At 39.3% G+C, this 60,948-nt stretch overlaps 1 protein-coding gene across 1 annotated transcript; it reads right to left on the bottom strand.

Moving 5' to 3' along the window:
• Positions 1-256: 256 nt before the first annotated feature.
• Positions 257-48,086, bottom strand: MANBA (mannosidase beta). The gene is given in 20 exon segments (XM_075751520.1): positions 257-412; positions 414-454; positions 457-544; positions 2,666-2,923; positions 4,692-4,714; positions 4,717-4,833; positions 10,705-10,849; positions 12,608-12,772; positions 14,085-14,303; positions 16,983-17,150; positions 17,720-17,806; positions 20,652-20,769; positions 21,812-21,963; positions 27,409-27,519; positions 30,608-30,783; positions 33,191-33,314; positions 35,928-36,098; positions 38,034-38,139; positions 38,631-38,725; positions 47,653-48,086. Coding segments are annotated over 20 exon segments (2,727 nt in total). The 5' UTR covers positions 47,953-48,086; the 3' UTR covers positions 257-349.
• Positions 48,087-60,948: the final 12,862 nt, after the last annotated feature.

The raw sequence follows: 60,948 nt of genomic DNA, 5'->3' as shown, positions 1-60,948 counted from the left end.
CACTTATGGCATAGTGAAACCAGAAAAAATATGGATTTTTTACAACCATAGTCTGAGGTACATATTTCTGTCACCTCTTAGTTAGGATGAATTCAGTTAGGCGGAGAAAGCCTTACTTTCAATGCACCACATATATTATATGCAAGCTTTGCTGTGGATATCTTTACATGAACCAGAAGTTAAAATTCACACGAGAGGAAAAGACAGTTATGTTCTTCAGTCAGTTCAAATTGTACATCATTTCAACTTCCAGTTAAATTCTTCTAGTTTTTTTCCTCTTCCTTCTAGATAAGGAGTGAAACAGGAAATGAAGTATCCTCAGGCCAACGTCCCACCAGAGAGGTCAACGTTAGCGACTTTCTAATTCTTCAATGCTGGTAGGTTCCCAAGGATAAAACACAACCACTTGTCTTCTTTTCCGTCATGAGGAAACCATTATCACTAAATCTGCCTTTATATTCCCTACATCCAGAGAAACAAAAGGAGCAATTGCAGTGGTCTGAAGAACAAATATATAAATGTCATCTTGTTGGGATACAGAGGCCTGGAAGAGAAATAAATAAGTAAATAAAATATACATGTTAAAGAACCACCCAGTTATACCCAAACTGGGCAAGACCTGCATATCAAGTAAACAGACTGAGCAACCACATTTGATCAAAGTTACTATTCTCTTATGAAAATCTCTTCTGGAACAAAAGGTTAAATCAAGACGATTCATATGTAAAAATCATGCAAAAAACTGCAAGTGTTGTTATAGCCTTCCTACAGAACACTACAGATTGTGGGAAAATGCCTTCAAGTGTTATCACTCTACCATCATCTTATGAAAATAACCAAATAAATAGTAATCTGACTGTACCTAGTACTGGTATCCTATACTCACTGCAGTGAAAGACATTTCACCAGCACACTTAACTTATAAATTCACAGCTACTAAATACACAGAAGCAAAAGATGGCAAAAACCACAGTAACACAGGAGGTCACCTCATCTTAATGGAACATGGCTGTGAAGTCCTTACACTACATTCAGAAGGCAGCTATATTGTGAAATCTAAGTTCTATCAGTAGTTAATCTCAGAGAGGCTTAAAAGCACAACCAGGATGCATTTTGATGCAGCCCATCCTCATTCATCATTACAAAATATGCTACATCTTTTTAAAATACCAATTAACTACACTTAAAAAGCAGACAAATTATGTTAAGTGCAGAAATCACATCCGCTTACAAGAAAAAACAACACTATTCATTTTTAAGAAAGAGCACACATCATTTACATTTTGTGTTTTCTGAAGAAACACTAAAGTCTTCATGGTTTTTAAAAGCAATCCTATGAAGAGTATAGTGCTTGGATTAACAAAGTATTGAAAGTCTAGTTAGATTATTAGTAACTATGTATAGAAGCACCAGCTTCTCATAAAGCAGAATATTTTTTTAAAATCACAGCTGCATACTTTCTTAAAATAACCACTTTGCATTATCCTTGCTAGCTATCCTTATAGTTAGTATTGCAGAGACAACAAAACCATGGAAAAAGGAGTGAAATTTCCCAATGATGCTTCAGTTACAGAGCTTTTATTATTGATGATGTCATCCACAAAAAACACCCAGCATGACTCAGACTCCAGATTGTGCCACCAGCTGAAAAAAAAAAAACAACCCAAAACCAGGCTGATTTCTTTCCTTTGTATACTCAGGAGGCAGGCCATGCTGCCATGAAAGAGATAAGAGGGGAAAATCTGGCCTTTTTTTTTTTTTTTTTTGTAAAGCAATTATGCTGGTCGAGATTCAAAAGAGATTAAAGACCTCTATTGCCCCCTCGTTTAGTTTAGCTCTAAAGAGCAAAGCTGTCGTTTGGAAGCCAAATGCGAGAACACACAGGTCCCATCCTGCCAATCTGCTGATTAAGAATTTTGCAATAAGATTTATGTGCTAAGAAGTGAGGCTTAAGAAAACGTGTGCGCACGCACACACGTACAGAGCGTGCTTGCTCTCTATATCTAGAGCATGCTTGCTAGGAGTGGAAGAAATCTACGGAAAGCAGCAAATGGACTAAATGACAGTGTTATACAACACTGATGCTTTTTGTGCCTGTTCGGAAGACTGACATACTTGCCAGATATTAAGAAATAATCACTATTATGCAAATCAGAACCCTTAGCTGCAAATCCTTGCCCTCCAGGAGGGGGAAAGGAGCATGCAATATTGCATGTTAGCAACAGTACACTGATCTGTTCAAGAGGAAATACTGCTGACAATAATGCACTCCACACTCACAGAACTAAGCATCACCTAGTACTGACATACAGGACTGTCTTACAAGCCAAAACACTTGCTGTGATGCCATTTGCTACCTAGAGACAAAAAGAATGAAAGGAGCAATGCTACAGCAGTCAAGGTCAAAGACAGTCAAAATAAATTAAATGGAGACTTCATTATTTAAAACAAAAAAGCCCCACCAAAAACCCACTAGCATTACTTAGGATATGCATACTGTGACACAGGAAAAAAAAATTATTTTGAACTCAACATGGAAGCTAGAATTGCAACAGCTAAGGAGAAAGAACATTACGTGGAATCAGACACTGCTTAGCAGGGAAACAACTCAAACCAGTAAGATTAGCAAAACCAAATACAGTAATTTAGCATGAGTGATGCTTACACTAAGCCAGGCCTTTTCTAATCCTACAGCATCCTTTAGTGATGAAAGGAAGTGATGGTTCGTAGGACTCTGGAGCCCATCTTCTTGCACAAGATGGAAAGTAATAACGCAGCTCTTCCTGGTACAATTTCTGCATCTTTCCAGCAAGTCGTTTATGGACTCCTTGTAGATGGGGATAGCACTTTGTGCTTTAACAGTCACACCATCTTTGGCAAGGGTACATACTGGCTCCAGAGAACTCCAGGCATGCACAACAACCTATCAAGCATGTTGAGAGAGCACAAAGCTTAGAAGAAAAGTCACATCTGTGAGAACAAGCCAACATCCTAGGTTTCAGATTGCTCATTGCAAGACATGTTCTCCTGGCAGCACCAGCTGATTTCCACCTAGCAAGAAACTTCACAAAGATTTCAACAATCAATATGGCATAATAATTAGATTATATAACCTAACAAGAAGTCGGTTTTCAACAGTCTGGATCTGTTGCTGTTCTTGATCTGCAAGGCTTTTTGGTTTTTGCAGGCTCCTTGAGAGGAGGGGATTGCCAATTCCTGCCAAGGGAATGCTGGGAATGGAATTAGCTAGTGACTAATTTGTTGACTCTTTTTCTTCCCCTCCTGATTAAAAAAAAGTCAAATAAAGGATTTTCTTGAGATTGCGCAGTGTTATCTGATGTAACCCAACTGGGTAATCTAGAGCTTCTGCACAATCACTGTTAAACAGAAGCAAGCTGCATCATCTTAAAGGGATTACGGAAGTTATATTAATACAGTAAATACATTCCTAGAGATCACACATGCATTATGAATGCATCCTTATGTTAAATAAAAAGGAAAAAAGCATAATTTGGCAGATAGAATGCTGTAATTCTCATTAAGTGCCTATCTCTTCATACGATTTTGGTTATTTTTGACCTTAACAGGGGTCTGCAGTCAGGAAGAGATCTTGACTCCTTTCAAAACTTTTAAGTTCCAAATTTGCTTGAAGTTAGAAATAGAGTATTTGTCAGAACAACCCTACTGCCAATGCTTCTCTGACGTTATCAGAAAATCTGAATTTAAGTCTGTTACAGTAACTCAGACCAGAAATAAACAATTTCATTAAGTACAGTCCTACTCTAAGAACTGGCATCCAGAAATTGCAACCATTTTTCTACACTATATAGAAGTAACCTTATAAATCTGAAAATTCACGGCAGCCCACCAGACAGAACAGTGAACTAGGAATTGACACACTTATACCACTAGTTCCAAAACGGCTAGCGAGTCATTCCAGGTCTGTACGTCTACTTTTCCATCCTTCCCAGCCTTTTCACATGGAAAGCCATTTACATCAGGAATAGTATGCAAAATGGCCCCTAAACTCATTTGGGATCTGGTTGCCATATTATCAACAGCAACAAAACGTAACAAATTGAAAAGCAAGACTGTGTTCTACAGGACAACTCAGCAGCCCAAATACTGCTTAAGAAATCCTAACAGTTTCTACAGCATTATCAGAAAACAGTTAAGGCATCAGTTGTAAAATAGTGACATTGCATAGGTGACTTTGCAATTAAAGTACACCTAGATGTTCTGTTGATATTTCAGAAAATAATCTAGTTCTTTTCCCCAAAGCAATGTAGTTCGAGTACTGGCAAGCAATGGTACAATTTTCCTCCTACACACACTTATTCAGTTAATCTAGTTCTAACACCCAGGAAAACAGTTTTGTTAAGCAGTGAGGTACCATTTTTCACACTGTCTTCTATTTAACCATCAATCCTTTTAAGATTTCAACAGAATAGTTCATTTCAGACCCATACCTACAGGCTATAAGCAAGGCAATTAGTTCCTTGTTCTGTGAAGCAGTACACACTACTATAATACAGGATAACATCGCCCCTCAGGAGATTAAAAACAAGAATTGCACCTCATTGTGTTTGAGCATGGACTTACTGAAGCTTGTCTATACAAAGATGTACTCATTTCAGCTTCTCACATTTTTGCAGGAGGGACACAAGAGTAGCGAGAGAGGTGTCACTTACCCTCAAAGTCAGCTTGTGGTCACATGAAGATCTGACACACCATAAATGTACAACACACCTTTGTCTTCGTAGGCCACAGGCAGCAGTGGTGCAAAGAAGTTCTGGGCAAAATAATGGAGCAGTTTCCACTTGCCACCATACTCTGAAAAGGGTTAAAAGGGAGAAAGATTTAGACTGAATCCAAGATTGCCATAATCCCTTCCTGTGCTCTCTGTCCTGCAATGGCAATATAATAGTCCTCTCCACCCTTTTTCATCTTTATCAGGTGCAGAGAATGATTAAAGTTACTCTGGTTTTCTTCCAGTCAAGACTCTGCTCTAGAAGGGTTCTGATGCTCTTTCAAGCTTTTTCCGCCACCCCCGCCGGTCACATTTTTTAAGTGTTAGTCCCATCATTGCTATGCTGTTATTCAATTTTAAAAAAAGCTTTAAGCACAAGTGACATTAACAAAACTGACACAGCATCCTACACACTAAGCAAGCAGCTGGAGCATCTATGTTGTTGAGAATCCTGACAAACACATGGGCATTGGTGGCATTGCCACAAACTACCACCGCTGTAAAGAGACAATAGAGTCTGACTTTTGGTGCTTAGACAAAGTGCTCTATTTCCCTTTTTCTAGTCCTCCTCTTTCAGTTCTCCTTTCAAGAAGCATCAATAGCAATGAAGACAAAAAACCAACTTCTCAAACCAAAGACAGCGTCGAGTTAGGCAAAATGAATTTGCCAAGATTTAGAGACAATGCTTACTGTATGGGATTTAGTAGACACATGATGTAGATATATGCCAAACAGTTCGCTTTGCCTATTTGATGGAAAGCTGTATGTCATTACTTTGACTACTTGGATAGTCTGCCATTAACAAACTGGAAAAGCCATCAAACATTGTGTCCTCTCAAAAAATGCAGTTCTGCCAGATGCAACACCACCACACAACCATTTTGAAAGAAAAACTGCTTCCATTTCTTCCTCTATTAATTTTCCATCTAGCACCCACTGTCAGCATTTTAACTCTGTCTTTGCACAACCATTATCTAGTCATTGAAATGGCACTAAAAAGAAGTAGCAAGTCAGCTGCATTGTCTCATAAGGAAAGAGAAGTTAGATACCAGTTATGTTCTTGTTTCTAGCTCTTTGTTTTATACAGCAGGTTTAAAGTTCAGAGATGCTGAAAAATATTTCCAGTAATAATGTTTTTTTTGTAACTAATTACCTGTGCTTGTACAAAGCTCTTAGCACTTTCAAATATTTCATAGTTAAGGACTTCATCCAGTGATGTAGTCTTTAAAGGGTGCATTTGTGGCTTTCACAGGCAGACCTGCATATGCTCTGCCTGCGCTCCAAAGACATGAATGAACTTTATTGAGAGCAAAATGCATTAGCTCCAGCTTCACACTTTGCACATCACCTTGTTTTCAACAAGCTCACAGCCAACTAGCTTGGAGAACAGACAAGAAAAGCTTGTATCTGCCTGGAAAACCCATACAAGATTCAACTGTGGTATGAGATCAGATTTGCCAACAAAACACCACTGGCATTCAGTTAATAGCACTGAAGCAAACAGAAAAGATGAAGTCTGAAAAAAAAAACTTCAGGAGAGGCTGCTGAGTTTCTTCAAAACAGACTGTTGATAAACTGATGAACACACTCAGCATATTGGTGCTGTTCAGTATATGAGCAAAGCCACCTTCTTGCATTCCAAGGACAATTCCTGGCAGAAAATGTTGGTGGTCTAAAGGACAATTCTGCCAAAAACAGGGAATGCTAACAAATTACTTTTCAGGGCCATGAAACTTGAGAAGATAAGACATTTGGATTGGGAATGGATTATCTGAAACAGAGTAAACTATGGTGCAGCATCTGATCTAAAAAATAAAAGCAATGTGTCTTGTACGAGAAATGGGCATTGTGCCCAACCTCAGGCTTTGGGAGGGGCTGAACTCTCTGAAGCCCTCAGGATTGCCACAAGACTCTCAGGAATTTCAACTGTCAGTGCAATAGATGCTGCTCGCTGCAGGCCTCAGAGCCCACCACCAGCTCAGACAAGTTACCCAGCATGGGCTGAGGTTTCAGTGCCTGTTGACTTGAATTTTTTCCTCAGCTTCATTTACATGATGAAAATCTAGACTTCAACTATCTTAAATATGAAAATGAACAATGTAATTGAAGTAGAGCAGTTTCTGTTACTTAGTGTAATATAAAATCTCATTTCTTCTCGAATGGGCCCTACCCACAATTTCTGCTGTGCCTTGATTTCCAGCTGGGTTACATAACCACATTATAGTGGTTACTGGAGGGAAAGAGAGAAGGTTTGCTACCTAGGCACCAGATACAGAGATCCTCAAGAAACCCATGGAGTAGAGAAAACAACTCAGACTAAGCTTGGCATTACACTTCTGCAGGGAAAAAACAAACAAACAAAACCCCAACCAACAAGCAAAAGCAAACAAACCACACACTTAAAAGTTTGTACCATCTCAAAACTTGTTCTAGGGTTCAAATACTACAGGTATTGGTTTGGGATGTTTGCTAACATCACTAGTCTGCTTATCTCAGATCAGCTTTTAAGGTTGATATTTCCTTCCCAAAGGTCTAGAGCCATTCTGAAGAACAAAGTTCAACTGCTGGAACAGTTTCACACAGGTCTTCCACCAACAGGATCTTGGTAATACAATTGGTCGAAGTAACTTCAGACAACACAGAGAACTGAAGCTCACTGATTAAAATAAAAGCCACATTCTTCAGCTTATCTGTTGTCTTGATTTCCTTAAGACCAGAGTCATCTTTCTTGATTTAAAAATAGAAAAGTTGCACATAAAATACTCCCTCTGCCCCAAAAATGGATGCAAGAAATCTGGAGGTCAGGTAGCTATCGTGAGAAATCTCTGGGCTTAAACTTTCCTGTTACAGACATGCATGCTCAAAGGTAACACTCAAGTTATTTAAAACAGCCCTGGGGTGGTTTTCTCCTCCTCCCCCCACATTTAAATGAATGCTTAAAGAAATCCAAGTTCCCTACATTTTTCCTGATAGTAACATGGGGTCTGCACTCTCTGCAGTACCAAACTTCAGAACAGGAACCTAAAATTAGGTTGGAATGAGACCCCAGTACCCTTTTTCCTGACTGTTTTCCTCAAGCCTTCTACACTGATAGCAGGAGTGAGAACAAACAGTTCTCCCTGGAACAGATTTTAAATTAATCATTTCACACCATTAAATGCAACCTGAGAAACATGCTGCTAGTTCTTTCCTCACCTCAGTCTCATGAATTCAGACCTATTACTCTCCATAATAGCCTGTGGTTTCAGCTCACCAGGGACTCTAATATTGAGCCTGCAACAAAAGCCAGTTATCTGTTCAAGGGAATCTCACAACAAACTGAGCTGGGTACCTCAAGGTGACACCTGTGTGGGAGTGAAGTAAATTGCCATGCTCTTCACCAAAACACGCTGCATAGATGCTAAAGCATTCAACATGGAACAACTGGCTCCACGACTAGGTGCTAACAACCAAAAGCCAGTTATGGTAAAAGTGTTTAGTTCTGAACTGAAGACAGAAGTACTATGCAGGAGTTCTGTGCTGTGTTTTTATTCAATCCCAAACAAACATCTTAAAAGTAAATTAACAGAAGAAACATTTGCTACCTTCTTCCCTCCCATTTCATGAGGAAACACTTCCGCTTTGTACAGGAAATTATGTAAGTCCCTCCATGGCTCTCCGTGAAATAAGATTTAAATAAGAAGCACTCATTGGTGATACTACTGTGCCATCTAACAACATGCACAAATGTGTTTTTGAAGTGCAAATAAAACTAATTTCTCTGAAGTTTTGCATAATTTCAGCCATTAGCATTTCAAAAATCCCTCTACTATGCTACCTAATTAAATGAATATTAAACCTTTCCTCATTCCACTGAGGGAATAAAACAAAACAAAGGGACAGCTGTATCTCTGCTGAGCTTCTTTTCTGTAAACCAACTTCAACAACATATGAATAATTCAAGTATTTGATATATTTTCTACAATGACATCAGCTCTGTACTTAAAAAGACATTTCTGGTCTCCACAATCACTTCATCTGTCAATACACCTGTCTTTACAAAGAGACATTTTTCCAAACATCTTTTTCTCTTGAGGCACTTAAAGTTTAAGAGCATCAACCATTGCTAGAATCATAAAAATTAACATTGGGATATTCCATTTCCTAATAAAAGCCTAGAAAATGCAGAAAGATAAGCATTATAGTTGGACCACTGCCTTAACATTTAAATAAAATAGTCCATTTCTTCTGCTGGTTTGGTTTCCTTTGTTGGTTGCAGCTACTTCGCTTGGATGAATGGGGGTGGGGGAGAGAGAAAAAAAGACAAAAAGAAGAAGGGAGTGGGACAAACATCTCCCAGAGAAAGAAGGGGAGGATGGGGTGGGCTAATTTTTTTTTAAAGCAAGGCCAAATGGCATTTTGTTCTCAGGACAGCTCAAGAACTTCACAGTAACTCTTCGCTTTTTCTAGTTCACTCATATTTCTTCACACAAAAGATTCTTAAAGAAAGATTTTCTAAAACAGAAAATGTGAGAAATAACTAAAATTGAAAGAGAATCTACTCAAGTCCTATACAGCTGCCATAGAACAGCTTCTCCATCTCAAAATGACTTCTAGTCAAAATGTTTGGGAACATGAAACATGGCCACCTCTCTCATACCACACATTCCTCCCCTATTTCTTACTGCTTAAGTGACTTATCTCCGTATGTCCAATTACTCCATTTTTTGTGTTTAAAAGGAAAAAAAAAATACATAAGGAGATATCATGTGCATATTAGCAGAATAATTTAGTCACATAGAGTGATTCACCTCACCTGACACCGAGTTAGACACCAAATCTCAGCTAGTCATCTCCTATAAAGAGCTTCTTGGAAGCTACACTGGGTGAGAGGTGTCATATGAAGTTCTATGAAAATCAAATTCTGCATGGAGAAGATCCTTCATCCGACTTAGTAGACAGATAAGGACACAATGACTCACACTCTGGAGATAACCATCTCTCCCCCAATTGACTACAGAAGAAGTCTAGATGCCTAGCCTTTACATACTAAATCCCATCCTGCTCAGAACAGGATCACAGTTCTAAAGCTTTCGGACAGTGCACTACTGGCTACTGAAGAGAGAGGTTTTGATCATTTTACCATGAGGACAACGGGGAACCAAATCAACCGAATTTGTTGGGATTATGGAAAGCATAATTATACACAGGTGCTCCTTCTTACCCTCCTGTCCCACTAGCTCCCTCTGTCCATTCTCACCCAGGGTGGCTGGGTACACATATGCCTCTGTACAGCTGAGCCAATAAATATAATCGAGGATTTTTAGGACTGGCCCCTTTTGGAAAGAAAATTTCTTAGAAGTCTCCAATTTTAAAAGAATTGATTTTTTCTAATTTTAAAAGAACTAAACTTGCAAAAAAGTGCACAATTTCTCTGGAAAAACCTGGATGATATTTCACACACAGTTTCAGGAAGATCCAGCTCTACATAAGAAAAGCAAGCATAGTTGAAGGTTTAGCTCACAAGGGGGTTGTGCCCTCTATCTTAACCATCACTGCTTCTTAACAGGCAGCTTTGTCTGGCTTTAACGATATTACTTCCTTGGGAGAAATGACAATAGTGCTTAAATGAAAAAAAAATTTTAAGAAATTGGAAGTTACATACAATTTTAACTTCTGTAAACTAAACCTTGCTAAAATAAGGGTAAGAGTTGGAGCTGCTAAATCTGTACTTAAACAGCAAAACTTCCATAGGAAAAAAATTGCTTTGTTCTTTACCCACTTCCACAGACTACTAGGGTGACCCTGAAAAACACTTCTCTGGGAAACATTTCTAAAGGATGGACATGTTCAAAGTTTACAAAGTTGCCCAAGAGAGACAGCAGAGCCATACTTTTTATTCTGATACTTCCAGATGAGGAAAACAATACAAGACTGATAGTTGGTGCTTTTTACCAGACTGTCACAAAACTTACCCAAGGAAGCCCATGAAGGTGCCTGCCAAATGTCATTGAGTTGCCAGTACAAGGCTCCCATTGTGTGTCCTTCTCCATTGATTATTTCACTTTGACTAAAACGATAGAATTCAGTTTCTGTCTTTATACACTGAGCCTGCATCACCTTGGTCAAACACATTAAAAAAAAAAAAAGAAAAAGGAAAATTTTGGTGTATTGTATTTTACTTTACTTTCAAAGCATGTGTGTATGTGTTTACATATAACACAAACTTCACAGCAATGGCACGTATCTTCATACTCCTGAAGGCTCAAGTTCAAAACAACTGCAGTGCAGTGGGTCTCTGCTTGAAGGAGATCTATTCCTAGCAGCTCACAGCAGCTTTACAAGCAGTATCTTTACAGAAACTCCGGAGGGGCCAGAGTTCCATCCAGCAAATATCACTGGGCAACAGGGTCTTTGAAAGGCAAATGGAAGGGAAAAAATTAAATTTAATTTTTTTTAACTAATGTAAATAAAAGCCCCAAGACTTTTGAAATGTTGTTATGCTGTACTACCTCCAGTATACATTACCATGATGTCCACATCCCTATACACTGAACCTAACACAACACAAATTCCCAGTATACAGTCAAAATTGCACACCAAAAGAGCAACCTTTTTTCATCTGCACTCCCACTTCTTCTCTCCTTCTCCACCTTGTCTTTGAAAAAAGACTTTTCAGAAGTTTTCTTTGGCCAAATTCTCAACAGAAACCAAACAGCCTGTTATTTTCTTCACAAAATATGTTACTAGGCTGGGGAGGTATTAAAAGTCAGTCTCAAAATAAAGGAAAAAAGTTATTCTTTAAGACAGATGAGAAGGTAAAGATAACACTTCTAGTTAACCACTAGAGCCAAGTTTACTCTCCTTATCCTTTTTGCTATCCTTATTTTGCAGAAATTCTCATAGCTTTTTGAATCAGGACCTCACTGTGCGAGTTTTACCCGTTTTCAATTTCACAGCATCATCTATCCTTGTTCTCTTGTCATCAATGTCTAAAGCTCTCCAGCTGTTTTGTTTTTATATAAAAACTTGCTGACAGCAGTTCTAGTGAATGTGTAGTTATTCCCACCAAGAGTGTTTCTGAAATTCTTGGAACACAACAGAAAGTAACAGCACTTTAAGCTTGCCTAAAAGCATTAAAAAGTTACTTAACATCATGTAAAAGTCACATAGAAATCATGAAGAAAGAAACAAGCACGAGGTAAACTACTATGGATGAAGAACAAAATATAACTTACTGATTTGGAGAAAAAAACCCCACAAACACAAAACCAAAAACACCAAAAAAAATAAACCAAAAAACCCCTCCAGATTTCTAAAATATCAGCATCTGAGTCCGTAACAAAAAGAAAAGCTACTATTAGTCTCACTCCCGGAGAACTGCGTTCTCTAGAAACAATCTTGTTTCAAAAGCTCCCGTATTCTTTGTGGCAAAATTCAAAGCAGTAAGCCCACAGGAGCCATGTCACCAGCAAAACATACCCAACCCTGGAACAGAGAGTAACAGAGTAGCACTAGGAACAATCCCATACCAATGCAGGCCAGCACATCCCTGCATCTCCAGCCAGCTTCAGCAGTGGGCCCAGCTGGGGACCGCAGAAGGTAGGTAGCACACGCAGCCAGGCTTTCTCCCAGTTGAGCAAGTTTCTGGGAAATTTCCCAAGAAGTATTCCAGCCCTTATATGACGAAAACTGGAGTCTCTTTCCAATAAGTGAGACACAAACTAGTTCCAAATTAAACTGCACTCTCCAATGCTTAGTGCTGAAACTTTCTGTATGATTGAACATTACCTAGCAGAACAGGCCCAGTTTTAACTGCTGACAGTATCTAATGGAACAAGTATTGACAACTACTTATATTGAAGACAACATTGTTACCTGAGTGAGGTAAATCATATCTTTGAACTTCTTTATGGGATCTGTACTCTGGGGAAGCTTGAAGTGATGCCCAATCTGTTGAAGCATCTGATCGTTGCCATTTTCATGGTGTTGTCGATGGAGAGAAAAATTGCTAGTGTAGGACCAGTCCTCAGTAGAGGAAACCTTTAAAAAACCACAAAAGAAAGAAATCAATATGAAAAGGCAAAATGTGCATTTAATGACCAACAGGATATTCAGGAAAGGATATCCATTACAGCCTGCTGACATCATCCAAAACCTTTAAAAGTGGTAGTATATTTCTATAGTGCCTCATGCAGTTATGCAAGGATTTTGAATCAAACACCCGTTGCTTATACTACTTGCACAAATAAATGAAAACAGACATTGCTGTTGAACCCAGAACAACAACTTTTGGCTCAACGGCATTTAACTCATTTGTCCTAAGGTTCAGTTTGGCCAAGGGACCTCAGAGGTTTGCTTGCATTCCTAGCATATCAGAAACCCCCTAAATTAAGATGGAAGAATGTACTCTAGTCAAAAATATTTAGGCATAAGAGTTATAGGAGCTAGTAGGGCTATAAATTTTAATAATGTGTATATTTTCAAAACCTGCCTCTGAAAACAAACAATCAGGAAACAAGGTTTTTTTCAACTAAGGACAACAATGCAGCATAGCTCATACAGTTATTATTATTGTCAAGTTTTCTTTGTAATTACAGTCTCTATAAAATCTTTTTATGTAAATTTGTTCCTTTTAAAGCTGGATTTAATAATTTGCATTGTTATTAATATGGATGAATGTACTGATTATGTCTCAGATAATATATTTTGCCCAGCAAATTGAAAGGAACATTCTGAACTCCTTTTATTGCATGCATGAATATCAACACAATATTCATGTCTCTGAACAAATGGACAAACAGCACGGTATGTCTCTGCTCCAACTGGATAAATAAGGTACACAATATCTAAATTTAACAGCAGACAAAGCCAAATCCTCTTATACACAATACATAAAAACCAAATTATTTAAGTAAAAGAAATTGGTAAAAATTATAAAAATCAATACATTTTAGAATTCAGCACAATTCATCATTTGTCATGTTTCTTCTGTTTCTAAATGTACACATATCCTTAGACACAGCAAAAGGAAACAGAAGTTAGGCAATCATTACTAAGCCATATATTAAATAGAATTACTATTAAAATTAATAGTCTCATATTAGCTTCTCATCTAAACTCGGTTGCTCTTGCAACATCAAGGTAAATATATTGAACACTGAGGAGGAAAGAGACCAGTTTCGTCATATCGCTCCACACCAGCACATGCCTCTATCCCACCTGTGCCATATCACATGCAACAATGTATTATCCCAGCTCCAATTCAGATGCTGTAGTTGGTTGGGAAAAAAACCTCATTGCCCTCACTAAATGACAGCAGAGGGGACAGTAAGGTGTGGAAGCCCAGCCTTACCTTTTCGATTGCACTGAAGGAAGGCCAGGATTGAAATCCGTATTCTGAAGCAAAACGAGTTTTAGGATACACTGTCCAGTTCCAGCAGTCATTGCTGTAGTCATAAAAGTGAGTGTCACCATAATGGGTATCATAAGGATTCTGGGAGAGCCAACCTTCTTTAACTGACTCCAAGCCATTGGTGGGACTGGATGCAATAAAAGGACGACTCCTATCTTCCTGGGATTTACAAAAAAAACACCACAAAAAAACCCAAACAAACAAAAAAATCAAACACCTCACAAAGTGATTGGCTTTTATCATCTGAATACATAGACCACATTCTGAAAGAGGGGGGTGGGGGTGGGTGGAGAGAACATGCTTTTTTCAAATTTCTGAGTCACCACCTAGGAAACATTTCCCTTTGCATCCTGACATTCATCATCTTTACTTGCTTAATTAGCTTCTTATTTATGTTCTTGGAGGACAGCTGGGCATGATATTGCTTGCTCTGCTGTTCTAAGGGATTCTCTCCTCACATCAAGAGATTTTCTATCTTTATATGCTTCTAAATTCTTAATGAAAGCTATTTAAAGTGTGTCTCGTGAAAAATAAACTCAAGGAACATTAATATTTGAGTACTGCGACCTCTTTGTGGAAAATCATTACTTTTTCAGTGTTTTTGCAGGAACAAGGCCTTGATTTTCCCCTTTCTTATTACGTAGTCACCTAAATTTAATCCTAACGAAGCCAAGGTATTCTGCCACTAATGCTTGCATGGTAGCATTGCAGGTTATTGTCACTTTGGCTGGCTCTGCATGTTAAGATAGATGAGACTATAAGAAGGGTTACATTTCAAGTTGTTCAGAGCTGCCTTTATTTATAGCCTCAGTAGATTTAATATACTAAATCTTTTAGCAGTACCCTACAAAGTACTGAAGGAATCCTTTTGCAGGTATAATTCATTTAGCACCCCTCCTGTAGTAAGATAGAGGCCTGAGTTAGTTACCAGTCACAAGTTACAGCAATTAGCTCCAATACAGCCAAGCACTTCGACAAGTGCTCCATTTTAAGAAATAGTCCTGATCCCATTTTTTTTTGTTTTAACATGAGTAATTAATAATTAACTGAAACAATTTACTACATGAGACCCTGGATTCCCTGAAGTCTTTAGCTCAAACTTAGAAGTCTTTTTAAGTTATAAAATCCAGCACTGCTAGTAGTTACAGGTTTCCTCAGCTGGCTTGTACTACACAGGACCTGAAATTATTTCACTGCAAGGTTCCTTCTGATGCTCAACATAGGTATTCTATGGGTTTCAAAAAAAAAAAAGGTCCATCTTGGACAGCAACACCGCACAAGTGAACTGTAACTAGAAAACAGTACCAAGCCAGACCTCTTTGCTGCATATCCAACTCATGTAGCTAATCACAGAAACACCACAGCATACCTTTACAAAGAACTCAGTTAAAAAATAAAAAAGCCACAACAACAAAAAAACAAAACCAAACAAACAAAAACCCCAAACACCTAACTGAAATATAGAAATCTAGAATCAAGATGTTAAGCAGGAATAGAAGACACCACTACCGTTTAGAATGCATAACTGCCCTCAAGAAAGGGATCCTTTTCAGCAGGTTCTTTCAAACCTGGCTTCATTTTTCTTGTTTCCTCATATCTCAACTTTTCTAGTAGAACGGTATTCTAAATTCTCAGAGTACAACTACTGTGACAATGCCAGTAACCTCCAATAACAAGCAATAATATTTCTGTCACCTACATGCTGAGTGCCTGTCTTAGCAAAGGGAAGCTTTGGGTCATGAGCCTCATAACATGAAACGTACCTCATCCTGAAAAGGACAGAAATTAGACTAAAATTATCATACCCTGAAGTCAGTTAAGATCATACTATACAAGGGATAACTGGGTAGGAAAAGGCCACTAGCATTTTTATCTTAACAAAAACTCATACCCTTGTTGAAGAAGAAAGTTCTAAATGGACAAAAACTCTTGCACTATTTTGTCTCTTAGCTAACAGGGGACTTTAGAATAATCACCTGTGGTTCAAGCATTATTTGATAATCCCTATGCAGTTATGTGACATCAATTTGGGACTTTTAAATCAATTTCACTCCACATAAGCACATAAAAGTCAGTTAAAAGCAGATTGCATTAAATAACTGCAATACTTCTAGGGAGAGAAATAAAACTACAAAAGCTGTGCAAAATGGGTAGTGACAAATCACCATAGTCTTCATGAGGGATTGCAGGTGCTTCTGGTCTGCATGCTCACAGTTTAAGTCTTATCTCAAAACATTTTGTTTTGCCTTCATCTACTGTAAAATGCCATTAGTCTGTTTTTCAAAAAACACACAATATAATGACTACACACAGCATGAGGACAATGCTTAGCATAGCTTTTGTTTAATCTGCTTAAGCCAAAAAAATACACTGAAGAATACACTGAAGAAATAACATCTTTATAAATTTCTTCAACTGCTATTAAAAGGCCTGAGGGTTGTTAAATTCTTCTTACAGTACCCTTCAACAAAATCAGGATAAGGGAAATCTGATCATCTAGATTAATTAATAGGTAAATTGATTTTTATCTACCGGAAGTGAAGGCATTTATGGAGGTATTAAAAATCGGAAGGAAAAAAGAAGCAAGATCTATTACATTCTCAGGTCTTCCTTTACATATCACAAAGCATTAGAGATATATGTAATTTGCTGGTCTGTTTTACTTTGAGGACAACCCTTGAGTTTAGAGAGTTATTTACAAGAGCTTGGAAAGTACAATTCCTCAATAATGTGCTGTTTTTCATTTTCCAAAAGGATTTAAAAAAAAAAAGCTCAAGTTGAAAACATTAAATACTTTTGCAAAGCCATATCCTCCTACAGTTTCTTGAGATCACTTACAGTAAGAACTATTTCTCGGATGTTCTTCACATAAAGCATCACGTAGTCCTTAATATAGACTTCTCTGTCAGCATAAGGTATGGAGAACCAGTTGCTGGCAATTGCTGCTTCATTCTCATTGTTACCACTCCACAGAATAATTGATGGATGGGATTTTAAGCGCCTTACCTGAAATACAACTTACAGTTTCAGAAGTCAAGCAAAATTACTTGTCTTAAAAAAAATATCACTTTATTACTACTTGAATTACAAATCTACATGTATATGACATATGCTGAACCTACAATTCCTTGTTTTATCCACACTGTTCACTATTCCTTCAGCTCTCCACCAGGCTCAAACTTTTGTAATATACACTTACAGAGGGGCAAACTTAATATGCTAATGTATATCCACTGTATGCACATGTGTGCCTCCATCCTCATTTACTCCACCACATGTGAAGGGTAAATTCTGTACTAAGGCATGCTGCAATCATTAGATCTCACTCTCACTGAATGCTCTTAAATATCCTTGAGAAGAGGGCAGTTTGGACATGAGGAAGGCCTATACCTCTGCTCGACTGACTACTCCTGCAAGTAAGTTAAAGAGGATTTAGCAAGGTTACATTTTGTGTCTGCTACGTAAAGGTACACTAACAAATGCTTCCACATAAACATTTTTGGAAAGCTAACTTACGCAGTCAGTCAATCAAAAATAGGTAAAGGAAATATAGTTTCGACACACAGACAAAATACCTGATGAGAAACTTCGGCTCTTACAGATTCTAAATAGTTCTGGTCAGTTGGATATAGCGCACATGCAAACATAAAATCCTGCCAAATCTACAGGGAAAAGGAAAGAAAATATAAAAGAAAAAATCTGTTAGCAAATCATTTTACACACTTGAAAAATATATGGTTATTGGGGTGCACAATCCTTTGATCAGATAGAAGTTATTTAATTCAAAAAGAATTAAACTGAAATGTTCTATTTGTTACTCCTGTAAAATACCACCAAAACAACCACATTCTCTGTGGGGTTCAATATGTACATATTCTACTGTGGTTTTCCTCAGTATCAGAGTTACAAAGTATTTACCCTTAGGAATCAGATCCTGACAGCCTTCACTGATGAGTAGAATATTGCTCAGTAGATGGAGTTCAATAAGTTTCAGTGGAATAATTAGAACTCACGCACTCCTCAAATGTGAGCGTAGGGCAATCTCCAACTGAACAGAACAACTGTCTATTTACTACCTTGCAGGTGTAACACCAAATCCCCGTTACTTATTGAAAAGAGACAGTAATTCTTCTGATGTGGTATCGAGCCCACTTAACAGATGTTCAAGTGTACTTGTTAACAAAATACTTCCATACCAAATGCACAAACTGATCTTAAAAAGAGCAAATCTTACCCAGTTAGAGAGGCAGAAAGAGACTAGATCCTCTAACAACACAGTGATTTTTCTCTTCAAAGATACCACTAGAGAACAACAAGCCTTTCAATTCAACAATGAACTCCATTTGCACCTCGAAGTAGAAGAATTACAAAAAAGGGGGAAAGGAAGAAGCCCAATGAGATCAGCAAGATTTCTTGTTTCACCTGTCCTGGTTTTTAAATTGCTGTAACTTTGAGACTCCTGATAGTCTATCTCAAATGCTACTGGAAAGATCTCTTGAAGAAGCACATTAACCCAAAGGACTCTGTAGGAGAGGATGCTTTTCTGAACACCATACTACATAAACAATAGAGAGCGCCAGATCAGCTCCGCATGCAATTGCATTTTCCTTGCAGTAAGAACGTGCTTTTCCATGACTCTTTTCAGTGTACATTCCCTAAGAAAACTGAAGATAGACAACAAGACAGTGGGAGGTAATGGATCCATTAATAGTTGTTACACTCCTAGCACCGTACAAAAAAAGCAAAGCTTTTGCTGAAGAATCACTTAGAATCCTTCAGTGACTGTGTAGATTCAAAACTCTATAGAAAGAAACTTTCTCTTGCTGTTTCCCTCAGTGAGCTATCACTGTTTTTACTTAAGCACAGTTTGACTCTAATGCACTTTTAAGCCTTTGCCAAACCATCAGAAGAAACAAAACCAAAAGCCTCTAGCACCACCCCCTCTAGAATAAGGGTCTGATTTTCTGCATATACTTGCTATTTTGGCTGCTAAATAAGATCTAACTCTTGCATTGAGCACTGTACAGGCACAGATCTAAGTGGCCTACTTAGGTGCTTAGTGTCAAAAATGAAAGAACTGTAAGTGCTCAGAAGCCCTGAAAATCAGGACGCTCATTCAGATGACTAAAATAGATGGAACTTTTTTTTTTTTTTAAGCACACGCAGCAGAAGGCAGAAAGGTATCAATTCTGTTTCCCTTTTTATGGTGTAAAGGCCAAACACACTTCTTCGGATTTTAACACCAGATGCAACTTGACCTTCACTCATCTAGTCACTATTTCATCAAAACTTATTAATATGTGCCTCCAAGCTCATGTAATCAAAGGTACTTATCTAGGATTATCAGTGTTTGCAGCAGGTGTTCCCCTTACAGCTACATTTATACTCAATTATAGCTTGTTCAAAATGGCCCTTTGGATAAGGCCTTCCACATTTGGCTTCAGGCCAAGTGAAATACTTTTGTTTGAAAAGTTTGAACCAAAAAAACCCCAAAACCTTTCAGCTATTGCTATAAAGGAAAAAATACTTTTAAAAGAAATTAAATCCATTTCCAGAGAAAAGCACGACTACCTACTTTGGTGTTTTGATAACTCAGAGGTAGCGGAAAGCACAAAACTCAAATACAGCAGGCCTTAAATCCTCATTGAGGTCAGATTGCAAGGCCTTTGCTCTCAGTCTGGGGCATATACTCAAGCACTCAGATTCTTCAGCAGGACTATTCTCACGTGAGAAAGCCCTAAACACAGCTACAGGGCCCCACAGTCTCGCTGCTATGGAAAAAAAAATATTATTTGACCTTGTAAATAAACTCCCTCCCATGCACTACTTGTTTCACAACTATTTGACTGAGTCCCTGTTGATGCCCACAGTCCACAACAGTTCTTCTATCATGCTTATCAGTACAATGGAAACATCTTTAGTGACATTAAGTGACATCACTAGTACCAGTCCCTCAGCCATTCATTTCTTCCCTCATTCTTTCACAAGAAAGTAGGAAATGTAGAACTAGGAGAGAGGTACAATATATAAGGATGATAGTTTTGGTCTGAAAAGACCTACAAAACAGCAAATTAAAGCCACAGTCCTGTTGCTCTGATTTTGGGAAATGTAAGAGAGACGGGGGGGGGGGGAGAAGACAGTGGGGAGAAAAGGAAAGGGAGATTCTGGGCGGGGAAGGGGAGATGAATGAGGAACAGAGTTGTAGCCTTAGTTACAAGAGAAAATACAAACTGGGGTTCTAATATAAATTCTCCAAAATACCACTTCCAGTTTCAACAGACAATCACAGTAATCAGGAAGCATTCAAATTAAAAAGAAATTTAAAAGAAATAAAAATTAAAAAAAAAACAACCAGGTTGATCTGACTTCTCACATTGGTACTCTACCATGTCCTTTGGAAAAATAGCTAGAACTTATGTATTAATTCTCTTATTTTGTTCATTTAGAGTGGATTTTTATTTACAAGTTCTTGGCAGTTTTTAAGTGTTCTGCGTTTACTGTTTTTACCATTATTCCTATTTCATCGCAAATATCGTAAAATTCATCTTGCTCATATACTCCTCCTCCCCAAACCCGAAGCGCATTCATGTTAGCGTCTGCTGCAGACTTCAAGAGTAGCCATAATCTGTCAAATACAAAAAGAAGATTTATACAAGTTTTGTGAAACTGTATCACTTAGGAGTGCAGTCTAAGACTTATAACTCCAATAGAAACTAGACCATTTTGATACCTCCTAAGCCTGCATGTCTGGACACACAAAAAGCAATTTTTTGTGCAAAAAAAGTTACTTGGACCTGTTAACACGTAAGAAATAGATAGAGTGATACATGCAAATAAGTGTTTTTACAGAAGTACTGGCAGGACCAGATTTAGAAATACCGTATTTTATTAATCAGGTTTTTCTTTTCTCTGTAGAACTTACTTGCTTTAAATATCAGTCACTTGAGTTCAAATCCTCTTTTAAACACATTCTGAAATCTATATTCTCTTCCCAAGTTCCACAATGCACAGTGAGAAGGAGGAATGAGAGAGGGAGGAGAAAGACTGAGACTCCGAATCTCATTTTAAGGGATTTAAGCTCCATTATTTTTTTCCTTAATCATGCTGGCAATCTCCAAATTGCATGTGAATGCACACTGCAGCATGCCCTATTGTCCTGGTTCCCCAACTACCCAGAGCAAAGCTTAGTCAAAGTACAGCATGGCCCCCATCCTACCTACATCTCTGGGGTGCTGTGTCATTGAAATCCAAGAAGCCTGGACCAGAGGGGAGAAGGGGAGGGAGGCTACTACGCACTCATGTCTCCTTGCATGACATGGGTTAAGACATGACGAAAGCACACTTCCTCTGAGTACCAATGAACGTGCCCCAGGCTGCCTGATCCTATTGCCTGAGAATCATCGCCAAAAATACCTGAAAGATCAGTAACCTATGGACAGAAAACAACTGTCTTCCCATCAGTTATTGCACTTACATGCCTTGAACATCACTCACATCTATTAATGTTAATTAAGCCCTAATTCTGAGGCCTCCAACCCACAACAATTAGCGTCCTACCTTGAAAAAAGTTCCACTCGCTGATTCCACCATTTGATAGAGGGCAGATAGAGAATCAGGAAAAGGAAAACATGATCCTTTTATCTTAGAGAACATCAAATGTGGCTTACGTGTCATAGGTCACTCTGTCCTGGAAAGAATCTGCTGGAATCCAGTTAGAACCCTTAAGGAAAATGGGTCGGCCGTTGATTCTGAAGTAGAAACTCAGACCGGGTGAGCCAGGAATAGGCTCCTGAACAAGTTCTACTGTCCGAAAATAAGCCTGCGAAGACATGAAACTTAGATTTAAAGCAGATAAAAATAAATTAAAACAAAATAAATAAACTATTACAAAAGGAATTCAACTGAACACTAACAGCTTAGAATTTGTCAATGAGTCAAAAGACACAGTCTCTTCTCTAAATTCCTACTCGATTAAAACACACTGTAACAGGGCTAAAAAGAATCCTCCTGATAAACCTGTTCACTTTTTAAAGTTACTATCGTATTGAGAGAGAAAGCATGCAAAAATGAGTGTGCATGTGCATACATGTATATATGTCAGAGACAGGTGCATGTTTGCTTGCTGTAGAATTCAGTCAGAAGTCCAGTGAGAATACAGTGGTTGCATTAGATCAGACACACCATTTAAGCTGCAATTTTCTCCTTACTACAGGAGGAGACAGCAGCAGCTCAGCTGCTTGTCCCTGAATGCCTACTTCCAAGTTCATCCAGTAAAAGCAAAATGTTCTTCTTTTGCTGCCTTGAAATGATACCCTTTTAATACATGTAGCAATTTCAGAGAAAAAAAGGTATGCATGCAAACACAAATGACAGTTTGGCAGTGAAGGACCCTCTGGCCATCACAGCTGTGTTTGAAGAGTACAATCAGGAGTAAGGTTTCAGAGAGACCAGTTCAGCTAAATAACCACTAACTCTGTGTAAGGTACTAAAGGTCATTCCAGCTAAAAGCACATCTCAAGCAGAAGCCAAACTTTTACAGCTGCTCCTTCTGCCTAATATCTGGTATTGTGTACTGCAGATGCTGAAACAAGAAAAAATTCTTCCTTCCTGCTGCAGGTGGAGGAAAAGTTCTCAAGAAATCTTTCTGGACATTTTTTGGGGACTTACACTTCAGTCAAAGCAAAACATTGCTCTGAGGGGTATCCTGATTGTGCTGACATAAACACAGTCAATTCCACAGTCATGAGAGAGCAGTTAGTTGACTGCAATAATACTTTGCACTGATCCCTTATTTGTAGGGGTGTCTTCCCCACCTGCCATGGGGCAGATGTGTAGCAGCTGCCATGTTAGCCTCCTGCACAGCTGCAAAGCATTACAGAAAACATCTGTTTCAGGGAGGTTTTACACTTCTTTTTCTCCTGCATACTTCTTCCACTTCAACTTATCTAGGCCAGAAAGAAAACTCTTTTTCTTACTGGTACCTGTTGCTCATTGCCATAGGGAGATAACTGGGAAATTAAATAAAGTGAAGGAAACCTAATAGTAAATTACAGCCAACTGACAACAAGCAACAAGTTTGGATCAGGAGGGCAGGAACCTCATTTTTGCTAGACTACCCTTAAGACAGCAACCACTCCTCTCTCAGATGACTATTTGCTATACCTTTTCAAAAGGTCAGCTTGTACAGTATAGCCTGTTCTCTCTCTGCCACAAGCTACAGTTGAGACAAGTATCTGTCAGTATATCAGGCTAAAATTAACCTAGTTAAGTGCAAGTGATATACCCAAGACAAAACGTATTCTTTATTTCACACACCAGACAAGGCTGAAGTTAAATGGGAAAATACTAATCCCACTGTGGAACTATGTTTTTTAAACCTTCTGCTTATCAAAAATCATACAGATAGACAGAAAATTATTCCTAGTGGTAGAGAAGACAATCACTGCTTTTTTCCTTCCTGTTTGGTGCTTCTTAGTCCAACTGGACAATTATTAATTAAACACCTGGACAGAGACAATGCGCATGACTAACCAGATGCGTGAGTAGAGGCTGCAGATCACTGACCTCACACTAAACCACTCTGCATCATGGCAATGACCAAAACATAGAAACTGAATGAATAAAAGTGGGACTTGCCCCAAGCCCTGCAGTGTTTTACAGTGTTGCCCCAGGGGCAACAGTGGACTAGTTGCAAGTGGAGTTCAGCATCCGTACCACTAAAGAAATTCCCAGCTAGAGAAAAACTACAAAGTCAGACCACTGAGAGGCCATTTCAGACTCCCCATCCAATATCCCTGTGCACATACATGTGCTTTGGACAGTGTGCCCTGCCTTTTTTCTACTGTGATCCCATTGCACACAGCGTTGGTTGAATATAGACCAGCATGTCAAGCTTAGCTTTAGGACAAGAGTCTTACACCCATTCCTAGAATTTTGCAGGTTTATTTTAACATGAGAACATGAATTAAAAAAATAACCAATATTTCATAAAACTTTCACAGTTGCCCTAACTACTGAAGGCTACAAAAGTAAAACTACGTTATGACTACTACACTAGTGAAAAAGTTCTGACCTTTCCCCAGTGAATTCAACTAGTTGGGGAAAAACTCCTCAGTCTCCAGTGTAGCTCTTTTTTGTGGCACAAATGGAATGGAATTTATAGTTGGGGCTCCAAAAGTATTTGGGAGGTCCTCTTAATGGGTGTCATCAGGCAGGCTGGGACTGCCTCTGAGTGCATTTGTAACAGAGCATTTATATGACTAACAGAAGTAATGTGATATTGCTTTATTCATACTCAAGTGGAACTCATGCAACTGGCCAAATCTGAGGCAATCTGAGAGGCTGAAACACCCAGTCAGGACCACCCATACAGCAGGAGCAAGAGGAAAAGCTCCTCAGCCTCATCTCACATTCCCAGGCCTTCAGGGTTCAGTGCCTTTGTGTTCCCACTCCACTGCTCCCCAGGGGCCCACCTGGCAATACAGCACCTGTTCCTACAGTAGCTTCCTTCTGCCTTGTGGGGTAAAAGAAAGGCAAGGGGAGACAACTGGCAGCTGGCATGCTTGGTTACATACCTTTCTGGCTACCAAGACCTTGGCCACCTTGAAATCTGTCTGATAGACCTTGCTGCCTGAGGACTGGACATTTCTCCCAGTCTCGGAGCACACAGGCCACCACAGACCAATCAGCTGGTTCTGTGCACAATTAAGAAACAAATACCTGTCTTAAAAAAAGACACATACAAAGGCTTTGTGCCCAGTGGATCACATCTGGCATTCCCAGATTTAGCAGTAGAAAGAATAATAGGGATGAAGATGCCTAGAGCTGAAATAAGATCACAGAACGCCCCAGTGACCTAACAAATTAGAACGCAGCATGAAAACGATGTGAAAACTACAAAGCCTAAAAGGAAAGACCTCTGGAAGTCATGCTAAAAGGCCTGGGGGGAAAGAGGGAAAGACAGCTAGAGGTTAAGATCTTCCAAGTACTAAAATAGCCTCATGAAATTAAAAAACCCTCTAATTAGTGTTGAAGAAATAAGTATACAGAAAGATGGGGAAACAGAATTGAAAAGCAAACTAATGTCTCATGAGGCAATGAAAGAGGTAATAAATTCCTTGATGTAGGCATAGCAAGAACAACAGCAACTTATCAATAGCAAACAGGACTGGATAGACCCTCCCTCAAGAAAACCAGTTTCATTCTGAGATAGTTTCTGGCTATGACTTTGTTTCACATTATCCTGAGAAACAAACTCTAAACCAAAGTATTCAAATAGAAGAACAAAACCCAAAGCCAACCCTGTCCTTTATGTTGGCTTTATTCTGTTTTGTTTTTCTGCTACTCTCAACAGGAGTGAGTAGGTACTTCCCAAAGCCAAAGAGGCTCCCAGTACAGCTGGCTAGAGCTCCCGCCAGTACATACTGGGAGGCTACCCAGAAATTTTACCAGAGGATTAGTTAGTGTTTCAGAGACTAATGTGTCAGAAAACAGAGAAGTTCAAGCTAAGGGTAGCCGAATCTGACATAAGACCAAGCTGTGTTTTCTCGTGCATACAGTACTCGGCCATTAGTTTTCACCTGTCCAAAATTATGTAGGTACTCCTATTGAGACAAACCACTTGTGAAGTGTCTCACCCCTAATTTTTTTTCTTTTTTTTAAAAACAGAACTGGGGGTGGGAAATGTATTCCACCTGAATACAGTACTAGGCGGACAACAGAACAATAGCTTTCAGGAACATTTAACCCCAATTGTACCTCCTGAACTACTCAAAGTTCTTATTAAGCCATAGGAATGTTGCTATTCAGTCCTGCAGACATGAGAACAAATTGTGCTAGAACATGAAAAAAAAATGCATACGGAGCCTTTTTCCACTCACACAGCTTGGGACAGGGAGTAGTAGTAGTGGTGGTGGTGGTGTGTGTGTCTGTCAGAATCCAAGATACAGCTTCACAGAACACATGAAGGAAGACTAGACTTTACACTATGTATCTGTAAAGGCTTCATATGCTGATTAATTTATAATGCCCGCTATGTGGTGCATTTGCTCTGTTTCCCCTCTTTCCCTGTAAGGGGAAAAAAAAGAAGAGCCTTCTGAATATCTTCTGTAGATCATGAAGTCCCTATGATCATATGCCACAGGGCTCTATGAAATATCCTGATGCAACCACCCAAGTGGAACCAATTAGTTTTCCTATCATTGTGTAGTATGCACATGGTAGCAACAAGAATTTTCCTTTTTACAGGCTTTATAGCCGTATTTCCTACAACCAGTTATTCTAAGCATAATATGCCATGTTTGTTTGGTGTGGGTTTTTAATTATTTCAAAATTAAATTGCTAACAATAGCAAAGAATTATTATTATGACTTCATAATCAAACTAAGGGCTAGCCCTATAAAGGCTAGGATTCCAGAAGCTACTGCTTTTCATAGAATTTTTCACATGAACAAATGTTACAGCAAATAGCAGTTTTAGATGCCTGGTGACCAGACTAGTTTTTAGTGAAACAATACACATCAGAACCACCTAATAAACATGTAAATTTATCTGGTTGTTTCCACATGTTGATGGCCTAAGGAGCCCAGTCTAATCTGTATGATTTTTTTTTTCCCCCCAAGGGACAAATGTAAATTACCTCTTCGAGGCTTCTTAGTAAAAACAAACAGGTATTTATACAGCCACTGTGTTGCAGGAACCCTTATTCAAATATTCCCTGAATATTACTTTCATGGTCATATTTAAGATGTTACCTCTTCTTAAACTTGAAGCACATCTGTCACATTCTAATAAGTGAATGTATGTTAGCTTTTTAGGACTGTGTCTATCCCACAAGTTTTTTAAAAATTGAATTAACAAGAAAAATCTCAGTAATAAACCTTCACATAACCTATAGAAATCTAAAAGGGTTTTTTAAGCACATGATACAAAAACATCAGCATGATACATCAAGTTTAAAAGTGCTTTTTTTCATAAGATAGAAAACTTAAGAAGTAAACGTCTTTTTTTATTTCTGAGCTTTCCAACTAACGGTAAGCCATCGTCCAGTCTGAATGCAAGTAAAGGCGTCCATACAAGCTAAGGCTACCAGAAAACAGGTAAACATACATCGTGACATTAAAAAACCTTCTTGTTTCTCATTAGCATTTTCACATGCATATTACAATCCAGGAAAATATTTAAAAACTCTAGATACCTGCTACGCAGAGTAGACGTCCTAACAGTAGCAGGGCAATGCCAGCTGTAATCAAGCTGAAGGGCTCACCTTTGAAAATTTTTCAATCTGGTATCCTCCCTCCATGATGAAAGTTGTTGTCATGTTGTATCCAGTTTGCTTTCCATGTCCATTTGGCCACCAAGCCTCCACCGTAGAACTCTTGAACATACAAGAGGAAAAGTCAGAGCAATGTGTATATAAAGAAGCATAACATAGGCCTAAGGGCACAGATATCTTTGAGTGAATTACCACAAGTCTAATGAGTTTATGTGCCTCAGCTGAGCCATGGTAACTGGGATCTCTCCAGCTGCAGCTCTGAGGTGAAAATTACTCAGAGAGAAGCATGATTTCTTCTACTGAAGTCCAGGCTATCGCTTCATCTTGTGTCCACAAAAGGCCATGAGCATGCATACACATGCATATACACACCTAGCTGCCACCTCTCAGCTGAGGTACACTGCCAGGATATTCCTCCAAAACTCAAATGTCTGCGTCAGGAGCAGACATTGTTCACTAGCCTCTACATCATATCCCTCCTCTCATCAACCATTTTACCTATGACACTTTTCAATTGTGGCTTTGGTAATATGTGACCATACTGACTGCTTCACTTATGTCAAGCTTTTAAGTCAAATTATAAGTTTAATTCTTTTAAATATTTTCTGCTTTTTCTCTATGCTTCCTAATCACATCATTAGTACTCCATAGTTTTTACAAACAAAAAAAACCTACCTCTAGAATGACAGAATTTCATTTTCTCATTTTTCTACTCACAGAGTAATATTTATATTCTCATTCCAGCAGCCTACTTCTGTGGCTCAGTCCTATTGCTAACACTTGCCAGTTGAGTGCACAACACAAAAATTGTGGAAAGCAAGCAATAATGCATGCAACCAAACAATGGAGGGATCAGCACTGAATAGAGTCATGTAAGGAGTGCCTCAATCTTTTCAAATAAAATGAGGCCAGAGAGCAGCCAACAATATGTTTTGCTGTAGCCATACTTGGACATAATCATGAACGTATAGACCAACATTTCAGCTTCCCTCATACCGAAATATCATAACTGCTTGTGCAGAAGTACTAATCTCTGTGTTGCACGGACACAAATGGAAGCACAAAATCAGCGTGTGCCTCAACAACAAGGGAGTGTTTGCAGCCGCCTGGCACGGCTGGAGTGTCTCATTGGCCACTAATGATGTCATCCCCATGCTCGCCATTAGCTGATAAGCGAAATGCTGTCATGTTAGCAACACAGCACTTTGTGTGGCAATTGCACGAAGACTGCTACACATCTTGGGTGATATGCACCACTGAAACACCTACTGACTTTGCAACATAATCTGCAATAAGCTCTCAACTAGAAATAAATTTCTGGTGAAGTGTCACTATTTAACATGCACCACCCAAGTCTGCTGTACAGAGTAAGGGCTCCGTTAGGCTCATCAACACATAAGAGCACATTGCAAGGTTTCTCGTAAAAACAGCTGATGTGAATTTATGCAGTAAAGCCTTTTGTGTACAAAGAATAATAGAATACTGTTGCATCTGCTCTGAAGGAAGTGCTTCCTCACAAACTTGCAGTCATACTCCACTAACAGATTTCTTCTGAAGCTGGGGCAATTAAAAATTCATTTTTGAAGTTTCACATTGCCGTGCCTGCTTAATGTAATCCCTGAAAAGGCTAAGCAGAGGCTAATGATTGTTTTAAATGAAACTGGATATCTGTAATTGCTCATGCAACTTGCATGTCAGATGACAACAGTAACAAAAATCATGTTTGTATACTTTTATGTTTTCTGTCAAAATAAAACAAAGCACATAAGGATGCAAGTCACTAAGTGTGCATACTAGAACATAAATACCCTGCTTGCCTTTAACACATGCTTTTTCTCCACTCAAACAACTGACAAGAGAACTTGAGAATACAGGCATAACGCATTCAAACTGGGGAAACAAACACAGAGTTACACAGCAATAGAGAAAATCAGTAGAGCCAGTAAAATATACAAAGGTTTAAGGGCAGACCCTCAGACATTATTAACTGCCAGAATTGTCAGAAGCCCCAAATTCCTGCTCACAGCACATCGCTCACCCACAAATCTAACTGTGCCCTGTGGCAGCGAAGCAGAAGGCAGCTCCTGTTACGCTGTTGGCTGCAGTGGAGAACATCACCAGCTGCGGCTGCCGCTGCACCTGCCAGGGCTCTCTCTCTGCCCACTGGCCTGGGCCTGCCATTGTCAGGTTCAGTTCTGCAGTCAGCTCTACTAGGGCCCTGCTCTCTGAGCAAGAAGCCAAAACAAAGTTCATGCTTCTTTTTGCCACACTGGGCTCACTGCCTAATTCAAGACACCTACCTATTTGTCAACTAGAACAGACACGCTGATTTTCTTCATCTCTCAACCCCATCTCTCTTTTCTTAATTACGCTTGTGTGATAAAACTCAAGTTTCTAAAAAAAAATAACCCCAACCCTACAAACAAAACAAATTCTATAGAAGTTAAATAATGTTGGTGAATTAAGTCTGCCACCAGATAGTTTCCCAAAACCCTCTGAATGTAAGCAGACCAATTCTTTCCTCTTCCAGCACTGGAGTGTATACCAAATTCATTGTTTTACAATTGAGTGCTCTCCTCATTAGAGCATCATTTACCTCTATAAAATCCCTCCTGAGTTTTGTCTACCTAAGGGACTACAAGCCAACATAAAGAAGTACTACTCCACAAAATTTCCACCAACCTTACTGTCAGACAAGTTCTTTATAGGGCTCTTTTGCTTTTATTTACCTGAAAGAGTATCTGCTTAGAGGCATGAGGAATATTTCCTCTCTCTTCTGGGAGAACCATGCATACTGTAGTATTTCTAGACCCAATCAGTACAGTAAACAATAGCATGGGAGACAAGATACCTACTGCCAGTTAGGTGAAATGACACACGGTATCCAAAGGTTATCTACCTGAACAGCTCATATTACAGTCACTGGTGATAATGTGATCTTTTTGTTCTGCAGTAAAGGAAAGGCTTCATCATCTTTTTGACACTGAGCCACGTAGCCACACAGACAACAGTTTTTAGAGAGGAAAAAACCTGTTCTGCTATCCTGTAAGGGGTACAGAACTGTTGTTAAAGTCAGGAACACAGTAAGGAAGGGGAGGGAGACCTAAAAATGGCATGGAGGCAGAAAGACACATTGGAAACCAGAGGAAACATTTTGCAGTTGGCTAGGGTTCCACACACACCTCCTTACCTTGTTGATGTTTACAAGCAGCACAATGCTGCCTTCTCCAGGTTGAAGTGTCACACTGAATGTTTGCTGCGTTTGCAATTTGGGAATGTTCACAGTCACAAGACCTGCAATTGGCTTGGAGCTGACTACATCAAAAATAGACTCGATTTCAAGACTCCACTGCTGAGTACTCTTTACTAAGTGAAGGGGGAGAAAAAAAATGGGCATTTAGGAATTGCGTTTATATACCTATTAGTTAACATGATCTCTCATCAAAGAAACAATTCAAACACCTCAGATTAAATGTAACAATTTTCAGTCTGTATTTGAACCAGACCTACGAGGTTAATCTTCTTAGTGCATTTGATATCTCTGTTTACATTTGCTGACTCAGAAGAGAACTATGCAATATGATTTATGTTTTATAACTCTCTTTTTCATTCAGAAGCCATCCAGGGTTTTTTCAGAGTTCTGTACAAAAGTCAGAGACCATGATACCAGTCACTTCATTAGGAAGGATTTTTTCCAACCAACTCCCATAGACATTATATTTGCTTTTAGTCAGCACTCATATGAACATGGTACTCTTTGGGAAAGATCGTAATCACAAGGCAGCACAATCACTTTTGTCGATGAAACAAAACCAGTATTAACAGAAAACGAGCTGAATTCATCCCAGAGTCAGTAGACAAAATGAACGGAGTTATGCTGGGGATGAATTGGGCCCATTGTGTCTAGACTTGACAGGCTGTATCTTTATGTCCTTTCTGTCACCAAAGTGTGGTGGAGGAAACAAGTTAATGACTTCCCTGAGATCATTCTACAGTTACCTCAGACGGTCCTCTTCTTTTCAGAACTTACTGAATAAAGCAAGCCAGGGTCAAGAGTACTCAAGATTAATGTGTAAATTTCCCATTGACTTCAGCAATTAGATTACCTAGCTACAAACATAGCCTGGCTAATCCTCTACTTCAAATATGACAGATGAAGATTTTAAGAAAAGCAGATAAAACAGAAGCCAAGGAAAACTAGAACTAAGACACATTTTGTATACACAAACTACTAATCACTTACTTTCTCTTTTCATGTATATATTCTAGCTCTCCTTCCTCCAGGAGAGAAAGAGAGCTCCCTCCAAAAGCGAAGAATTGCATTCAGCCCTGGTGTGATTTTCACTGTCTTGTAGAATGAAGAGCAATGAATGTGTTCCCAACTTTATATTACACCCAGCATTACCCTGGGAAGACCAATTTTCAGAATGTTGAAGGGGTTAAAAAACCACTCACCCCGCAAAGGGTCAGCCATTACAGTGTGTTTTCCCTCCCCTCCAAGAGCATATAGAAATTCCAGCCCACTTAACTGCATGAACTGTGGGGTCTAGGCACACAAATCAAGAACAATGAGTCTTTTACAGACTCAGTGGTCAAAAGGCTATGACACCAAATCTGATGAGCAATATAACTGCATTGGCAGCTTAAATTCAAGTTGTTCATTTACTCTTTATTTTTCAAATGTTATTACGTTTGAATACTAATAAACTCTGGCTCTGGTTCCAAACCACTCTCTGCTGAATGAGAGAGGTTTTCTCTTTCCACTTATCCAGAGAGCAAGACTTTACTTACCAGAAGGTGGAGTTGTGGGAATGTGGGAGGGACCAGAAAAGATTTTTACTGTAACTAAATTTTAGAGAGCACAAGCAGACAGAGTCTGTGCTGGGGCTTTCCATGGAAATTCCAGTCACGTTAATTCTAGCTAAGACCTGCAGCTATTCCAGGAAGCTTTAAAAGCAGCCAGGGAGTGACGTCTTCCTCTTTTATTCATACACAACAACTCTATTCCCAAGGGCTGAAATTCAACCCAGTGTAGAGGACTCACGTGCTAGCCTTTACTCCACTGAAGACTGGGCTCAACAGTGAAAGCAAGCATGCGGGTGGTCTACAATGGGGCATATTACCGTTTACAGAAAGTTTCAACAGAAAATTAACTACTTTTGCTCAGCTGCAATCATCTTCAGGACAAAGAGGAAAATCAAAGACCACGTCAAGGGAGGAAACCGGTTCGGTAAGTTAGGTAGCAGGAACGCAGGAGGCTATCCTCTCAAATTGCAGCCTTAACAAATTATCCTTGCATAGCACGACTGCTTTTCTCTCTCAGACTTCACATTGTGTCCTGAAAACTCAGTGCTCTTGAAACTCTGTTCACTGTGCATTTGTCTTCCCAACACAAAACTAATTCCCATAGCAGCTTTGCCTTTGTTTTAAATGGAGGTGTGACAAAAGTGATACATATTTATTTGGACTCTTGGTGAAAACGCATGCCAATAAAAAAAAGACATTTTAACCCCAGCTATGCTACATATATTTCTGCAGTTATTTGGAGATCTTCAAGAGAAAAAAATATTCTGAACTGTAACATTTTTAATCACTATCGTTTGTACTGAAGTACTGTTTCAAGACCTAAAAGGGTATGCTGCGGTAAGAACTACACACAAAGTCATAATAAAACAATAGAACCTTTCCTAAACAGACAGTTAATTGAGCTTAACAATAAAATAGTTTCTATTCCAAAGGTGAAACAGCAACAAAAAGTAGTAACACAACTTACCAAAGAAAGAAGTCAGAGAAAAGTAAATCAGGTGATAATGGTTATAGGCCTCAATCCTAACATCTTTCCAGATTCCTTGAGTGGGAAAAGAAGGGCCCCAGTCCCAACTAAATGAACACTGCTCCTGGAATACAAAATTATTATGTTACAATTGCCTTTTTTTTTCACACAGACATTGATGCTGTGCCAGAAATAAAAATTATTTGCTATCTAGAAATAAAATATTGCCATGCACTGAAAGAATTTTTCCAATTTCCCTAAACCCAGAAGGGCCTACAGTATTTTTTCTCTTATTTCTTCACCAGAACTCTGCTGCTACTACCTATATTACATAAAAAATGTATTAAACATCCATGTATAGCAAAATTTTATATTACTGAGAGAGCAAAACACAACCTAGCCCATCGCTTAAAAAACCAAACAGTAAAAATCAAAAAAAACCAAGCCAGCAGGTTACTCTCAATTTAGGTCTAAATTATCTCAGTTGGTAATGTCGGTATTTAATTGTATACCTAAAAGACAAAGTAAGCAGAAAACTGATGGTTATAAATGTTAAAGTATTCTAAAAGGACAAATTAAAAATAGTGGGTATATCTGAAATACTTTACCCCCTATTTTTTGTTGTAACACCACAGAGTAGTACAAGGAAAGAGATGCATATGTCTGGTGCATTTGTGTAGTTCAGTCATGTTCACCATTTCTCCCCTTTTTATGGTTCTCATACAAAAACAAAGGGACCAAAAACATGGTTGAGAAATAGCTTAGTTCTGGTTCTAACATCAGAATAACTGTCAGAATTATAAAATGCTGGTCATGCAGAGAAGTACCTATGCTGCTTTCCATTTAGCTGTTTTCAAACCTGGTCAGACTTCCAGTTAACAAATCCCCTGAAGACATCTATTCAGCTGTCCTCCAAGCTTCACACAGCCCCAGCCCCCAAAGCAAATACAATAGATCTCCTTAAAGTCTTGTACAGTGACCTACAGTTCTAAATTTAGAGACTAATAACTTACAGCCGAGGCATACTAATTTTGGCAAACCACATTGCACAAGTCTGGCCTATCCCTTGCATCGTTGGAGTCAGCCTGCCTGCCTATCAAGTTGCAAAAGAGCCTTCCAGGAAGGAAGCACTGTACCTATTTCAAGTGTAAAAACAGGGACAACACATTCTTAGAAAACAAGTCAGACTGAAAGTAATTTTCCCTTTATAAAAAATAAACAAATGAATCACTGACAGATTGTCAGGTTTCACTAATAATATTGCGGAGACAGCTATCAGAAATAGTACGTAACAAGAACAATACGCTTCTATCACTGAAGCATTTTACCAGTGAAAGGCTTGTGTTTTGCCACAAATTCCTATTAAGATTTAGATACGCTTACTGCACTTAATACTGAACCTCAAATGTGTAAACAGCTCTCCATTACTTTAAGATGGTAAGCAGCCAGCTTACTTTAGCAATGTCCTACTATGTTTGTTTACTTTTAAATGTGACATCGCTGCTGTTGTTGCCTGTATACTTGGAACTAAAAATGTTTCTGGAAATGTCTGGAGCAGCTTCCAAGTACAAACAACTCCTTTGAGGAAAGCAGTAGGTACTTTCTACAAATTTAAAGGTATCGTTCAATAAAGCATAAAATATTACCTGGCCATTTTTGCTCTATAAATAAGACTACAGCTGTTTAAGTGCCTTCCAAACTCCTCCCTGCACTGATTTCTAAGAACACAGTGGACCCAGAATTAAACAACTTTCTAAAATGTAATGAAAATAAAAGTAGCAGCAAGTAGTAATAAAGACAACATCTTAATCATGAAGGATCTTTCCAGGACAACATGGAGTCCATCTTTCCATTAAGAAATTTTAAGGGAAATTACATCCAGGTTTAGATTAACAGCATTCTAGTCATTTTTTTGACGAGGCTCTAAAAGGACTTTATTAAAAAGAATAAAAATAATTAACAAGAAAGGCATTTATAAGTGGAGACAAACATAGAAAACACCCAGAAAAGAGAAATTCCAAATTAAAGATCACCTAGCCATTGTCTCTAGCTGCTGCAAAGCTACCAGAAATACATGAGATGCTACTCAAATGATAGTTTTGCCTTGAGTAAGTTTTAACAGCAATGAAGCCATGTTTTAAATCAGAGTTTCTAAGCTTCATTCGTTGTATATTACACTGTTGTTTTCACTGAATATGTACTTCCAAGTCACACTTCACAACACCATAATAAGATGAGAACAGGTCCTCTGTTAGATAACACTTCTCGGGACATGCCAAAGCTCCCCGGTATAAATAGCACAGCACATGAGCAATAGCAAACACTCACAAAGCTGCCTGGCTGAGATTTTTACAGCCTTGGCAATATACACTGGTATTTGCAACAGTGAATGCTATTGTCAGCATACAACCCACCCAGTGGATCAAAATGTAATGATTACACATTTCCCAATGCTATCCTGCTCTCTTAGCAGCAAGTGTCCTTGCTAACTCCTTGATGAAAACAGCCTTTTAAACAGTCTTCTCACCTAGATATGAAGCCTGGCCTTCTTAGGCCTCTTGTATTATTGACATGCTAGATTACAGGTTTCTAGGGGGGACAGGAGAAGGAAGCTGCAATGAAAAATATGCCCTACTTATAAAATGACATTGCAGGCTCAGAATACATCTGTAAGGACAGCACGTGGTGCATTCCTCTTTCCAAGCCTGAAGTCAGAGACAGACAATTCTGCGCCTACCTTTCTTATGAAATTAGCATGGCACTCTCCTTTCTGCACAGGTGGAGGGCACGCTGGGGGGATCCTGTATACTTTGTGACATCTGCTCTGCTCTGCTGCATATGAAACGGCTGATAAGAAATGGACTTGGACAAAATTGACCTCCTTGATCACACTGGTAATATCAAAGCTCTAGGTCAAGAAAACAGAACAAAATCATTACTACGCTGACATTTATTTATGAGATTTATAATCACTGTTACATTGAGATTTTAATACCATACATGTATTATTCAAAGGCATTTGAACTATAGTCTCAACAGGCTCTGGTTTTGAAGGAAAGAGAAGCTACTTCTTAAGCTGAAAAAAGAAATTACACAGTAACATTCTAGACACAAGGAGATGTTTCAGGACAAATCACTTTCCCCATTCTGAGCCCCAATTGCAGGCTGCAGCGCTCTGCTTGCACACAAAAGTATTTGAAGGATAAGGATGGCAAGAGAATCTTTACCCTCCTTCCTCACTCAGAGCTCATCTGCATCTTTAGCAAGACACCTTGTTTTAATTCAGAAAGCTGGTCTATACAGGAGTCCTTCCAACTCACGCTGTGCTGCCAGCCTATCTACCACAAAGCACGGAGCTGCCTTTTGCACAAATGTTGCAAAGCTGTATTTGATGCCACCTGCACTCTCATCCCCAAAACGTACAGATACACATTCCATGCCAGCACCAAAGAAAGTATTTGGGGGCTTCCTCGCAGGGTCACAAAATCCCCTTCAGTGCGGCTGGATAGAAGGATAAATGTTTGGTTTCAGAATTATCCTGTGCTATCGAGATAATATGGTTCCAATGGCTAACACCAATTTCTTCTTCACAGTGTTCATTTGTGACAAGCCAAGTATTGGCAATTTTTTCCAACTTGTGAGCAGCCCAGCTAACATCACTTACGTCTGTAGCATACAGCAGAAAATTACAAAGGAAATAGGGTCCCCCATACAGAGCCTTCACAAAGTCCCTCCTGCAGACGTAGTTGTTATGTGGAACAGGTGAACAAAGCAGAAGTCTGGGTCACAGTAATCCTAGACTCAATCTAATACAGTTCACTCTGGTTTTACAGCGAAGACCATTTCATGAACTGTTACAATCTGAGACAGAATGAAGTTGCAGAAATAAGGGCAAAATAATATCACTTCCCAGTTCTACCGAGCCTGCTACTGGCAATTCTTTAGATACTCTCCAAATAGTAAATAATTACAATTTCATAAAAGCTGTACGAAATTTCTTATTTCACAGATGGTAAAACTAAGTCACAGAGAAACTAAGTGATTTGTCCCAGGTCACACAGACCCAGGTGGCAGAATGTCTCAGGCCCATATCTTTGCAATTAAACCTGCCAGAATGGTAAATGCCAAGATATGAAGACACCAGATTTCCTTTGTAATTCAGTTATTCCACTAAGATTCTTCCTTTAACTTTTCCCTTTTTGATTCTTTTAAGAGAAAAGCAGGAATTGTCCCTTATGCTAGTACCCAGAATAATTTTATATTTTAAAGCTATAAAATTAGTTTGAATGTTTTTGCCACTCACAAGATCATTCCATGAGAAGTACTCTCACACTGACATAGGCTAAGCCCAAAAGTGCAAGACAATGTTATTAAAAGCCCAATATTAAAAATCAAAACCCCTGTATTAAAAAAAAGCATGGAAACACTTACACAGGCTTTGCAACGTATGCATTTTCATTTCAGTATTCACATGTAAACCATTCTAATACCAATTAGTAAGCAGATTTAAAACTACTATAACAGATTTAAGCTTATGTTTTCTTGGAGCTGTGACAGATCACAAGAAGCAAGACTTCTATTATTAGCTGAACTGATCCTCTTGCATGGGTCCACTCATTTAGAACAAGACTTACTCACCTCTAGATCTGACCCTGTTGCTACTGAAAAGGTAAGTATGCTTCTCTTTCTAACAGTTATCTGATTACACATGCAGTCCTCAGGTCAACACTTTCTGCATCCAAGCACCTATTTTTATGTGCACTTGAATGCACTGAAAGCGCTCAGCACATAAGGGCTTTGAAGAAAAAACAGAAGCACCTTCAGAAATAAACACATTACTTACATATCTGTTGAACATGTTGTCTGTTCTCCCAAGAGTGATATTGTTGATCAGGATCTGTGCCACTGTATCTACTCCCTCAAAAATCAAATTCACTTTCTGCCACTTTCTACAGAACATAACATACGCATGAAAAACTGTTAGAAAACCAGAGTTAACAATGCACAGGAGATAGACAATATAAAAATTTATATCACCATCATCTTTAGCAGCAGTTGCCTCAACTACCTCCAAAAATGCTTGATTTAGTGTGGCTACATTATATTTTACATAGTCAAATGAAGATGACAGCTGAAGTGGCTGAAGTCTGCAACACAGGATGTTCACATACGCACCAGATATCAGATGGGCTAGCTTCCAATTAGCCTAAGTATTACCCTTCCTCAGTTGGCAATTCATAAGTAATTTTTACCAATTAAAGAAAATAGGAAAAAGCAACTACTGAAGTGTTCTTTAGCAACAGCTTTGCAGCTGCACACTATTGCATAATTTGTTTTATTAGATACAAAAGTATTAAGCGGATTTTGAGCTGATGGATTAACTCACATTTCTGCATGAAAGATGGCACAGAACTATGTTAGACATGTCTTTACTGCATACCTGAAATCAAAAGGAGTTTTGAATGTCCTGCTATAAGTCCAGTTATCCAGTGCGATCCATCTGTACATCACGTCATTAAATCTATAGTACGGATCCTAATAACAGACCAACAAAAAGAAAATTAAAAGACTTATTTAGTCATAGTGTTACTACATGAAATGCATCATAATATTCATTAGATAAGCACTTCTTATTTCAGAGAGTCTGCAAAATCCACCTTGTTTAGTTAGTCTTGATATTCCTTTTCACCTTTGAAATAATATGTGAAAGCAAAGCTTTGGTAATATTTAATTTTACTTATATAGGTCAAAACCTGTTTGCTATAATCATTCATACTCAAACTAGAGGGAGCAGGATTTGTTTTTACATAAGAAATGACTGGGCTGGAAATTAAAAAAAAAAAAAAATCAAGACAGCTTGTGACTTAATGAGAGGAACAGAAACATGATCATCCTCATAATAATGGAGAAAGTAAGACTAATAGGATTTTAAAAGGCAAAGAAACAGCATTTTAGGCCTCTAGGGACAGCAGTGAACAAATCTCTACAGTTTAAAATAATTGCAAATACTCCAGTTGTTTCTTGTCAACTAGTCTTGATGTGTGGTAAGGCTGAATGAAATTGTTGTATTTGGAGGGAGGGAGAAAGAGAAGGAGAAGCAACACACTTTGGTTTGTTGCATAAAATTAAATGACTGCTTTTGAGAATAATGCTGCATTTATACTGAATGTATTCTTTTCCCTTTAGTCACACTAGCCAGGAAGAATAAAAGGCACAGTTGGTCTCAGATATGTCCTCAACCTTTTTGGCTGCATGCTGTATTTATTACCTTATGGTGGGTCATTATGTTCCTCACCTAGGCTGAAGGAATCAGTTACATGAACCTGATAGTGTGCAGCCTTGCACCTCATACAAAGGCAGCAGAAAGGTACAGTGCTACATCCCCACGTCAGTTCAGAGTGCAGGTATCTGGGTCAGTGACTGACAGCTCAGTTCAGTCCTCTTCAGCAGCTGCACAGCTGAACTGCTTTCCCAAAACAAAGACGAATCTCTTCTGGACTACATGACTCAAACCCAGCTAAGAGAGAGCACGGCTGCATTAAGGTTCCCTTCGATACGACTGTTCTACAGTACCAGCACAGCTCACTATCTGCCCCGAATATCCAGATTCACACTGAGGAAAATCTGCCCAGCTTTTATTTTTTTTTCTTTCTTGCTGAACCTCATTTTTTCTCCCCATTTCAGGAGTCAGTGTAGATACTACTGACATTTCTGGATTTGAAATCTTCTGAAAAACATTGTTTCATATCTCATATTTGCTTTACAACTAAGAAGGTTGGCCTCTGTAATATAAGCACAAACCAATTTACACAGCAGAGCAAAATCGTAACATCTAAGTGACTGTCCTCAGCAGCATGGTCTCATCTGGAGTCCCACAACAATATAAACATCATTCCTTGAGCCCACACAGATGGAAAGTTATTGCTTTGTCTCTAAATGCTATGCTCTATACATGAAATTTCTTACTACACGTGAGTAACAGTCAAGAAGGAAAGGTCACCTCAGTAAAACTATGACCACTGCATTGGTAATACAGTGTATTCTCTAAAAGTTAAGTCATCATGAGCTTACCAGACCAATTACTCAATTTTAAGATATCCATACCATTACTTTTATATGCAAAATATTTTGGGAATATATCTCCGACTTTTATTAAGATGAAAAATTTAAGGCTAATAAATGCATATTAAAATGCAAAATTCAGGCTCATAAAAGAAATTTCATTAAGATTACTGTATTTAGGCAATGAAAGGCAAGCGTCAAATGCCAGAGACCATGAAAACGCACTGTATGTCCTTAAAAAGCATTTGTAACAACTGTCTTGCTTTAACATTATATACTATTTTGTTTTTAGGTTATGCTTTGGAAAATGTGCATGTTTAATTTCAATCATTGCCACTTGTATGTGTGAAATATTTAACAAAAGGCAGAAGAAGCAAGCTGTAAATGCGCTATTAACAGCAGACTGTAAAGCCAAAACCAATTTGGTTAGTGGTCAAACAATCGACTTGAGTCCCTCATCAAATATCAAGACCCTGCATAAAAGAAATCTGCACTGTTTTTCCCACAAAAGCATGGATACTGAGATGTTAATGAAGAAAGACCTGACGTCTGTAGAACACAAAATTGGTTGTCTAGCAGCAGAGAGAAGTGTAGGAATGTTTCATCAGAGGCAGAAATTACATCATCAGATGAGTTCTTACAGCAGTTTATGAACAGAGCTGCTTGTTTAAATCTCCTCAGAGCTACTGCAGATCCTTTTTCCTGAAAGGGCTTTCTTCTTCTGTATTAGTCTAAAGCCTTAGAACTCCAAGAAATGCATTGACCGCTAAAATATGTGTCATAGGAGGTGCTAATTAGCCCCTTCTGACTGGTACTAATACTGTTTCTTCCTCACAGGCATCCATATTTTGGATGGGAAGCTCCTAGTTCTGTGTACCTTTCTATAAACTTAACTGCTTACTGATACCATTGCTACATAACTAGTAAAACAGCTTATATATCACACAGAAAAGCTGTTAAATGCTAATATTGGTTAGTCATTTTAAGCATTACAAATGTTGCTTGTTGTAAAATCAGTCATGTGGAAATGTTCAAGAAATAATTTTAAGGCAGTTCTCAAGGTTGAGGAAAAAATGCATGACCACAACAAAGTCCTGTAAGAAAGGGAAATGACTTCTCCAATACACTTGTGAGATTAATGACTTTTTCATTATCAAATGCAACTGTTTTGAGTGCTGGAAGATGTACCTATAGAAGTCAAATTATTGGATTTGTCCTGAAACAGAATTTCAACCCACATTAAATCAGCTCACATTAAAATTAAAGGTTTATTTCTGAAAACTGGATGAAAAAAGTTTAAAACTCTTAAGGGCACTGGGCGAATTTGAAAGATGGTAGGAAATAGACTGCACATGTATTAAATATATTTCACATTCATTAGCTCAACATGTTCCTGGACGCAAGACAGAGAGAGGTGGAGTCAACTACAGCTATTTATAAATCCCACCAAACATGACAGCCTTGCATTTTCCTGCTTCCTGCAATTTGGGGAAAAATTCTGAACTATTCAAGATGCCTGCCTGTTTGTTCTCTGCTTACAACTTCAATGCTGTAAGCAAGCAGCAAATCACCTGCTAAGATGAGGTAAAAAGCCCTGCTACAGAGCATCAAAAGAAAGCAATTTCCAGTTCGGTAACGGGACATCAGCAGGACTTCAAAACCACTAGCCCCACTAAAATGAAGGCACTGCCAAACTAGATGGAAACTCCTCCTTGCAATGATTTTAAGGGAATATTGAAAAGCTACAGTCACATAAGCTAAGAGCTTCCCGTGGTAAGCAGGAAATAGATGAGACACGAACACATCCGAAGCGAGGCTCAAAGCTCAAGTGAGCAAGTTGTGCCAGGCACACGCCGGCCCCACGAAGGGCCAGCTTCAGGCCACCGTGCAACCAGGAGTCTAAAGGAGCACGGCGCAAACACCTGAATGACACCAGACAGTCAGCAGGATCTAGGTGGAAGATCAGCGTGTAATAAAATGAAATGTAATAAAGGGAACAAAACCCAGATTCCTTTGCCTTAGCCTACTTTTGTTATGATCTAATTTGAAACTGCCTTGCATGCTCTTCTCTCATAAATCAACTCTGCTGGTATTTTATAATGTACACGGTAAGAAAATCCTGCTGATGTAACCAATTACCCAAATAAAACTTGCAAGTGATATTTCATGGTTTACAGTTTAATGATTTTGCTGTCGCCAACTTTAGACTGGAAGCTAAATAGTTAAGATACTTACCTATATCCACACACTCCCTGATATCTGAAGCGATAGCACTCAGGACATTTACACAATTTTCAGCAAGCCCAGTTTCACATATTTACAGTTTGAAGTCAAACTGAACTAACAGTAGTGATGAATGGATGGTATTCTTGGAACATGAGTTTTGGAAGTTCATCCTACAGTGATTCATTTTCAGTAGTTACTCTAACAAAGCAGTAAACTGAATGTAACCTTCTGCTCAAGATGTGTTACAGCTGAACACTGAGCCGGATACTACTAAAGAGTTAATTAGCAAGATATTAATACCCACTGCTTAATATTCTTTGAATACTCTGCTGTATTTAAAAGGCTACTATAACTTTTATCTATTTTAACTTTACAAGCATTCCAAAGATAAACTTGAGTGCCCTTTAATAATAATATTATAATAATAATATTCATTCTAAGTTTCACTAAGGCTTTTGAACGCTTCCACATATGTTCACACAACTCAACAAAGCATATATGTTTTAATGGAAAATAATATATTTGTATTAATCAACTACTTCATCAATCGATGTTATTTAACCTGTTAGAACCACACAATACCCAATGCAATTGTTTCCTGGCTTGCTCTGAAAAATCTAAGTTACAATGAAGTGTCAGAAAATACACAACAGTATATTTTATATAAATGCAGAAAAAGCTACAAAAATTCACACTACAGTACAGAACTGCAGAAATATCACTTGAGATACATAAGGTTCTGTCTCTTCTAATATATTCTAACACCCAAGTATGACCAAGACCGCCATAACCGTCTGTGTCAAGTGCATGCCCTTGTTGTATAACGGGGCAGAAACTGCAGTGTTATCCAGCCCCTATATTAGCATCGCAGTTGCAGACCCCCCCAATAGTTCTTTACAAATCAAAGCTGTCATTTGTGACAGCTAATAAGACAAAACAGCCTTTCTGTATGAATGCAAACGGCTGCCAGATGAGAAAATCCAGCTACAATAGCCATATTCATCAGAACTGAAATTTTATAGGAGTCACCTGCCAGCAGAAATGGCATCATGCAGTACTTGGATAGTACATGCTTGAGGAGGACTATTTCTAGCACAAAGATTTAACACACAAGTTACCTGCTGATACGTCTTACTTATCAGAACTGTGCCTGAAAGAAAATACTACACTGACAGTAGTTAAAAACAAAATCTTCAGACAAAATGGTTTCTGCAAATCTTCTTTTCTCCAGAGATGTAGGGTTAGCAATAGATTCGCTGCAAGTTGGCAAAATGTCTGCACTTATACTTGAGCTTTGCACTAACTTTATTCAAGTGACTATTTACCCTTGTTTATGTGCATTTCTCATGTCTTTTTTAAATTTTACATGGAAATAGTTGTAAGACCTAGAGAGTTCTAATGAAATGTTAGTAAAACAACACAGCTGAACACATACTCTGATGCTATCTTCTGCCCTTAGAGCTTTTATCATTGTTAATCCAGCATTTGAACTACATTGGTTGAACACAGAAGAAAATAATACTTCAGTAGAAAACTCAAAAGTATCTTCCCCAAGAGCATTTTCTAAGGTATGTTAATTTGGTGCACTCAGAAACATGTGTTCAACCAGTGTCTATTTTATAAACCAAAGAGTAAAGACATCTCTAGAACGAATGCAAAGAGGATCCAGAGAGATGAGTAACAAATGCTCAGTGTCAGACAGATGTCAAATGTACGGCCTGCACAGCAGATTAAAGTGAGGCTACAAACACGCAATCAGCTAGAGCATCCCTGGGGAAAACCAGTTTGTGCATCAACCTAAATTTGAAATGAACCACACACTGATAAATAAGTTGCTTGCAGTCTACTCTTGCAATCTAAGCCACATTTTGCAGACTTAATATCCAGCAACTTATTCTTGCTGTCCTCCTTCCCCTCATTTGTAAGATGCCCACTAAGCTATATTGTTGGAGTAGGCCCTCCCAAATTTTGCTTTAAATTTCTGTTTTGTGTGCTAATCCATGAAAAATTCCCAAGGATACAGAAGCAGAGGATGCAGTGCTATTTGCCGTTTGCAAATCACACGGAAAAACAACACATAGATTTCACCAGGTCGCTGAATATATGGGTCTCGCTATCCAGAATAATTTAGTTCCCACTGGCTTTGTTATCCTTCTTCCTGGTACAGCTTTTCAGACCAATCTTCGCTTTTGATTACAAGCAGTAAGCTTTTGGATTGCTGGTCTAGTGACATTTTCAGTGGGATGAATAAAAATCCTACACTCCACAGCAAAGAGCAAGAGGATCAAACGAAAAAAAACACTCAAGACCAAAGCTTTTGTATTTAGGCAACTATAATAAAACTCCTAATTGTACATGTGACACAACACCAAAAAGGACTGATTTTCAGAGATAACGAGCACTGAAGAAGAAGTGGAGCCACCAGTGCTCTATGCCTCTAAATTTCAAGCTGCATGCATACTTTTGTATAAATAGGAATATAGGAATATGAATTTAGGCAGCTGCATTTGAAAACATTTGGTCATAAGCATTTTCACTACAATGAAGAAACCTCAGCACAAACAGCTGAGCCACACTTAGCAGCATGAAGCTACATGTTGCAACAAATTATGTCACTCCCTCCAAACAACCTAGGTTTGCTCTTTGCAGAATGCTACAACTACAATGGCAGGGATTGATCACATTTAACATTATCTGTGATAGATCTGAAATCTGCTAAGGCTGCTCCTGTATTTCAGTATGCTCTCCATTCTATCTTGTAAACAAAAATGTGATTTTAAAACAATTTCATTATCCTGATGCAAATACACTTCTTTCTGTAAACTGGGCTTTGCTAAGCTGAGTAAGAATGGGCCTAAATTGATCTTAATTTACCTTACACACATACACAGAGAAACAAGTTAGCTCATTCTGAGCTTGGAACTAGCCAGACAACGCTGGGTCCAGTCCAGAGGTCTGGACTGGACTACTAGTCTTCTAGTGAAGTATTGTGGTTAACTCAGCTCCTCGGCAGAGTGTACTAATCCTAACACCACCAATTTAGCAACAGTTTCCAGACTACAGCAGGTTCATACCCAGCCATACCAGCATGTGCTTGGAGCAAGTTCATACTTGTATTCACGTAAACATGTTCTAAGTGTCCACAACCAACCATCATCGATTTAATTAGCCAAGCACCCATCTACCCACTAGCAAGACCCATGCTGCTGGCCAGCAGGCTGACTAAGCTTTCGCACTTCTGCACGCTTGGGATTCTGCCCAGACACATGAGAGTTCATGATCGCAGCCTCATTTCCAAATACCATGCTGCTGCTTAAAATTACTAAAATTACAAGTCAGTTTACAGCAATGCAGCTAAATTAGCAATCCTATTCTCTCACTTCATAAGAGTACTTAATGTGAGTAGTTAAATGTGAGTCTTTCATTACGTCATTATCTTGTGTGCGTGAGTCAGTGCACTGGTCACAGTTTCTCCTGAATGATTATTCACACTTTTTATAGCAACACCTCCCAGCACAGGTGAAGATCTGAGACATTCAGCTTATCTTATGCACTTTTGCATGGGAGAAACTGGCACAGTTCTCTTCACTGATCCTCCATACAGTCTACCTGCCCACTGCACTTTTTAAAACTTTGGAAAAGCCACTTAAAAACCTTAATTGCATATGTTCAAAATGTCATGTCACTTAACACACAGATGTCGAAACAACAGCTCATCATGGCTCAACTTATCCCTTCTTAGTGTATGTACTTTTCTAATGCTGACTATTTCTTTTATCTAGCAATGACACTCTTTGGAATCTATTATTAGTACCAGGATTCCCAACCTATGCCAACACAGAATAATGCTAAAATTATCCTGCCCAAAGTGAAGTCACTTTCTCCTTATATCTAACTTGAGTCAGAGCACAGCAGGATAATAATCTGAAGAATAAAAATTAAATAATAGAAAATATAAAATGCATGCACCTAGAATGTATTTTTCAAATAAAAGCTGTATGAGAAATGCAACACTGAGCCCACAATAAATAAAATATATAGATATGTCTGATATGCTCAGACAACGTACGACAGTACTTCAGCGCAGCAGTATATTTATCAGTTTTATAAATGATTTTGTTAACTTCACTACATTTTATTTCTTTTCCTTGTTCCAGGTACGCATTTCACTTTCCACATATTTCCTATTAAAAAGGCATCTTATTTTAATGATGACCCAGTTGGTGCCATGTTTCTTGTCAGGTCTTAGTGACAAGCAGCTTATGCTAGTATTTGGGTAAACTTTGCTATCAATCTACAACTGCAGTTTTGATCATTTGTCCCAGAAAGAGGTCACTATGTTTTCATAAATCTAAAAACGGTAATAGTAAACAGAAGCAGCAGAGCTTCTTGAAAGTGTTAAGGCAGGAACTAGTCTTTCAAATGTAACAGTTTTACTGGTTTGAGAATCTACTTCCCTCAGGCAGCATGGGAATATACAATCTCAACTGTTCTGATGTGCTCTGCAAGTGTTAAAAAGGATTTTTAATGGACTGAAATCCCTAGATTTCTTGCAACAAGCCAAACTTCAACAGGGTAGGTTTAGCTTTTCATTCTTTTGAGGTAATATTGTAGGTAAACATGACTTACACACTGTGATGATATAGTAGGTATCTGATGTCAGCACCTTGGTTCCATGTCAAAACCACAGAATCTCACACACCACAGAGCACGGGCTGGTTTGTATTTGTATCCCTGGCCAAATTTGTGACTGCTCTGTCGTGGATAACCTCCAGTTACCCACCTGAGGATACTGCAGCCACCAAACCTTTTGCCACTCGAGGGGCTAAGGAAACGAAGTCTGACTGCTGCACCAGCTAGCAAAATCTGCTGTGGTTGAGGCAGCTCCCGCGACAGAACGGTTTTTTGAGGGGTGAGGGGGTTGCCTCTAACCACGCTTCTGGAGATCTCACACGGGGAGCTGGGGAGCTCGGTTTTTTCCTCTGTGGCAGGCTGCGCACTTCGGAGCAACAAGGCGGGTGCGAGGCCTCTCCTCGGGCGCCACCGCATCGCAGCGCCCTGCCTGGGTCTCCCCACCGCGCCCCACGCACGGCCGAACACGGCCCCACCGTCGGGGCGCCGCCAAGGGCGAGGGGGAGCCGGGCCAGGTGTGCCGGCGCGGCGGCCTACCGTACCTGGATGAGGCCCCGGCGGTGCAGGGCGGTGTGCACGCAGCCCGGCACCTCCCCTCGGAGCACCACCGAGCCATTCCCGTTGCCCAGCCGCCAGCTCCCCCGCAGGCTGTGCACCTCCGGGCCATCCACGGCCGAGGCGCCGGCCCGGCCCGCAGCCGCCACCAACAGCGACAGCAGCAGCGCAGGTCGGCCCATAGCGGTGGCCGCCCGCCCTCCGGACAGCCGGCATGGCCGCCGGGAGGAGCGAGCGGGCGGCTCGAATGCAGCAGCGGCCACGCGCCACGGCCGCCTCATCGCCATAGCCCACGGAGACGCTGCTGCGGGCCGACGGACGGACGGGGAGACAGCCCGGGCTGGGGTGGTGGTGGTAGAACCGGTCCTTGCGACCGCCGTCGACTCGGCCACGTCCTCAGAGAGCTGGGGCGGCGCTTCGGACCGTTAGCGGCCGTTGGGGGTGGGGGCGGGACAGGCGGGCGCGCACCTCCTCCCGCCGCCCGTTAACGGCTCCTCCGGGCGGCAGGCGGCTCTGCGGTCCCGCTGTGAGGAAGCGGGGGTGGGGTGGGGAGGAACGATGGCGCTGCTGAGGATGAGCCAGCGCGGCCCCCCGGAGGATTTCCAGTTAGCTGGGGAGCGGCTCTGCCCCGCCTTTGAGCGCAGCCCGCGTTGGACGTCCCTGTGAGCAAGCAAGGATCCCACAGCCGCTTTCCCGCCCCCTCCCCGGACACTTGCACGAACTCGCCGTCCAAATGACTATTTAGGCAAGTCGTGAGGACAGAAAGGCTTACCGAGCAGGGCATACACAGTAACGCCAGAAGAAAGAAAGAAAAAAAAAAAAAAAAAGTGGCTTTTTTTGCTCCAGGAAGAGGCACAGTGGAACAGTGATAATAGGTGCAGTATAAATTTACAAATCTTTCAGATGTAGCAAATTTATGTAGAGCTCTAGAAAGCTGCAGTGAAATGGGAGGAATGAGGAAGAGCTGTGACAACACTGCAACAGGTACTTCCAGTATTGGAGATTTTATATGGCCTCAGGCTTCCACCTCCTTTTTCCCATAAAATTACAGAGGCATATAAAACTGGAATAAACGTCATGGACATCTCATTAAAAAAAAGTACTCTGGTTTCTCATGAAGCAGTGCTAGCACTGTTGCTGTGGATTTTGTTTATAAAAATTGAGTATGTTCATCTGCAAAGGAGCAGAAAGGTCAGGTCCAAAGAAACAACCTGAGGTATGGTTTCCAAACCAAGCTTTCCTGTGTGCCCTTGCTAGCTTAATCCCTTCATTCATAGCCCAAAACCAGGAATTAAAGCAACAAGTTCTTAAATGGTTCCATGGAAGGAGCAAAAGGCAATCAGTGGCCTGAGCTACTCTTTTAGGGGTAGCCAGCCACCTTACTCCATGCTCTGTTTCCACTGAACCCTGGCCTAGATCACCTCCATGAATTGAAAATGTTTCACACCATGGCATGGTTGCACTTGTTCTAGCTGTTCCTCCAGCTGAAGCTGTACAGCAGGTGGAAAACAGCTGTGCAATCCACTGAATCTCACTTCACAATATAGAAAAGTGCTCAGACTTTGAAGACTCTCACAATCACAAGAGTGACTAGCAACTAGCCCACATACGTGCCAAAGGTTGTGACAACACAAAACAGAAGAATATCCAAGAACATTGAAGACCAGACTCCCTGTATGCCTGTTCAGCTGTAAGCAGGTTAGAAAGCAGTTGGTTTGCTTTTCTTCCGATACAAATGGCTTTATTCCTTTGCACAACTCATCCTGAAGTTGAAAATGCTCACTTCAGCAGCCGCTCCATGACCATAGCATATGGTTTATAGCATTTTGGGGTGGGTTGTGGGTTTGGAGGTTTTTTTATTGGTGGTTGAGGGTTTTTTTTTTGTTGTTTATTCTTAAAGCATAGTTGATTAAATGAATGTTCCATTTGGATTTGTGTAATTTTTACTTCATTTATGAACCAGGTCAGAATTTTGGTCAGATAGGTAATTTGCTGTCTCAGAATACACTTAAGTGAGAAGGTGAAATATGCTTTAAAAACAGAAAATCTTGCAAATTCCTTTAAAGAAGTAATGCTACCAGTAGTGTCACTTATCTTCCTGTTACTATTTTTTTTTCTTTTAACAGAAGAGTCAGGTGACTGTGCATACAAAGAAAGCAAACTACTAACTGTGTGTAGGTGCATACACGTGATTCTGCATAGAAATGCAGCCAACCAACAGCATTCAAAGAAACCCCAATTAACTGCAGGACTTTATTCCATTTCTGTCCTTACGTTTTCTTATTGTCTGTAATTATAGACTGTAAAATTAGAGGAGGAAAGAATACATAAAGCACCTTGGGATGCTAAAGAGTTAATTACTTTAACAACATATATACAATTCATACACCAAATCGCTTAAGAACAAAGTGTGACTGACACAAAAACATGCTGTTGCTCCTGGTATGCAGCACAGAATGCAAGAGAGAACTGCAGACAAGAACAGAAATACCAGAAAGCTCCTGGCTTTCACAAACCTAATTCAGCACACCATAAGAATCCACCCTAGATATGTCTTTAAAACATTACTGAACATGGTCAACATGCCTTTATATTTTTGATCCAAATCCTTTTGAGCTGACAACCCTTCATTTCAACACAATATAAAAATGCCAGTCCTTCCATTCACCTATCATACAAAAAAAAAAAAGAGTACACTATGTAACCACAGGTGATTTTTTTCACCTGTGAGAGCACAGGGGGGCAAAGTTCTGAGAAATTCTGGTCCACAGAGAGAAACAGGAGCCGATCATCTTTTTGTTACTCTGAAGAAATCTCTGCTACCATCTTCAAAAAGGGATGGCTGGGACCCATACTGTTTGGCAGCAGCAGTCTGTGCAGAAATTTAGCTGTTGGAACAGTTACTGCATGGGTATTTTTAAGACTGAGTAACCCACATTCAATATATTGACTGAAATGCAGGTCCCATTTCAGTTCAACTCCCAGTCATCTTTTTGTGAGATTGGCGAAAACCTTCTATCATCGTAGAAGACTGAGTTACTCCAACTGGCTTTGCATGTTGTAGAATTCAGTCAAAATTAGTATCTTCTCACCTTTAAAAGTTCAGACTATAAAATCATTATACATAAATAATAGAAAGCCTTGTTCTCTTTCTGCCCTCATCTGTCAATAAGTAATGCTTTCAGGACGATCAATTCAGCCTATTTTCCTTAAATTCACTCATACAACACTAAAAGCATTTAAACACTGTAGTGCTTCTTGAGAGATCTTGTAGGATATTATTTCTCAAGAAGCAGATTTACAGAGAATTAAGTTTTAGTGCTACCAAAGAAAAACTGCAAGCTGGCTTTTTTTTTTTTTTAATAAATCTTTTTCAGCAAGTCATGTGGTAGCTTCCCAGTAAGAAGGAAACTGCATTTCAAGATGTTTACTGTACTTCCGTGTTTTCTTTGCCTTTTATTCTTTCTGCTGAAGACTGACTGGAGCAACACACATACACAAAACTCAACCTAAAAACAATGCTGTAATTAAGTATTCTGAGAACATGCTGTTTCCTTGTTCAAGGCTTGTAATTAAGTCATGTCTCATTTCCATGTCCCAGTTTTAAGGTTTGGGTTTTGTTTGTTTGAGGGTATTTTTAAATGAAAGACATTTTTATGGTTTAAAGATACTAGAGTCTCAAAGGCTGAGGTGTTATCTTTTAAAATATTAAGACACAAAGCAAGACCTTTTGTGTGGCTTTCTTTTACTGTGTACCACATGCAATTTCTTTCTGAAATGCCACAAATTTAGGAGGTTACTACAATTCTTACTTTATGATACTGCAAGCAGATATTCTTTATCAACTAAGACAAAAAGCTGAAGGCAAAACCATGCCTTCGGCTCTATTACAATAAATTCAGAGTAGTTCCATTGAAACTGCCCGAATTCTGCCATGTTAATCCAGAAGTCTTATGTTTCCAATTGCTATGCAACCTCTATCATCACAACAGGCTGCTGCTTTCTCTTTCAAATTCATGTCCAATGAGTTCACGCAAAGGTTTTACACAAACAGGTTCTCACAGATTTGGCTGCAGTACTTTAAGATATTACTGCCCCCACCTGTCCACCCCGTACCATTCTTCTGCTGAAGGTTACCACCTCTGAAACAAAACAGGACTTGCGTTCACACTAGTCCATACTGGGACTTGCTATCTCTTTTGGTAACTGTACAGCACTGCAGATACCACCACCAACAACCATTTGTCAAAGATGCAAAACAACTAAAGGATCATCTACTTTTGGGATTTTTGCATAGATGCAGCAATATTGATACAGATATGTTGGATAAATACTGGTGTAAAACTGGACTGGTGTTTGCATGACTGCAAATAGCTTCAGACAGTACAGCACATCTGCTTGAAAGCCCTACAGCTCCTCAACATAATGCCTGTCCTGTTTCATGACTGCCTCTGCAAAACATAGGACTGCAGAGCAAAACAGTTACTCTCTAGGCTGGCATAAAGGCAACACGGTGCAGGGAGCCCTCCAGCTATGGATTTGTAAAGGACAGACAGAAAGAACACATTTCAGTCATTATTCTGCATTTTTCTTGAATTCCATCCAAAAAGGATGTTAAAAATAAAATGAGGAAATAAATTAACATTGCTTTTAGATGAGGAGACTATTAATACATTACTGGAAGACAATATTGTACTGGGTTATCATGAGCAAAATACAAAATTACAATCTAAGCGGTATGCCTAAATTTTCTTTCATAATTATTGCAAAGTCTGTAGGTCATTGCAAGGGGATTTCCTTAGCAAACAAAATTACTCAACACTAACAATCACAAGTAATTAAAAATAAGTGTGTGGAAGGGAAGCTACTGCTCCAGGCAAATGCTATATGGAGGGGGGGGGGAAAGGCAAAAAATAGGTAATAATTTTAAAATTGCATAAGCAGGAAGGCAGGTGATACCTTGAGTACACCCTCAAACTTCATCAGGTATGCTGGTGCATCAGGTATGCTGGTGCAAAAGCCTGTATTTATACCTCTACCTAACATCTTGTTTTGAGATGGGCTCAAACCACAGGATTTAGGCTTCAGGTCACCACCTTCCAGCATGACCAGATTTCTAAGGACAAGTTCTTTAGAAGGTAGAATTCCCATAACTTTTATTCTCTTCAATTTATAAAACAATTTTGAAACAATCCTAATCTATTCAGAAGATTATGTAACTGACCATTGTCATTTACCCTTTGTCTCATGAGCAGCAAGGTTACTGTCTTAAGACTAGGTATGGTGCTGTCCAAGCTCCCTGTGAACTCATTAAAACAATGAAAATATATCTAGAATCAAAATTTATTCTCTGGTACTTACAGAAAATCAGTAGTACATATGGGGACATTATGGAACAGTTTGCTAAGCCTTTCTTAAAGGTCTAAAACTAGACAGTCATCTGTGACCACAATACAACGTATGACTCATCCCTAAACGCCTACAGTTCAATCCCTCAAAACGCAGGTATCACAGGTAACAAACTGTTTCTCCCATGACGGAAGTTTGAGAGGTTTCACCAAGTCTTACTAACACTGTATACTGCTCTTGGCATTTTGTCAGCTGAGTGCAGGACATACCAAACAGATTACGCTAAATATGAAACATCTATCCAGCCAACTATTGTAATGAATGTTTTCCATGCAGGTGAGTATCATGAGAATGTCAACAAAAAAATTATAGCTGATAAATTGGGTAAGTAATCTTAAATGGATTTGGAGTTGCCAAAACAGCTAGGAGCTGCATTTCTTTTTCCAGCTCAGTCCACTGGGGCAGGTAAGGACCTCCATTTCTCAAACCTTTAACTGAGGGTAACGCATCTGGCTTCAGCACTAGGACAAACTCTGTCCAATCATTTCTGCAGAAGTGACCCTAATGCAAGCACCGGGGAATATTCAAAATAACTTTACTGAAAGCTGTGGGTACTCAAGAGACACTTTTTTCTCCCTCTTGCAAGATTAATGATTATTTCAAGCACCTACAAGAATTGCCAGAATTCTTAATCAACAAAGCTCCCACTGAATCGACTCAAGCCCCACTTATGCAACAGCATAACCCAAGAGCCTGCCAACATACGGAAAAAATCTTCACTTGTCTAAATGACTCCAATGCAAACCCCTTACATAAGAGAACTCCAACTTCACGCAGTCCAGGATGTTACATTCTGCAGCACCCACTGCACTGGTACAAACACCTCAGGAGTAAGAGTTACAGAAATTGACTCACGCACGTTCATCAAGCAGACATACTTTAATACAGGCTGTATTTTTTTCCCCTCCAAGTTACTTAGTACATAAACAGCACTAAAAATACTACTTTATACATATCCATCTGTAAAAAAAGCATTACGTATTCATTTCTCATCATAACAAAAAGGAAAGACTACTGCAGCAAAGACAGACAGTAAGGAGTACTAGAAGCATCCCACAACATCTCAAGTTGGAAAGGACCCATAAGGATCAAGTCCAACACCCTGCTCCTCACAGGACTAACTGAAACTAAACCATATGACTCAGAGCATCATCCAGCTGCTCCTTGAACTGACAGGCTTGATGCTGTGACCACTTCCCAGGGAGCCTGCTCCAGTGACCCTCTCAATGAAAGTCCTTTTCCTAATGTCCAGTCTGAACTTCCCCTGACGCAGCTTCATTCCACTCCCTCATGTCCTGTCATACTCCCATACTGACTACACATTTCTTGGTTTGGTACTAGTCAAATTTTTAGTATTTTGATACTTGCAGTGGAAGCAGGGAAGACAGGCAGTAGTTTTATGGCTAGAAACATAGTAAAGAGCCTTAGGAATTTGAAAAGAACCTTGTCTCTTCAGCTCAGTCCTTAGTGAAAGAAAGGCCCTGACCTCTTCAGGGAGTGGCTACGTTAAGATACTACTCACACTCAATTCGTTTACAGCTAAATTCACAGCCCAGTGGATCCAAATAATCTGGTGCCAAATTACTGCCTCTACCTTTAATAGCTGCTGCTACAAGTGTCACAGTTCCATGGAAGAGCTCTGTTTTCTCTCACCACTAGGACTGCAGATAGGCACAAAGGCAATGGAAGCCTGTACAAAAGGATCTAAAAAACACAGAGTGAACAGCCACCTATTTTTTTGGAACTTTTATATTCTAGCAAAATAAACAGCATTCAGCAAACAGTCATTTCCAAAGGCTCTCAGTTAAAAGGGCTTCTTCACCACAGGAAGCTGTCATGACTCCAAAAGGTTATTAAGCACTCACAAAGTTTAAGATGCTAAATCATCTTGAAAACCTATCGTTCAATAAAGTGTCTATTATGTTGATCCCTCAGCATTTTCTGAATACAGTTTATCAGCAGCAGTCATATTGACAAATACAGTTTTAAAGGCCTGGAACAACACCCTGAGGAATTTCAATCACACCAAAAAGATACTTAAAACCATCTAAAAAAAAATTAGGCAACTTCATGTAATGAAGTAGTTCAATATGCCTAGCAAGTTGACAAAAAAACAATTTTTCCTCAATATTCACTTTGGAGTCCATACCTGGTCACAGCCATGAAGGTTTACCTGGAGGACAGAAGGGTACAACTAAGCTTCCTTCTGCCATCTCCTGCTCTGGCAGTTAACAGTGGACAGCTTAAAGCTGACACGAGAAAGCCACTGCATGACTGGAAAGAGTCACTCATTGTTTAGTGAACATATCAGTTGCAATTTGAACTTGGAGATTTTTCAAGACCTCTTCTGTTTTGTTGTGTTCTCTTAATACCAAGGATGCTGATCCACTGTTTATCCTTCCAGCTTCCTGGCAATGACTCGTAATCTTGTAACCACAAACTATGATTACTACTACTTCCTCCTCACAGAACTTTTCTAGAGGAGCTTATCAGTTAGCTGCAGCTGGCTCAGAAGGTACAGCTGGCTGCCCTCTCCACTGTCCACACCCTAAATTATTCACGATGTATGTGTCAGCATATGCTACATGGTAACTTCTCTTTAAATACTCAGTGAGACTGACAACATTGAGCTCTTCCCCATCACTCTTTGTCCCCGTGCACCTGCACTCTAGATTCCTAGTCCTAGGAATCACCTATACTCATCCAACCTAAAAACTTATGTTTCTTAACCTATTTTTTTCAGTATTTTTACAAGCTCTCCTCCCAACTAGAACCACTGCTGCAATTCATAAAAGATTCTAAGTTACCCCTTCTCCCTTTCTTCATACTTTCCACCTCAAATAACATCACCTGCCCTAGCAATTGCATAAAATACTAGCTCATAATTTAGAAGCACATGGAGCTCCCAGACACTACCTAGCTAAATTACCTGAAAGAGATTCCCCATCAGACCAGGGAAGGCAGCAAAAAGCAGCCCTATGTAGCAGGGTAGGTGTGTGTACAAGAAACGGGCAAAAAGAAGTTCAGATCTCCAAAGGGTGGAGACAAACATTGCCAGGTGGTTGTGGGAAAGAAAACAAGGTTACAAGGGCTCATTGGTCAACTATAACCTATTTCTGTATCAGGTCTCCTGCCCTGTGAACCAGAAATGTTCTGGCTTCAGTTAAGAAGCAAGTGGCAACTTCTCTTTTAATCTTCTTCTTTTTTTGTTTTTTCCTTTTTCTGTAAAGCCCAGCATAATATGTGTGGCCAGTAAGACGCCACATCAGCCATGTTAAAAAAAAAAAAAAAAAGCAGCAGCAGCTGCTTTAAGGAAATAGCTTTACATCCAAAAGTTTCAAGGTAACTGGTCAATGGCTTTCTGCAAGCCTGCCCTTTCATGTTTTTGTTCCGAAAAATTGGAATATTTTTCTACATCAGTCATATCAGTATCAGAAAGAATACTACGTGCAAAAATATGCTTCAGGGTTACCTGCATTTTCCCAAAAGCTTGAGTTTTCTCATACAGAATGCATTTTTACTTCTTTCCCAATTTAGAAATAAAAAGTTAAGGCTATCAAAATTCACATCCTTTGCACCGAAATAGTAATTCTGAGTGTGAAGTGCAGCACATATGAAGTAGGAGTGGAAAAAAGCCTAGCTAAATTACGTAACAGCCACCTACCTACCTCTGCTCTAATTCAACTGCTTGGGATTGTGTGATGACACCTTAAAGTGCAGCTTCCAATGAATTTGGAATGGATTCTCAGGAAACATAAATCATTATGTTCATATTCTCATGAAATACAACCCAAACTGTAAAAACATTAAGAGCAGTTAGTGCAGTCAACAATAGAAACGGGGTCATGATTCATTTACGCAAGTTCTACCTCTTATGCTGGTTAGACTCACTATCTGCACTTGTCCCATGGCAGCTCGTTACTGAGTGCAGAACTCATTCCCAAGCAAACCATGAACTCCCAAACCAAAGGATTTGTATACTACAAAAAATTGGGGTCACAGGAGGCATACACTAGTCTACATTGTATGTGCTTAACTACACGCTTTGGCTTACACACTTCAGTTAACTCTTTGTAGGCAAACTATGAGAAACTCTGTTCTGCTTTTTATAGCACTACTATTTACTAATGTAAAACTTCCATTTTCTGACTGCATGAAAAACCCTCCATTATTTATGCAAAGTGAACAGTATTAAGCACCCCAACTATATAAAAATGATTGTATCCCAAAGATTTTATAGTGTTACTACTACATTTTAAAAATATACCATAATAGTTTGCAAACTAAGCTTTAAGCTTCTGCAAAGCCACATTCATTCTCTGGGGGGGGGGGGGGGGGGGGCTTGCATTTATTTCTACTACATATAACAGGAAACTTGCAGAATTACACAGTGGCTTAACAGACACTAATGGCACAGTGCCTTTATAGGCTTATATGGTAAGATTTTCTACTCATTATAGCATCACTGAAGCAAGAAAGCCTTCTCCAAACATCATGCATCTGACTTGCACCTATTGTAATTGAACTGGCTAATGTATTTCTATATTGCTTATCTTCTGGCCTTTCAAAAAAAAAAAAATCCAAAACCTCTCAGAGGTCAGCATTGTGGGTTCTAAAAGCAATCTCCTGAAACTTTAAGGAATGAAATCCTCACTGGGCTTCACAGTAAGGAGAAAAACTGAAGAAAGGATGGAGTGGAAGAACACAGGTATGCAAAAGCTGAGCAAAACACACAAAACAAACAAACAAAAACCCGGTAAAATTTGACCTTCTAAGTTTGTCAAGGCACATACGTCAGTGAGACCAGACAGATATTCTTAAGAGGTGCAAGACCTCTCATAGACACAGAGACTGAACAACACTCTGTACTAAAGACTAAATTCAACTCTCCAGCCAGTGCTAAACCATTCTACAAAAGGATGTATCACTGCCACATTCCAGAAGTTGTCTTGTTCTCCACTAAGTTTGTTACCTGAGAACTCCTACAGTTGCTAACAGTGATACTTGCCTCAATGCTCTTCCGAGTTGAGTACAGACACAAAATCTAGTCCCTTATGAAGTGATCTGGGTCTCTTACTCCACAAGCCTTGCAATAGGAAAAAGAATAAAATAATGGTTATATTGAATAGATCCTTCAGTTTCTAAGATATCTGTGAATTAATCAAGTTTTTTGCTTTCACTGTCAGAGTAGGATTAATAACATGGCAAAGAATCTGTAAACCTTGTTTTAGCAAGAGTATCATTCCCCAAAGAATTAATAGCTTCATACTGAACAGTGGTCTTTGCCAAAGCTGACATATCTTCACTATTTACCTTCACAAATTTGTCAGGGGAAGGGGTTATAGACTCACACTAAGCTCTGTACACAGGGTTGCAAACTGCAGTTCCTCACTTAGATGCCAAGAGGATCTGAGTTGCATGTTCAGTAAAAAATGTGTTCCAGAAACTTCCCTTTAAAAAAAAAAAAAAAGACAAGACTCATAACTACATGAACACAGTTTCTTTTTAGACTTGCATCAAACACTGTGAGGTAAGAAATGCTGAGGCTTACCTGGCCGGGGGGGGGGGGGGGGGGGGGGGGAAGCAGGCTTGATTTAGAAACAAGCATAGGTGTTTCTCTTTTTCTCAGCATAGATGGAACTATCATATTCAATGTCTGTTTTCTAAGATAAGAACATCACCAGTTAGGAAGCTCTTCAAGAACACAGGAAACAGCTTAATTTGCTCATTCCGTCTAATGAATCATGACATGACATCACATCAGAGAGACTAAACTTGAGTCAAAATTCCCATCCCAGATAAAGGTAAAAGCATTTCCAAATTCTGTCTCCACAACTCCAGTATGCTAAAGCAGCTGGAGCAACACCAGCCACCCAGCTCTCCAGCTAGCAATCCTCCCACTAGGACAAAGTACCATCACCATCTTCTAAGCAACTGATCATCATACTCTGTCCACGTTAAGTCTGTGATGGGACAACGTACAGTTAACAGGAAGATGAATGAAGTTGAGGCAAAAGCCAGAATTACCTGGACTGTTCGCAAAGCCTAGGATTAAGTACAGAGCTCGAGTATTTCTGCTTGCAGCTCCTGAAGGGCACCAATCTCAACAGCAGTCATTTAAAGAGAACAGCCTACTCTCCCACTCTCCCAGAATCAATCTGGTACAACCCCAGATCAAAGATCAGTTAAAAGCTGTTGAAAAACAACATGTTCTGATCAACATTATATGTCTCCCAATGAAGCTTCCTCCACTCACAAACTAAAAGCCTTCACTGTTTGAAGAAGATACTGAATTCTCACCAACATTTCCAATAGATGGGGGGGAAGGAAAAAAAAAAAAAAAAAAAGCAGCTATTTGGGGTGTTTACCAGACATCCTTAAAAAAATTTCTCAAGAATTACTTTACACAGAGGTCTCTGATCAAATTCACTGTTTCATTTCTGGCACCTCTCAGTGCAGATTAGGCTTGTCACCACTTCTAACCTACCCGAGACCGACAGCTGCTCTAGAAACAGTTCCAGCAGTTACTGCTGCTCACCTGGAAGCTACTCCTCTTTCCCCCACAACTGATTCACATTAAACAAACCATGTCACCCATTGCAGTACAAAAAAAACCCCTAACAACTTCGAACCACCCCTGCAGAAGACCGAGTGCTTGCTTCTGATGTAGGAGACCAAAGTTACTGCAGCATTAACTAAGAATGACAAGTCACAATTTATGGGCACTGGCTAAATAACCACAACCATCGACTTATAAACTGTTCTACACACACCTGCAAAAGCTCATCTCTCTACACTCTGAACTGCTCTTCCTAAGGCTATGTCTGAACCGTTATTCTTTGACAGGCTAACCTGGACACTTAAGAGAATTTATCAGCTATCTTCCAGATTATTTTGAAGCCAGCTGGTTTTACACTAGACTGCAGGAATTGACAGCAACACATTTTTCACTTCACAATAATGTGGGCACCTGGTCTTTACCTTTTGTACCTTCTCTTTACATCATACATTTACCCAGTTTTGTTCCCTGCGTTACTGTGCTTGTTCTGCATTGGCCCTGCACTGCTGCCAATATATAAGTTCACAGACTTATACTGAAAATATTCTAGCCATAATTCCAACTACCTTTTAAATACTCAACAATTGCCTATCAAGATCGGAATCCAACAGTTCTCCAATTTATGCCCATTTTAGATTTATATTGAAGGCATTGGTGTAAAACAGCATCCATTCAATGACACCAAGAACCGAACAGCATAAAGCAAATTATTCCTAACAGTAGCAGGGGGCGGTTTTCAGGCTTCTAGTGAAACCTTTATACTTTAAGATCCTTTATTGACCAGGGATTATTTATCTCATTCCATTGTTCTAGTGCTAATTTATTTCATTTAACTCCCTTATTGTTGTGGTCTGCTTAAAGCCACTTTTCAGAGAGTTAACATCTATAACCTTTATATAAGAGCTATGTACAGCGCAACTAAGTAGAATGTGTTTACGCACATATAAAAATGTGTTTATACTCATTTTTTCAATCAATACTGAAGATGCTGTGTGCATCAGCAGACAGGGAAAGGAAAAAAAATATCCCTAACCAATGCTACAGATCAAGTTTTTCCTGCATCCTGAAGAGACTCAAAAATGTGCTTAAAACCACTGGAAGTTTTTCAAGTGAAATTTGAGTAAGCTGACTGGAATCATGTTGTCAAATTCAAGCCTCACTTAAATGTAGAAAGAAATCTTAAAAATATATATATATTCCAGAAACAACACTGAAGTGTAAGTTTCTTTCCTCGTTATATGTTTGTTAAATCTAAGTCCCTTGGCTTGACACTTTGTTCTCTATAAATACTCTCAAATAAAAGCCATTAAAAAAA

The sequence above is a fragment of the Balearica regulorum genome, chromosome 4 (genome assembly GCF_011004875.1).
Source record: "Balearica regulorum gibbericeps isolate bBalReg1 chromosome 4, bBalReg1.pri, whole genome shotgun sequence".
In the NCBI taxonomy this organism is placed as follows: Eukaryota; Metazoa; Chordata; class Aves; order Gruiformes; family Gruidae; genus Balearica; species Balearica regulorum.
The sequence above is the reverse complement of the archived record's forward strand: the minus strand, read 5'-3'. Positions and strand labels throughout refer to the sequence as shown.